Below are 72,089 nucleotides of genomic sequence, written 5' to 3' on the forward strand. Positions count from 1 at the left end.
GCCCCCCCCCCCCCAACAACCCCCCACCCCCACCCTTAGTCGCAGAGCACTGAGACAGAGAGAGAGAAATGGTCAGTTAAAAAAAAACAACATTCTGCCATCTGACTGGAACAAAACCTGAAGAAAGTTTACTTTTTACCTCAGGATGTTTGTATGATGAACACGTTCATGTTATTTGTTACTGTGAGTCACTGTAGCTCTTCAAGGCCTTTTGGTGAAGTCTAATGTCTGATGCAACACGTTACATGTGAGGTTAGGGTGGCATCTGATGCAGAGAAAGGCAGTCTCAATCCTCCAGTGGTCAAGTGGTGAAATCAAGCTTCTCCTCTGTCTGAAGCTGTCCTGGTTTAAAGGACGGGAATGTTCGTCCTCCGGGAGAAACTGATGGGACGATCTGGCACAGGGTGCCAACACCCTGAGAGACCACGCTCCTTTAAACAAGCGCTGCTCAGTCTGGGTGGAAGTGGCAGGTTTCTGAGGAGATGATAGGCAACGACGTGAAGTTGGGTTTTCTCGGCTGTTACAGTATGTATAGTCGATTTGGCAAACGTGGCTACCTTCAGGAAGGAGACTCGTCGTTCTCTATGTGCGCTAACACGGGAATATTTCCATGTTGCTTTCTGGAAATGTATCAGCCAGGCAGTGACATCACAGTGAATGGGAGTGGGGTGGATGGTCACCCGCGTCCCTGTCCTCAAAGCCTACCACACGCTTCAACTCTGCAATGTAGATTACTTTCTCCAGGGAGTCTGGAGACGATCCCAAAGGCGAGAAACTCTTCCAGGGAGCGGACAGGTCTGGCTTAGCTCCAGCAAAAAGAGACCGGATTATACAGGGCCACAGCCAAAGCGGAAAGGCCGGAATTATATCTGACACACTGCATCACATCAATGTTGTGCTTTTAGTATCTCTCTCTGTCTGTCTCTGTCTCTGTCTCGCTCTCTCTCTCGCTCTCTCTCTCTCTCTCTCTGTCTGTCTCTGTCTCTCTCTCTCTCTCTCTCTCTCTCTCTCTGTTTCTCTCTCTTTCCCTTTCTGTCTACTTGGTTCAGGAACCTTGATCTACATTGGTAGCCTTATGCCTGTGAAAATATCTCAGAAGCTATGTTTTAAAAAAGAAGATCATGTTTTTCTCTGCTGTGTTTGTGTAATACAATTACAATGTCCAGTTAAAGTGTAAAGCTTTACAGATGTGTGTGCTACTCTCACCTGCTGAGTTTTCACACACATTCATTTCCAAGCTTGACTGCCCTCGTCGTTTTCTGTGGGTTTTGCTCTGTGAAGCAAACACTGACAGAGTCGCTGTCGTGATAATTACAGAGCATGTGGTCTCAGAAAGGGAAAAAGATGTGCTTGGTAATCCAGAGCTCTGAAGTAAACTTCCAGTCCTGCTCAAATTCGATTTTGCTCTTTATTTAAATTTTCTGACATTTTCAGTCGCATCCTTATTAAATGTTAAAAGGATTCTGATGACATCCATGTGCCCCCGTGACCACTGAAGATATTCCCAGTGCTGGCTGGTGATAATGTGCATGTTACGAAAACCAGCTGAAAACCATGTTTGTCTTCGATTCCCTCACATTTTAATGAACAACGTCAACACAAGTTACTAGATGAACTATTGGTAACACCATCCCAGTCTACACCAAGCAGTTCCCCCTTCTTGAGCAACCGCACACTTCCAGATAGCCCAAAAGGTGGACCCTGTGGAGCCGATCTTCTTTCCAAACAGTAACCGAGCTTTACTGTGAGGCCCTGTCTCTATCTGGCTGTCCTGTCTGCATATCCCATTGTGTTGTCCTGAATGACACGTCAATCCAACATCAGGCATCAGAACCTTTTCTGATGCCAGAGGAAGCCTGCTGGCTCAGCAGGCCACCAGCTCTTCAATGGCGCAAATAGGCAAATCTTGTCTGGCCTTGCCATCGTCTGTGCTTTCTCGGATGGGAGCACATGTCACGCCAAGGCACATCATGCCAAGCACCAGCAGAGAGGCCCTGGCTGACCGATGGCAGAGGGCACAGTGCCCGTCGCCAACCTGGTGCCCAAAGCCACATCCACTTAGACGCCATGCCATCCAGCGGTTGAGGGTGGATGGGTACAGACAGAGAAGAAAATCTCATGCTGCATATATGACCCAGTCTCAAATTTATAGCAAAGAGAATGTTTAGAATGTGTCAGCAACATCATGATTTGTTAATTTTATTGATAAAATTGTTGCCTGCATTTTAGAGCATATGTATATTTAGGATAGTTTAAGCAGAAAGGATGTGCATGTTCTAGAACAAAAAAAAAAAGCATGGGAATGAAACCAGAATGAGGTTCATTTTCTGTTTGCATAAGATGTCTGAGAGTGGAAGAGCTGATCTGGGTTCAGATTTCTCTTCTGCTTCAGTTGATTTTGTTACATGAGGCCACTTCATCACACCCAGTTTGAGATGCTCCCCATTCGAATCTAAGTGGCAGAGCTGACTCTGGAACAGGCTGCTGTTCTGGCATTCATGCAAAGTCAAATTTAGTATCAGTATGGGAAATGTGAGCTCGGGGAATAGTAGCAAATTCATTTCTTTGACTGAATACAGAGACTTATAGCAAATGATTGACCTTTGAACGTATTCTCTCTGCCACTCAAGCCTGAAAAATTCTTAGCAGGGATTCTTGTTATGGTGTCCTCCAGATGACTGAAGTACGAAGAAATAGGCCAAGCCGTTTCTAACTGAAACCCGCGTAAAAATGTTATGCCTTGAGCCTGTGCCTGTCAGTGCGTGTCGTGACATAACATACAGTGTGACACTATTACACCAACAAGACTCTGTCTAATTCTCAAATTACGGGAGAGAGAGAAAGGGAGAGAGAGAGAGAGAGAGAGAGAGAGAGAGAGAGAGAGAGAGAGAGAGAGAGAGAGAGAAAAGGCAGCACTTAAAAATCCAAACATGTGCAACGGTACGCATCTGCCGCTGTGTGATAACAGCCGGCAGGGAATTCGTCTCGTCTCCTTTTGCTCTTTGCGGTGTCTGGAAGAGTATCCGGGGGTGCCAAATTAAGCAGCGTGCCGCTCCGCACTGGCTGAGCCGAGTAACGAGCAGGCCCAGAGGATATTTGCAGGGTCACACAAAGGAGGCACCGGGGAAACGCACGGGAAGGCGGGACTCCAGCAGGACGCCTGGCCGGGCCGCAGCGACTTCCGCAGGCCGCGCGCCGCCATCGGCGGCGGAGCGGGACCTGCGGGTCCTCGGCACGAGCCCAGGCCTGCTACCTGCACCGAGCTCGCGTCCTTCCCCAAGCACCGCCCCTGGCCCCGAGCGGCAGACGAGCCCGTTCTGGGTGCTGGAGGTTCAGTGACGAGCGAGAGAGAGAGAGAGAAGAGGAGGGGAGGGGAGGAGAGGGGAGGGGGAGGGAGGAAAAACTGCGAGGAAATTGTTACAATCTCAGGCCATTAAGTTTTAGCAGCATTAGGCTACGTCCCTGCACCAGAGACGAGTTTGTCAGGCCTGCTCCAGATCTCTGCTCTCTCAGATCCACTGTGCCAGCCCTGGGCGTTCAGCACAAGGCATCACCGCAAACCATGTTTGCATGCCTTTCCCTGGCAGTGCCAACAAAGAGCCATTTTACAATGCCACCATGACAATAAAGTGAGTCCTACTGTTTCTCCCAACGTGGGGTATAATGGAATTAATAACATCAAGCGTACATTTGCTGAAAACTCCCATGAGCCCTTGCTGGCTTTTAGAACTCTGCAGTGTAACGTTAAGGGTTCACAGGGGAAGATTTACTGTTGGCAAGAACCTGGTGTTTGCGCTCCAGTGCTGAACATGGGCTTTTGCGTTCATTGTTCTCATGAAGCTTACATTCTCTCCAGCAGGACCTGTGTAGTACGAAGCATTATTCTGATTTCTCACATTGTCTCTGATTTTGCCCTTCCACACATAATTGACACCTGAGTTGCTTAGAGAAGCTTTAATTAATTTAGCTTTTGTTATAGTGTTTACAAAGACTTTTAGATGTTCCTGCTTTCTTGGTTTTGCTAAAGTAATTATGGGTTCAGTGATCTGCTTAGTTGATGAATCTTTTTTTTTCCTTAGCGTTGCCTGATAAATAACAAAATAACTCAAAGCCTGCTTTGTATTCAGTAATTAAAGTGAAAAATATAGCAATGCAAATCTTTAATTGGACTCCAAGAGAGATATTCCGATTTTCCCTTTAATGATAAGAGATGACTGGGGACAGAAAAATAAAGTGCGTTCAAATGTGACACTGGAAGTTCAATTAATCACAATACAGAAAGCAACCAATTTACCATACAGTTTCTCATTCAGGGAATCACACAGCCCAGGTAATGTTCTTTTAATCATCTCTATGAGACATTAGCTATCTCATATAACAACAGATGGATTAAATCTAAAAGGCTGGCATCACACTCTGGGAGGCCGGTGTTTACAGACTGCTGTGAGGCAGGCAGAGGTGTATAGGTTGCGAGTAAAAAGGAGGCAGAGGAATTGAATCTTCTCTGACGTGGCTTTGTTATGTAAGCATAATTTTTTGACCCAAAGCATTGACCATTGGGGCGTGGACTAATAACATTTTTAGAAACTGCTTCGCTTACATGGATGAACTGTTGTCTAGTGTGTACTTGGTGCAAAGAGCACCAAGTTTAAACGATTAGATGACACTCTTAATCACATTGTTTCTTTTTCTCTTTCCTTCTTGTTTTTCAATCTTTCACAAGCACATTTTTGTTTTTTTTTCCCTTCTCTGGGAGCTTGTGCACATGCTCTAGTTGTTTTGTTCCCTCTATCATAGATAAAAGTTCATTTGAAGTGTCGTCTTCGCAGTCATTAGGCTGGATTCCACACCATCTGTGAAGTGACACAAACACACCTGCTCCACTCCCTGCCGTCTGTAATGGCTTTTCACAATGTGCAGACCAGCTCACGGAGTAAACCAGCTTGGTGGAACAGCAATTTCATCCCATAATTACTCTTCTCACATAAACAATCAATTCTTATTGTTAATAGATGCAGCTAATGGCAGAAGTAACTGTGTACTCATGTAATGTATACGGTGACAGCATGGCTGCGTGGGGAGAGCTAGTAACATCCACATATGTCTTCTCAGCCCCGGTCGTAGCAGGCGGCCGAAGTCGATCAGGGGCAGGAACGTGCCCACCGTGCAGGACTCGCCGGAACCCCCGGCGGTGCGCGGACGGAGGGGCCAGTGCTGGGCACTGGGTGCAGCGAAGGCTGGCAGGTCTTGCCCTTTGCCCGCACAATCTGACCCCCACCAAGTCGGACCCTGCTGGGGTCTCCTGAAACCGGAGATTCTTGAAGTGACTGTGGGCACCGTCACACCTCCCCGCATGCACCGTAGGCTTCGGGCACTCCAAATGTGACTGTCGCGTCAAGACGTTTCGGACAGGCTGGACGGTCCCCTCCCTCCCACCATGAACTCAGCCAGACCAGGGCTCAGACCACCCTGGGCTGGTCAGCAAGCCCTACTTACACCTGCCATAAAAAAAAAAAAAGAAAACTTGAAAGGCCCTTTTCTTTGCTTTGAAGTGTTCAAAGCCTGGCCTGCCTGACCTTTGGTGCAAAAGTTTGGCCACAACACATGTTCGGCGCACCACGTATAAACCGAGTCGGCCCGTCGCTGGACTGTTTGGCTACATGTGTGAGATGTAAGAGTCCGCTGGTGGCCGCCAAGCCTGACCTCCATGCTGTTCTCAGCAGCGTGGGGGCAGGATGGGGGTCGTCGAGTGGGCTCCCGGGCCGGAAGCGGAGAGGGCAGTGTAGATTGCTCTCTGCAAAGCCCCTCACGTGTTTACCAATAACCCATGGTGCCCCACAAACTTGCACTGACAGCACTCACATGGGGGCTGTTCCCTTCATTCTTATGGTTCTGTGTTCTCACAATGCAGGAATGCTGCAAGCAGTGCAATGCCTATCGAAGACATGGCTGGTACTAGAATTAGCATATTAATGATGATGGTCTTTAGATATGAACTAAATAGCAATGAAACCCAGATGCATTTACATTTGCATTTACGGCATTTGGCAGTCACTCTTATCCAGAGCGACTCAAGAAAGTACTTTGTCAGATGCAAACGAAAGCTCATTCATATAAAAGTTGGGGGTTTTTTTCACCAGGATCAGCACTTCGTGAAATACAGTGTGAAGTAGGATTCGTGGAAATGCAACGCCATATTTCAGATGAGCCGAGCAACCGTTTTTGTTCGACGTTTACTTTAATTAAAGTTGCTGGAAAGAGAAACTAGAGGAAAAGTGAGTGATTAATCTTCAGCTCTTCCACACCAAACAGCGAAGCTCTACTTATGAGCTACTTTATGACATCTCTACATTAATACTGCAGACCGTTATCATGTGAAAGGCCCGTCAATATATGGAGGGCTGGTCACTGATGTATAAAGTTCAAATGGTGCACGTCGATATACTGCCCACATCAGGATGCGTTCAGCTGCAGTGACTATGCCAGAATGACATATCACTATCATGAGCTATTAAATTTACAGCCAGACTGCTCATAAGCTGTTCGTGCACTCCGTTATTTGAAGACGAAGAAGGCTTTTGTTGTTTAGCATGCACTAACTACACAGCCTCACAGGGTGAGTTTGACCTTAATGACTGCCACGCGTGTAGTGTTTGCCTTGATCACACATGCATTCTTTGGCTGTTAGACATTTGTATTGAGAATAGCTTTACAGACAGAATAACTTCATCTTAATGGACTCGGAGACCGCTTTGAGCCAATGTTTACACAGCAAATATTGATTACTGCACATACAGTTACAGGCCCTTAAAATACAATCTTAAAATACAATTTATACAAATGGGCATCTAACAAGCCAGCGATGCTCATCACCATGGTAGAGTGAAGAAAAGCTACCACCAAGGAAACAGAATATTTGCAAATACTTACAAATGCACATATTTACAAATGTACACTCTAAATACTAGTCGATGTTGCCCCCATCATAAACTAGTGCCTGGCGCATCCTGCCTCTGGCCCTGTGGCTTTGATTCCGAGACCCTAAGAACTGTAGCTTTGATACTAAGTCTGCCCGGCACTGTTGTTTAGCAGCGCACATCCCAAACGCACCATCCGTTTGGCCCCACGGCTGCCGGCTTGAGCTAGACGAATGCTGACTGAGCACAGGCAGCGAGTCTCTGCACACTGCTTGTGCTACGACCTTCCAAATGCACAGTCCACGAAGATTCCCCATGCACAGAAATTCTGCAAGATTGAACCTTCCATCCATGCGAGAATAGGCTCACTGCATTAGGATGGACCCATTGTATTTCTGCTTCATGCTCCCTGGACCATGCCCATGAATTCCTGAATATGTCTTGTGCTTTGCACCGTGGAAAACGTCCCAGTGCTAAATTGTCGGTGATCACTAGCACATCTAATTAGCGTCCGGGCTGAATTGCTGCCGTGGCTAAACACTTGCTCTTTCACAAGGTCCAGGCGGGAGTGCAAAAGTGAACAGGTTGCCAGAGTTGACCTGGGGTGATGAGGGAGTCAGCCCTTTGGAATCAGAATGAGCAAGCGCAACAGAACAGTCTGGGAGCAAGGCTGTGCAGTATGGCTGTCAACACCTACATGTCAGCCGACGTGGCGAACCCTTTACACTGTGACGGGCATAAATCAAGAGGCCATTCTGAAACAACAGGGTCGTGTTGTTTCCCTGTCATGCCTGGCCACTGTATGGGGCTCCATTGCAGACCTGACAGTAGAGGTCCCTGCCTGAGGGTTGCCATACGGATCCCAGGCCTGCACGTCTCCGGCAGCAGTGTAAATCGTGATGCTCACATGCCAGTGTCCAGAATGCGGGCACTCGCCAACTCCAGATTATCTACCTCTTACCACCAGGAAACAGGCGACTGCTGGCATCCTCAAAGCCCAAAAGGGTTAACCCTCGCACAACCAAAGACGAAAATCACCCCCCAAACAAGGGACTTGTTTATTTATATATTTCCCAATTTATTTTTGTTTGGTTGTTTGTTTTGTTTATTATTTCTCTCTGCATTAAATGATGCATTACTTTATTCTAAATAACTTTTTATGTTCTTTTTATGTGTGTGTTTTATGTATTAAACAGATGTTATATATAAGTTTTTGTGAATTAGTTATTCTTATGCCATAAACCCAAACACTGGTTACATTTTTTTCTTATTTGTTAGGCATTATATTGTATGAATAATTTTTTTATAGCAAGCTTTATTGTGTATATTTTTTAGGCTTCATAATGCCACCTGTAGGTAATATTTTACAATTATTTTTTGGCTACTTTCCAAAGGGGAGTATGTATAATTTTTGTTTATTTATTTCATTTTTAGTATTTTTATTAGTTAATTTGGCGATGTGATAATTTCAGGAGAATTGTAAACGAAACCTTATCTCGTCTGTGTGTCTGTTCTCTGGGCCAATGAAAACCTGTTAAACTAAGTATGCGCGGTTTGTTTGTGTTTAGGGTTACACACGAGATCTTGGTCAAGCTTCTTTACTGAGCTGAATGTTCTGGCGCTTCATGAAGGACTGACCGCGGTGCACAAATGTCTTTTTATCTGGCTGCTTTCCAAAGTCTTAACGAAGCCGTTAAAGGTCGAGAAGAAAAAGAAACGAAGAACTCGAAGTTTTTAAGAATTCTTGAAAACTCTCAAAAAAGCTCCACAATCAAAATGACTTCAAGTCAGTACACAAAAATACCAACAACAAATATGATGATGATGATGATAATAATAATAATAACAATAATAATAATAATAATAATAATAATAATAATAATAATAATAATAATAATAAAATTATACAATAATAATATTGTTTTTTGTTGTTGTTGTAATTATTGCAACTTTTAGTAGTTTAATTTATGATAAAAAAAATTATCTCTTTTAATATTTACTCTGAGGCTGATTTACTAAGAATTTCTCAGTAAGTCAGTAAAATTATTTTTTTTAAATAATAAAATTGTACGTGTCCTTCTCAACTTGCGGGGGACGTGAAAAACCACAGGTATCATTTAATGTCCATATTGTTCATCTTATCGTTGCTTTTGCACGGGCACCGTGCTGGTCTCCAAAGGACAGTGCCAGGCGAATGACCGTCGCCTCGAGCCTTGGAGGAGACCCGGAGCAGAGCGTCCGGAAGGCACTTTCCCTCTGTTCTCGAGCACCGGGATGGTTCGAGGCACGGGTAATTCTGCAGCTACGCAGTTCCAACACAATAGTGGGCTATTGTGGCCAGAGGAAAGATTTGGTCTTTATCCTCCGTGCTGTTTACTTAGCGGCGTTTACTGCGCGGTAAAACGCGTCAACGCGTCGTCAGTTGTGTGATTAACAGGAAATTGTACAGGAGCGACGCAGGCTGCGAGAAATTGGTTGAGAATAGCTCGTAGAAATATTTCAATATCAGTTTAAGTTATGATTAATGCGTTTTTATACAGCAACTTTTTTAACTACATTTTTGTAGTTAATTGTTTAATTACTGTGCGTATAGTCAATTTACCAAATGGGTGTGTTTTATTGAGACATTTGAATTTTAAAAAATCCACTCCTTTTTCGCTTCTTAACGATTTTATCAAGTGTGAATTTGAGCAAATAATCTACGGTTACTTTAGCAAGTACAGTTGCCAGTAATTGCGTAATCCCCATTGCATTCGCCGTATCTCACAGAACTGCGTATTCATTTTAAAGCGCGTGTAGGTTGGACACAGTTGCAGGCTTTCTTTGCCATTGAGGGATCAGACTCGCTTTGTCCGCGCTCTGTCGAGTGCCTTGGAAACGGGGCTGAGGCGAGAACCAAATCTTGCCAAGTACTTAAAAGTCAACATCGTCTATCTTTGATTCACAGACACATCACGCTCCCAGGAGCGCTGGCTTTGATCTCTTTGATTTTTTTTCCTCCCTCCTATTTCTACTCCAGATCTGTTATGCACTAAAATTCTTTGGTTTTCCATAGAAACATCTCCTTTCCTCGGAATATTGATGTTTTCTTCTTCGCGGGGGTTATGACATGGTGAATCAGAGTCTAAAAGCCATGAACAATACTAGTATTCATGGCCGCTTTTTTCGTCTTTGTTTGGTTTTGTCTTGTTGTTCAAACCATTCATTTCTCAAATGAATACAAATATTGTTTATTCTGTTGATGTCCGGGCTCTAGTTACTTCAGCTGCTTTTCAACGTTTAAACTCTTTGTTGGAGCAGCAGGTTACGCCGCCATGGCGCTCTACTGTAGAGCGCTAAATCAGACAATGAATTTAAGCTTGAAGGAGGCCTCTCTCTCTCTCTCTCTCTCTCTCTCTCTCTCTTCTCTCTCTCTCTCTCTCTCTCTCTCTCTCTCTCTCTCTCTCTCTCTCTCTCTTTCTCCTTCATTCTACCCCCACCACACTCTGTCGTCGCCCCCCCCCGGCTCTTTCTCTGTCTCTTTCTCTGCATACACACTCGCGCATGCTCAGACTTTAAAAAAATTTATGGCACCTGTCATGGAAATCCTTTGTAGATTTTTCTTAGAGAGAAACGTTTCCCTCGGTTCGCCAACGGGGTCTAGAGCAGTCATTCCATGTGCACGAGCGACTTAGGTCAGAAAGCCAAAGGAAATCCACGCGAACTCTCCCGTCATTCTTTTCCAATCTTCCGCTTCTGCCCAAATCGCTGGAGCACAGTGACATATCAGATAAAGCGCGTTCTGGCGTTCTCCATTGTCACCACGTCACCTGAACAATGTACACTTTCTGGACACCAATTTTGGAGGCCTTTGATCTGTGGGCTGAAAAAGACCGAGTTGTGTGGCTTTTGTGTCTCGGCTTTGGATGTTCCTAATGTCACTGAGCAATGCGAGAAACCAGTTAACTGATGACTGATATTAGCAACTTTTAGAACTGCGCGGTGTTTGTTCGAATAAAGTGAAACGCTATAAATTTCAAGAAATGCAGATGGTCTTCTTTAAACGAACCAATTGACATAATAATACTTGTAACACAATTCTAATTCATTCTGTAAAATGCAATTGTAATATCATAATGGGATTTTATTATTGCCAATTTGATACGGAGTTCTACAGATTCCTGTCCCCTGTTGGCTGTGGGTAATATGGCATCCCGGAGCAAACATTAATTCCGAGATGCAGCTTTTATGTGTCTGGTGTCAACTTTCATGGTTTTCCCTTTGAATTACTGACGCAATCAAGGTTTTTCTCTCTCTCTCTCTCTCTCTCTCTCTCTCTCTCTCTCTCTCTCTCTCTCTCTCTTTCTTACTCTTACTTTTGCAGGCTTCCTCTTTAACCCCGGGACCTTATTAATGTACCTTTTTTCCTGAAATATACTAAACGTTTCTCTCCAGTTATATCTTATAATACTTTATAATTCATATCATACATTTTGAAAGAGTTCTTTCTATTATTTTCTATTTTACTGTATTTATAGATTACGGGTGATTTGTATAAGCGCCATACACGTTTCAGACATTCATACATAGTTCAGAAACACTGAACTAACATACTCGAGGAATAAAAGGTTTGATCGGATGTGGTTTGATATGGAAAAGTAAAATCAAATATTATAGTGGCTTTAAATCATTTGCTGAACATTTTATTGACAGACACATTTTCAGTGCCCTACATGTCGCGTCAGAGGACGTGATGCACAGATTTACGATATATGAATGCCATATGTCTCTGCCTGTGACAATAATGGGGTAAATAGTAGCGTTTTATACATTTTAACAAAATACATGTTAAGTCAGTTGCTGTTGTCCGTGAGGAAGTTGTAAACCACGCGTATGTATGCGTAATTGTTGCTCAGTGAATTAGAGAAGACCTTTCCGTAATTATTTATTTTACTTGAAGGACAACAAGTGAGACTTTATATATATATATATATATATATATATATATATATATATATATATATATATATATATATATATATATATATATATATATATAATTTTTTTTTTTTTTTTTTTTTTTTTACATAACTCTTGATTTTGTCTAAGCGGTGGTCCTATACATACAAAATAATAAAAACTAAATCTTTTATTTGTCCTTCTCGTTTCAGCAACGTTGTGTGCTTTACACGGTCATTGCTTACAAAATCTAGCAGCTTTGAATTTGTCCAGGGAAGGCGTGTCCAACGGCACATTTTAATCGGAACGCGGTCTGATCTTAGTATATGCTGTGTTTACGTTCTTCCGCCAGTCCCCGCCCCCAGAGAAATCAGCGGCAGTCGTAACGACTGCTTTACCATTTAAAACGCAGTCCACTCCAGCTGGGGAGAGAACAACGGTATCCAACAGTTCAACGGTTTCGACTTCTTCATTTTCGGTCATTTTCGTCGCTGTGCACACATCTTCTTAATATTTATTGAAAACAGAGCCTAGTCACAGAAAAAACGCATTCACAAACACCTATAAGCTATTCAGATCCACGGAATTCGCTCTCACAGAGAACATCTAACTAATGAAAAGGACGTGTCACGCCAGCGCATGCCCTTTATAAAGGCCGATTGTAGTTTAGGCAAACATAGAAGGGTAGCATAAAGACAAAGGTCGAGTCCTTTGCCAGTTCAAGTGTGTGCTGATTCTCCTACGAGTCGATGGGGCAACACTTTATCTGCAGTCAAAACGGGGCTTTGGAGCTCATCGCATGAATCTCTGTGAAAGAGAATTAAGAATCAAACAGCTTGTGTACCGAGTTGCGCCTTTCCCAGAAACGTCAAAGAAACGACGTTGAAGTCCGTGCTCGAGCCATCTCGTGCAAACCCTTTCAGCGCAGAATTACCCAAAGATGAACATTAGATTTGCGCGGCAACACAGTAATGTCCCACCTCCGCCAGGGACAGGATGGCCTTCTGTATAACTAATGACAATCTGTAATTCTACGACCGCAGTTTGGTGATAGATAAATCGAATATGAGCTGGGCGTAACTGTTTTGTTTATTATTATTATTATTATTATTATTATTATTATTATTATTATTATTATTATTATTATTATTATTATAAATAGGCTATGGGAGCGTGGTTTTCTGTTTCCCTGAAAGTTCAATTATATTGCAAGCAAACTCGTGGCTTAAAAGAACAAGTATCCTTAATTGCACGGCAGGTATAACGAGCAGGTCCAATCTAACTTCCTCTCTATTGAGTTTTTGTCGTCTTAATGAATGACAGGTAAGGCTGCTTCCTGCTCACACACGTGCAAAAATAGGCCCCTCTCTACTTGCAGCCCCGGACCCTCACTGGGCGCGGGAAACAATTGATTTTAAGCATATAGTTAATTATGTTCAGAAATTAGACAAGCCTCTTTGGTCCAGTAGAAGGGAAATGGTAGAGACTGCGTGTGAAACTCCAAGGTTTCCCTCACAAGCGAGCCGTGTATAAAACTCTGTTAAGCATTCTATTAATGGTCAAGAACACGTCTTAATATATTTAAGAAAACAATCCTTACCTTGTCTCTGGGATTTTTTTGTGAGTCACTCTTTCTTTGATAAAAATATAAAAAAAAAAACATTTCTAAATCTATCTGCACGTTTTAAGCAGCAGTTAACTCTGAGCAAATAATAGTGGGAGATCGCAGACTATTCCTCGCTCCTCGTCTGTGGAGTTTCCTCAGCTACACAAAGGGGTATTATGAAAAATAGCCTAAGTGCAAAGAATGTCACAGTGGTCGACTTATTATTTAAATCTTTCATTATATGGGGAGGGAAAAACTTATAGAAACTTTCCTTTTGATGAATTAACTCGGGCGCAACGGGGAAAAGCTCTGGCCGAAATTATTCTGTTCGTTCCATGAAGATAGAAGATTCATACAAGAAAGATTATCCACCGTTCTTATCGGCAGCGACACGTTATTGGTGTTTAAACCGCTAAAGAAAATTTAGTCTACTATAATTATTTATGAAGTATGCAAAAATACGAAATGACGGAGCCTCCCTTACTTTCCGTTAAAGAAGGTTTTTGTTCTTCTTGTTTTACTTCTTGTTTGTGTCACTGGTGTTTTTGTTGTTATTTTTGTTGTTGTTGTTGCTGCTGCTGTTGTGTCTGAGACCTGTGAATCTAAACTAACTGCGTTGTATTATGCCACTACAACCGAATGCTGGTGCTACTATTCAAGTTAAATAGAGACTTTCTTATTCTATTACTGCGGTATTTCACAGCCAATACGACTTTGTCCCTTTGTTCTCGGTGCTGTCAAATCAAGATGATTGACAAAGTAATAATGAGAATACTATTGTTTATTTATGCATGACGCGTTAGCATATGCCGTCAACAATGTGGAAAATATGGGAAATAATTCTGACCAACATTGACTTTGAGTTTTGCAAATATAGACCATAAGCAGGGAGGCCACGTGTCGAGAGAGAGAGAGAGAGAGAGAGAGAGAGAGAGAGAGAGAGAGAGAGAGAGAGAGAGAGAGTGAGAATGTTGAAGCGGAAATGAACTCAAGTTGAATGACACTTTCCTTGCCAGTGATTAATATTGACCCACAGCTCCTTCCTGTCGCGCGCTTTAACTGCGCGCAGGTGCTGTTGACGTTTCACTCAGGTTCTCCGCCTCAAAACTTTCCGTCGCGAGAACATAGCGCCTCGAGATATTACAATGGTGCCCAAGGCTAACATAAAAGTTTACTTTTCTCTTAGAGAAGTTTTTCAGGCATTGTAAAGCAATGGGATTAGTTGCACTTTTTCCGTCTCTGCAAGCAGACCAGAGCAACAGGAACAACAACAACAACAATAATAATAACAATAATAATAATAATAATAATAATAATAATAATAATAATAATAATAATAATAATAATAATAATAATAATAATAATAAAAGTGAATTAATATATTTGGCTTTTGATATACAGTTGCCTATATGCGCTTAACAACATATTTATTCTCTGGTCTGACATTGCAGGTAAGTTTGTCACAGTGACATCCAAGTGACAGAGGCGAGTCCCTTGATGTAATACTGTCTAATAGACCGTAATCAATAAAAGGCGATAAACATAAAAACAGATATGTAAAAATTCAAGAAATACTCAGTATTCATTAGGGTGAACTTAGAGGATCGTAGAACATTTTATTAATTTGTAGTTTATGTATGTTTGACAAATATTGCTGGGTATGTAAATACGAGGGGCGTAATGTCTTTTCAGCGGGAGATGAAGAAATGACCCAAAGTCTGTGGTGCTGGTACACTGATCAGACGAATTACTCACCAGTTCAAACTGTGCTTTCATCCCATACAGCACATTTCCAGCATGTCGTGGGAAATAGTGCAAAGAAACCAATGACTTAAAACGTCATGTTGTCGATGTACATTTGCATTTTAAAATCATTCTGTACTTTATTATGATTCATGATGGTATATTTATGTTTTTTTCTGATCATGTAAAAGATAAATTTGACATGTTATATTTCAGTACTGACTGATAAACAATAACTTTTATTCTATTCTATTGTAAACGATTCTCTTATATTCCGTTTTACAGAACTTTGGTAACCGCTTAGGTAACTCTTGGCCAAGGTACGAACTACGCTGTGTTAGAACTGTAAATTGATCCACTCCGCTAGCGGTTGTCACTGGTTGGTTGCGGGGTCTTGCGCTCCGCTGCGCCCGCAGGCTGTCCAGGGCTGTCCAGGGCTGTCCAGAGGTCAGTCCTCCCTGTCATTTAAAAACGCATGAAACTCGACACCGAAGGACAGTTGCGCAACCCAAAGCGATTTACAGCCTGTTGCTAATGCTAACTTTTTATCCGGCTTCAAATAAATTAAAAATAAATGCACGAATGAATAAATATCCGCGATTATTCGTCTTGTTGTTGTTGCTGTTGTTGTTGTTGTTGATGATGATGATGATGATGATGATGATGATGATGACGACGATGGTGATGATGCAGCTGTTATGGTCAGTTCTTGTTTTTAAGATTTTGTAATAATTAATTTCGTCAAGAGCTGGAGGTGTAGGTGATTGTGTTAATTCTCCATACCCAACGGTTTCTGACTTTCAAAGGTGCTGCTGATTATCGTTTTTTTTTTTTTCTTTCAGAGGTTCGTGCCGGATGTGCGCGAAGAAGATTGGGAGTGCATGTCTCGAGCAGCAGGGGTGTAGAGGCAGTAAGTACACCTCTTTGGTGAACATATAGTATTACCGAGCTCGAGCATGATGTAGCACTACCATTTATGTGGTGGCTGGAACTGAATTATAGCCATGCGAAATCTGGGAGTTTCGGCTAAATAACTCATCCTTTTTGAAATGAAATCTGTAATCCCGTTTTAGTAATGGAGAGCAGGAAACAACTTTTTCTTCGGTGCAGTACAGGCGTCACTCTTGCAGGAGGATAGCACGAAGGTCTCCTCGCATTGCTCACCCTCCAAAAAACGAGACGAATACCCGTGAGATACTCTGTCTCTCGATGCGCAAATAAAATAGGTAATGTTGATTATAAAAAAGTGTAACTACCGGATAATTCGCCTGTTCTCTTCTGCCCATCTATTACCCTTCTTCAACTCTAATGATTGCATGAAAAAAAAAATGAAGCAAGTGATGATGAATTATATTACAGGAGCGTTTAATCGCTGGGAGGGATATTCCGTCATTCATTATCACTGGCTCAGGGTGATGATGTATGACTCACTTATATAGATGTGATGCTCTCATAAAAATGATTTCATTATTTCTAGTTTTCATTATCGGTGTTATTGTATTCCGCTACACTCAAAGTTGGAGCCTTTGAACTGATTGATGTCTTTTTTGTGTCTTTGCTGACAAGATACACAAAATACTGCGCAATTCGACGCAATTTTGCCCACTCAATTTGGACTATAAATGACCAGTGTGGATGTGACCATAAGGAAGACGGGAAATATGGAAATGTGGATCATTTAATTAGTTTTGTTTAGATTGTGATGTTGACCTGCTCAGATAAACCCCAGTGGACGCTATACGTTTAATTAAAATGTCACGTGTGTTAGCTTGTGTTGAACACCCAACCACGTTCACATAATACCATATGGGATTTTTCTTTAAAGTTGGTTTTTTTCTTCTGTTTATGACTTAAATAAAAGGTTTCTGGGTAAAATCCTGGTCATTATAACAATGATCTGAATTTGGCGTCCTGAAAATGTGAATTATACGATCGTTTCCTAACATGTGTTAGATTAGGTTGTATGTGCTGTAAAATTAATTTTTCACATATATAGCTTCGCATTAAATTCACCTCAAAAGAACTCAAAATATGGTCGTGATTTCATTCCACCTTGCAGTCACAAAAATTACATTTGATGCCGCATTGGAACATTTGAGCAAAACAAAACAAACAAGTGTTGTAAATTATTATTCACTTAATGCCCTGTCAACATTTCCAGTATAGATGCACATACATCACCAATGACCTTAGAGTGGAATGCGCTTTTGGTGGTTTTTGTTATCTGCATCTCTCCTAAATAAGAAAGCAGGAAAGGGGGAAAGAACTGTTTTTTTTTTCCCTTATATATTTTTCCCCCTTTTTTAAAACAGACTAATTACTGAAATCTGCTTAAGCCGTGACATACAAGAAGCGCCGAATGCACATGATGAAGGCCCTCAAGCTCCATAGTGCGGCGCTTTGCATATCCTCTCTCTGGTTCACGTGCTCCTAATAGACGAACGTTTTAATCGCAAATGGGACGTCCTTGTTACAAACTATACGAACAAATTAGAGGGGGAACTCTAAGATCAAAGGAAGCGAAATAAGCACGGGTCGCTCGACTCATTCACGCAGCTGCTTTGAGATTCAAGGGCAACAAGCGTATCTTACATTGAAAGAAGGCGCCTATTCAGAGCGCAGGTGCGAAGTACTGTGGCGCGTTCTGTCACGTTATGTGAAGGTTGTTAGAGATCAGTGTTCGCTCGCTAACTATAGGGGCTGCTTCTCTCATTGGGGAGAACTCGTTCATCCATGAAAGTAAAATAACTTAGCGCCTGCAATGTGGTACGGTGGTAATCCGACTACTGGTAGACTGATTCAATCAAGCCACCTCATAAATTAGTCACGTCTCACTCTATTGGCCTTTTTGACGCTGTCGCGACGACATGTTTATGGGTGATACAGGTCACAAGTCCGTGGTGCCTTATGTACTGAGTGGTATCGTAGTTAAGTTTGTGTCTCACTGATGTCTCAATAACAGGTGTTTGTTTATATTAATAGATGAGTGTTAGGTCACTGGTCCAGCAGTAGAATTCGGTTGCTCCAGTGCGCCTTATAAACATAACTCTAAACGAATAACCAAACGTTTAATTTTCTTCTACTGTCTGATATAATCTCTTTATCGGGAAGCTCTGCTATGTGTAATTTCTTAAACATCCTCGAATAAGTTTAGATGTCGTTGGTGTGCTTTTACTATTCACTTAAATGTTGCACATGGATTCTCCGTTTCATGTTGATCTGTAGGCCTGTTATATGATCACTGTCCCACTATTCAGTGCTGAAAAAGGCGATTTCAAGAAAGCGGATTTTCCTGTAGAGTAGATAACGGCATTAAGGTGTGAACGCAAAATATTTAGCTTTGTTAAATCCTTTCCCAGACTTCTAGCAGCCACGACTTAGCCAGTAAATTAGGCTACAACACAATTTAAGTTGTTTACCTCTGAATTCTGAATATGTGCCAGTGGCGTTTCAGTGTGAATCTACTGAGGAGTTCAAGCACGTGGTTTACACGTAACCTACACGAGCCGATCTGAACCATATATCTGGAACGATCGCTCAAGCTCTGTAAAGGTTAAAAGGTTAATGACTGTATCGGTTCAATTGCTACGTAACGTCTATTTACTTCTTCACAAATATTCTACAGTCGATTAATCGAACATTTCCCTGCCATTGGCCACGTGGTCTTACAAACAGATTTCATGATTTCAGGATAAAGAGAGAGCAGTGCTAGAGATATAGCTCGACTTCACTGCTTCAAGCCTTTCCACGTGGTTACGGGAACTATTTCAGAAATGTGTGGTAATAGCATTAAGATGAGATATATAGACTGCTTCAAAGCATCCTAGAATGTGTCCGTGTGTGCGCGAGATGTCTGGCCATACGGAGACATGGACAATTAAGTCAGGACAGTCAGTTCTTTAAATTATATGGTTTCTTTTACGATGCTGAAAATTCATTCAAATTCAGCTCTTAACAAAAAAAAAAAAAAAAAAAAAAAAAAAAAACCCGGCAAGATATTATCCAACGTAAGCAAACAAACAATCTTCAACTTTATTATATATATTTTGAACTTTCTGCCTTTCCTGATAATATTCACATTAGGTAGTTCTGAAAACACAATGATTAGGGTTTTGAAATTATTTTGAAGGAAAATAAATTGCACATAGGCGGCCTTTACAAAAGTAACAACCTTTATAAACTTTATAAACCTTGATAAAAGTTACTTCAGGAAGACCCATTAGGTTACAAGAAGGCCTCAATATAATAAACAAGGGACCCCCATTGTAACGTTTCATTACGGGAGGGGGCAAAACTGTCTGTGTAGTGAAGTTTACCAGTCATAGTTTTGTCTAATTTAGATTGGCTAATTTATATATTTACAGCCATTGCACCTGTCCTGTCATTTTGCATGCGAATTCCAGTCACCCCGTGTCGCGTAATTATGACATGAAATTGAGCGCTGAATAGTGAGAGATGTTTTTTTTTTCCTTGGGAACCGCTAATCCGCTGTTAAAAGGGCTTTGTTAAATAATGCAGGACGGTTTCCGGAAGTGGGATTATCGCCTTCATTATTTTACAAAGAAATGATATTTCACACTCACATGAGTCCTCGCTTTCCATTATAACAAAGAACGAAACGACCCACTTTTATTTCCTCTCAGGAACCCGTTTTTCATTAACGGAAAGGGTTATAAATGGTCACTGGTTACGACAATTAAATTATTTTTCATTCATGTATCGACTGAACAAATAAGCAACCAGTCAGATGAAGTATAACTTGTGGTGGACAATGAAAAAGCTTGGATTTTTTAAGAGGAAAAACTTATTGTCACAGTGAATTTAACTGTTAATCTCATTATAAGATCTCACTAACAGGAGATCTTAAAAAGCAGCCTATCAATTAGATTTATTTTGTTTTTTTCTTAATTCGTGTTCTCGGGCTATTATTGATGACATAAACCACCAGGGAATGATCTTTGTCATGAAAGTAAAACAACAAAGAAAGGAGAGTTCTTCTAGAGAAGTCTGCTGTAGTTTACATCCCCAGCTAGCTGGAGTTACATTCCAAAAACTGTCAACGGGTCAAAGGGCATCCGTAATCGAAATAACGTATAAGGGAACAACAACAACACAACAACAACAACAACAACAACAATAACAACAACAAAGTTCGAATAAGAATAATAAGAAATGGAACGAAAATCGAGTTTCTTGTTTTGTTTTGTTTTTATCCGTCATGTTATAGACACATGCACGCGCGCGGATAAGCGCCACGAGAGGGGGGGAACTACGTCTCACCAGTGTTTATTACGTCGTCGTGTTGTGAAGCAGCACTGCCGTTCTCAATGTGTTTGATGACATACACTTGATTCTACTCGAATTCGTTTCCCTCTCGGTTTGATGGGTGGAACTAAAAGCTTGAGACACTTTTGAAAAGATGGGGCGATCAAATTGGTGACAAAGAAGTCTTTCCGTGTCATCAACGTCGTTTAGACGACATGCAGGAATCCCTCTGATAATAACCAACACTTCAAAGGCTCCTCGCTTCAATTGAGACCAAACTATCCCTTGCTCCATTCATGCACGAGAGCTGGTACTATGGAGGACTCAACTGTTTAGCTATTTCTCGTTGTGTTTATTTTTTCTCTATTCATCAGAGCATTTGGATAGTGCAAACAACAAGACAATTACCAAAGAAACAAACTAAAACGTATCTCATCAAGCAATGCGTATCCACCCACAGACTCGTGGCATTCAAATGCATAACGCTTGGGTGAAAACGAAGGAAGCAGACGGCAACTTTAACCCCTGGCTATTAAACCTAGTTGTTGTCCACGTAGGGATTTCGAATATGAAACAGATAGATAGATAGATAGATAGATAGATAGATAGATAGATAGATAGATAGATAGATAGATAGATAGAGAGAGAGAGAGAGAGAGAGAGAGAGAGAGAGAGAGAGAGAGAGAGAGAGAGAGAGATGGCCTATTTGCATGGGGACAATACATCAATTAACTGTGCAGTCTAACATTCTCGAGGAAAAGTAAAGTCCAGAAAACAATAAATCGATTTTTAGCGTACTGTAAAATCAAAACACGCACCAAAAGATAATTATGTTTGTAGTTTGCACTGACGTCTTTTCGTACGACGCTTTTTTTTTTTCTGAGTAGTAACGTATTATGGTTTCTTACCCCTTGCTGGCATATATTACATTCGTTAAAGCGGCCTTTGGAGCGCACCTCCTCAGCTCCATATTATCTGAGTCTGACTCGGCGATTGCTATAGAAATCCTAACTCACCATGAAGATCCACAGTCGTGAAGAAATGGGTCTTTGTATAAAACCTTCTTTGATGTCTGGGTGGGAATACGCATCCTTTCATCGAGTGCTACCCACGTAAGCAGAGTAAACCGCGGTACCTATGTGTGTATAAGACATATAAAGGGATATAAAGTCATGGAAGCTATAGAAACAGAGACGGAGTTATATGCAAAACTTTAAAAATCTGTAAATAATTATTATTAGTAGGCCAGTAGTTATACTAATGATAGTTAAACCATTAGAAGCCCAAAGAAAAACATGTGCACTCTTGCATTTACTGCTAAACAAATTGTGCTGAACTACATCGAAGCTCGTGGGGGGGGGGGGGGGGGTGCATGTGTTTATCTTTTTCTCTTTTTCTTACACGAGAAAAATAACTCAAGTGCTGAATACTATATATATATATATATATATATATATATATATATATATATATATATATATATATATATATATATATAATTTTAGCATAAGTAAATGCCTTAAAATCACTTGGCATCTATAGTCTACTCGTTCTTATTTTTGCATATCATTATAACACAGTTTATTTAAAATACTGACAACTTACAAGGCATTGCGGTACACATTTTAAGGTCTCCTTTTATAATTCATATTTTCATAAAAATGAGTTATTGACTGGATTTACAAAAAAATCACAAAATGCTCACATTGATCAATGGCTAATATTAAATGAAGTGTCATATCAAATACAATAACAATGTTTCCATCAAAATGTCTCATCTGCAGAAATCACAAGAGGAATATGTCTACTTCTTATGAAATTCAAAATTGTTCAAATAATAGCATTTTTTTTTAGAAACAATAGTAGCAAACATTTAAAAATAGCTGAAATACTGAACCTTACAAAATTACTGTTAACACTTACACATTAAAACGTCATTTACAAAATTTACATTTTATATTGAAGCACTTTGGTTCAATAATACAAAAAGAAATCCAATACTGATTCAAAAATAAATTAAGAAGTCATTGAAGTAAAATCAGAATTTACAAAATAATACATCCACATGCGTACGATCAGTACACTATTTAAGAAAACGGACACTCGTGAAGATAGTTGATATTCAGCTACGTGGGACACAGGTTGGCTACCTCAGTCTGTGGTTTGGCTGTAACATTATCTGTCACTGTGCCAGTGCACTGTACCGCTAGGCCATTCAACACAGCCCCACGTGTCTGTCTTTCAGTCAGCCCGGGACGCTCGTCTGTCCAAAAGTAAGAAGCGAAGTAGCAAAGTAACTTTGCCAAGAGCCCGCGCTGGTACAACCTCGTGGTTAGAAAGTGTCCCCTCTTTCAGAATTCCTGTACGGTGGTCTCTCTGAAGGGTCAGGTGTGGATGAACCACTGGGTGGGGTCTGACTGCCACTGGCGCCCGAGCTGTGACAGACGTACCACTCGCTTAAATTGGCCGGCTGCGAGCCCGAGAGAGGTTCGGAGAGCGCGGAAGGAGCTGGCTCTCGACCCAAGTCCGACGACGGGGAGACTAGAGACGGAGTCGAGGATTCGTAACCCGAACTCGGAGGTGGGGATTTGCAGTGCACCTTCATGTGTTTTCTCAAAGAGCTGGGGTGCGTGTACGACTTGTCACAACCTCGCACTTTGCAGTTGTACGGCTTATCGCTGGTGTGCACGTGGGAATGTTTTTTCCGGTCACTGCTGTTTGCAAAACGTCTGTCACATCCGTCAAATTCGCATTTAAATGGCTTTTCGCCTACAACAAGAAAACAGATTGATTATGTCAATGTGAAGAAAAGCATATCGGTGTGCTATCATTACCACCGCTTCAGAAATTCTACAGAAAACTGAAATGTAAACTCTGTATTATAGGCTGAATACGAGATCATCATACCTAACCGTTAACAAATGAAATGTGAGAATGGACTCTCGTGTTATTGGCAGATCTTGTAGTACTTTATTCTCTTTATTTGACCCCCCCCCCCCCCAACCCAGCTGGTTAATGTCACGTACATCATAGCGCAACAATAGTTTACGTTCTGTTTCACGTTACCGGGACACTGGCGTAATAAATACCGCCCAGGCCCGTGAGTACAGAGGCTTGCCCCGACGACTATGCGGTATGAATGCGTAAATTAATTACACTCAAATCACAGGACATTGATTTTCGCCGCACATGCGCGCGCGCCAGCCGTTCATGAGCATTTGTAATTGCTGCTGTCTAATTAAACCTGCCTGTTGAACAGCAATTTGACCTTCAGCTGTTGGGCCGAGGGAGCCAATCAAGGGTATTAGTGTAATACAAGCGAAAAAAAAAACAGGAAAGACGCCCTTGGGAAACTGTATCCATAACCAAAGATTCAAATTCCAGCACGTGGGAAAACGTCCGCACGTGCCACGAGAGGACGCGCACAGGAAATAAACCGAACACGTCGGCCTGGGACTTTAGAAGACGGTTCATAAGTACTGTTATCAGACAACTGTTCCCGCGTGTGTGTTTTGAAAAAAAAAAAGCCCGAGCAGGTACGAACTTGATGAGTGTGAATTGCTATTAAATCAGGGGTGCCAAACGCAAGCCGCGAGGCCTAGAAAGGACTTCCCATTAACCTGTTGCCATCTTGGAATGAGCCCTGTTGTTCGCAATTTAACAATCTACACTAAACAATCACGCGTGATTAGGACGGCGACTCCTCGGGAATATAGATCAAGCAGGAAGACTCGGGCCTTTGGCGCGATGCCTTCAGCGACTTGTTGCACATCCTGTTCACCAATGCCATAAACGTAATCTTTCACTAAACACTACTGATGTAATTAACTTGACAGTACCTACATTTCCCACACTCGTTGCATACGGTCTAGAAATAATATTAATGACGATTTTATTTCGGAATACGTATACAACAAATTTTGTAAACAAACTATTGATCTAGATAAAAATAGACAAAGGCGTGCCTATTTCAAGCTGTCTGGAAAATATTAGACAGGAATATATCGTTTTTAGGGGAAAAGAAGTAACAGACGGATTATTTGGTGCTAAACAACGACTAGCATTCCCATATTTTATAAATTGTTAACGATGAATTAGGAAAGTGTCTTATATCCAGTTAGTAACGAAAAACCCATATAATTATGCAAAGTCCATAAAGTAGCTTATGTGCGAAGGACAATACTAAAACTATAACTGTGAACACAAAACTTTGAGAGCGTCTTTTCCATTTTTAGCAACAGGCATAACTTGGCGGCATTCGTCTGAGTAGGCCCCACACTCCAGAATGTTTTGAACTAAAAACATGTCTCCACCAGAAGATATACAAACAACTGGGGGACTGGGTAAATATACCACAACTTCTAAGTTATCGATGAACATTCTGAAATAATGAAAACAGTGGAAGGGAAAAAAAGAATTACGATTTGAGCTCCCCTCTGTTTTGAACACAATAATTAAGTGGAACAAGTATAAATCTCTAGAAATAAATATAGCATATTATATGAAAATAGTTTTATGATTAGCAGTGCTGTTACAAGACTGATTACAAGACCATTCGGTAATTTACAGTTTGATCCCAGCAGATTCGGTTCTCTGGGGAAAACGCGTCAAATTGTCATCGAAGCTTAAGTAGATTCAATTAATTTAATGTCGGTTTTATTCTTGTGTTGCACTAGAGGAAATGTTAATTATTTCTTGAGATGATTTTCTCGATCAGCTGATCAGTAAACTGTCCACATTTAAGTATTTCGATGAATCAGAGTAGAGCGTTGCTGTGGTACGCTGAAATAAATTTGGCACTTGTTCACAGAAACGTGAATAAATTCACTAACCTGTGTGTGTCCTCTTGTGGATTTTCAGGTTTTCCGATCGGGCAAATACTTTTCCACAGCCGGGGAACGGGCACGGAAACGGTTTTTCCCCGGTGTGGACTCTGATATGATTTACAAGTTTATATTTGGCTTTGAACGGTTTTCCTTCTCGCGGACACTCTTCCCAAAAGCAGATATGATTCGCTTGCTCTGGTCCTCCGACGTGTTCTACGGTCACATGTGTCACTAGCTCGTGCATGGTGCTGTAAGTTTTGGAGCAAAGTTTCTTCGCGGAGTGCTCTGGCTCTTGCCACTTGCAAATGAGTTCTTGCTTGATCGGCTGCCTCATGTAACGGAAAAAGGCACCGGCTCCGTGGTGGTGCGCGCCGAGGCTCATGTTCAGATTAAGACCGCCGTAGGCGTGCAGAGGCGAAGCTGCAAACGGGTCTGCCCTGGAACTTGCTACTTGACTCAAGTGATCAGACCGAACGTACATTTCTCCAGGTATTCCTAACCTTATTTGTCCGTTCAAGGCTTGACCACCTGGTGCTCCGTTAGAGGGCTGTTCGTGGTGAAGTCCGGGGAAGAGGGTATGGGTCCCGGCGTCGGGGTGATGACCATAGTGTCCTGGATAGTTACCTGTTGTTGAGACAAACATTCCGTGGTGAGAGGTTGAACCAGAAGTCTGGTCGGTCAGCACTGGCATGGCTTGAGCTGTCAGATCTCGTCGAATGAGGAAATCCCTACCTGCGGATAACGCCTGGGCCGTGTGAGACATAGAGTACGGGACCGTTGCCGCCTGCACCGGGCCAAAAGCTCCCGTTTGACTGGAGACCACTTCACTGTGGCCTGCAATATGATGATTGTGGTGATGGCGGTGGGGATAATGATGGGCTGGGCTGATTTTGAGGGCCGCGGAGTGCCCCATGTGTTCTGGCCCGAATGGACTCGGCCCCAGGCGGGGTTCCGCAGTAATCTCCCCAGGGTGCGCGTGAGCCATTGAGTGTGGATGGCTGCTGAACCCCGGGAAGCCTGTCACGCTCTGAGGGGTATGGTGGCGATGATGGTGTGGCTGGTGCGCCCCTGCCAAGTCAACTAATCTCAGCGCCGTGTTCCGTTTGGAAAACGTAGGGTCCATCACGGGGCTTCCCAACGCATCCACGCTCATTACTCCTAATTTTAGAATAACTTGACAGCAGGCAAAATAATAATGATGATGACAAATATATTTTAATCGCTGTGAAAAATACAGAAAAAAAAAAAAAACTTCCTAAAGTTTAGTTCCTATCTCTGTGCCTACATGGAATCCCATTCGGTTGAGAGGCAGCAGCAGGATGCTTTGATATACTGAATAGAGATTCATGGTAGGCGCTGCAGCCCGCGGAGCTGCACAATCATTCTGCGTTCTAATTGGTCAGAGCTCGGTGATTGACGTCACTTGTGACAGTTTCCAATGTGAAGAAAAATGTTTTAGTGACAGTAAGCAACCAGTGCGCCTGCGCGGAGCCTCAGGCAGCAGTTCACAGAGAGAGAGAGAGAAAAAAAAAAAGTTTTTTTTTTTTTTGATATGCAAAGATTATTGTACTTTTAACTGCAACGCGAGAGTTATATATAAGCAAATCGATCGTTGTCGTATTACTGTAATGATCTACCATGCAATGGGTTTCTGATTTTACGAGAGGTGCGTCTCTCGCATCTGACGGTTAAATGTTTAGAACCTCTCGTGTTTTCCTGTTGAGTGAGCGTAATCGATGGCGCACCAAACTCTCATCTGACATGCACAACAATGCTACACATTCCGCTTAATATGTTTCTAATGCGAGGGATATTTCTGCGTTACTGCCGGCACACTACGATGATAATGCGAAATGCATGCGAGAGCGTAAAGAAACGATTTTACGTTTTGAGCCAGGCTCCCACCCCTCTATTCCTCGAAGCGTTTCTTCCGCTTCGTCAGCGGAGCAGCGTCTCTGAAAAGGTTTAAAAAAAAAAAAAAAACAGTTGTGCCGCGGGGGAAAGGGTCCATAACCTGTTATTATGATCCAAGGTAATTTTGCACACTCGTATTGTCGGTCTCTGTCCACGAGTGGCGGCGGATCAGACGCACGGAAGGAGGCGCTTAATCAAGACACACAAGCTCGAGTGCGCAGCGTCAGCAAAGCGGGGAAGGCTTGCTAGAATAGTAGCCCAAGAGTTGAACTCTACCCAGTAAAGAGGTCTAAAGTATTACTTATTAGTTATTCCTTACCTATTATAGTGTAATATTACATCGCTGTCTATACAACTAATACATGCCTCCCAAAATACTTTCTATCTGCATACGCCATTCGGATGTTATCAATATGTATAGTTTGTGATAATATGATGTGTTCAGCCATTTCGAAACGAATCTCTAAGACAGGGGACAACATATTTTGCAAACTGCATGCGGTGTCCTCTGTAGATCTCTGTCCATAGTAATGTGGAACGGTATGGACCGTTATAGAGTTATAGATATAAAAAAATATAAGTAGTCCCATTTTTATTTGTTTTTAAACAATAAATCAAAAAAGTGTAGGGAAATCCAAACGACAAATAAAACTAATAAAATTAGCCGCAAACTATTTGTAATTAGCTCTGATACCCTTTAACAGTAGTTGTGTCGTAGCAGGCCTGCAAATAAAGTCTGTCGTATGCTTTCTTGCGGGAACTATGGAATGCAGACGCATACAATGTTGTAAACGAGAAAGATACATGGGGTGGAAGCACTGGGTGGAATTTCAGTAGGCCTGGACGTATATGATATACGTACCCTTGATCACACGCTTCCATTAATAAGGTACCATTAATAAGTTATCCTTTTGTGTATTGCATAAGCAAATATCTATGGGGGTTAGGTGTGGAAACCGAAAAGTGTGATTTTCAGTTTGAGGTGTAATTTTTGATTAGTCGCAATACAACACGTGCTTGCTTTTTTCAAAACTATCGACAATAAACGGTAAAGTACATAAGCAAAAAAAACCTACCCCTGTTAAGTAGTCCAGAATCGTTTCGGGGATGTCGTTTATGATGCTATATGATGTGGTAAAAATCCTGCATTAATTTAAAATATAGCGTCTGTAGTCTACCTGGAATGGCAATGATCTCAGTGTCTCAGTCAAATTTCTGCTCGTGGAATAGTCGATTACATTAATATGGTGTATGCCAAGTCTAACGTAATATTCTTACCTTCACCATCACTGGTTCGTTGTTGTATCTTAATCAGATCAACCAGAAACAAACAGGAATTGTTGTGTGAACTGACCCCAAAGGGGGTCAAACGGTTATCAATAGATTCGTGTCAAACATCAGACATACAATCTCCATAACTACTGGACGGATTTTTTAAAAGGCCAGAACGATCGCTCGAGGACTCGCTCATTCATTTCCCTGCAGGCGTGATGTTCTGATGCACCAAACCATAATGTCCTTTGACAGAATGTCACACTAGTATTACAGAGGCTTGTGGTGAGTGGTAACGAAACGTACGCCCGTGTCTGCACGAACGGCGCACAAAAGTCAACTGGCGGAAACTATGGACTCCATAGCGAATAGTTGCACAAGTTCTCTTGCTATTACTTTTAGTGTCAAGACGTGCATTTAGTGCACTTTATCAGGCAGTGCAATATTACTTAATTTAACGCCATGGCGTGGGATCACCTAAACACATAAGACACTGTGATTAAGCAACATTCAGCATTTTTAATGCACCTTGGTAGTGTAAAACAACAGGAATAAACTTGTTGTAAGTATATCAACATTTTACAAATAATCTAGGGTGCTGTGGTGGTTGTGAGAAACCTTTTGTTTGTTCACTTCACATCACGCAAAATTATTCTTAAAAATGAAAACAATATAAACATCACATTCTTTGACAAATATTTAGTTTCGTGCGCGCTATTTCACTTTAAGAATGTTTAATATAAACTTTAAGAACTGTTGCAAGTAACTGGAATTCTCCTGAGAACTGTTGTGGATTGATCTATCAGGGCCTTTGGTGACAACGCCAGACCAACCATGTCATAAATAAGTAAACATTGTGTGAACTATGACAGACAGTGAAGATGTTACCCGAACGGCCGCGCCTCAAAGCGCGGTATGCACTTGCAGCTGCGCACTCCTGGCAATGCTTGAATACAGAGCTAAATGTATATTCATGTCAAAGCTATTTTTATTGCCTTCCATGTCGAATAAAGCATGGTATGAATTAGAACATAATCAAAAGAGACTAAAAAGCGAAAAAACAAGAAGGCACTACTTCTGAAAGGACTTTGTTAGAAAGCGAGGGCGAAAATGCTGGCCATTTTTTTTTCTTAAAGTCCATCATCTAAAGGCCTGTAGTAGTAATAAAAATACACGAATGAACACAAAGTACATGCATAAACGTGAAAAAGCCCCAGATACCTTAAATGTACATAGAACAGAAGTCTACCTAAGCCATTACTGATCATTAAAGCATTACTGATAAGACTAACGGTCAGGTCGAATGGCGTTTAACCCCTCTGCTCCCGGCAGGAACTCAACTTGAGCGTATCGCTTTGTACGCCTCTCGTATCAAACTGAGCGTATTCTCGTTTTTATGTACTATTATTTTAGTTGAAAACATTAGAAGTAATTGTTTAAGTACATACAATTCCCTTCGCTTATTTTGTGTCTTTTTATTGCCCAGCAACCAGGACCCCCGGTCGTTCGCCTCGCGGTTACTGTTACTTTGACACACGTGCCTTTCTTACCGTTTTCCACCTGTTGAGAACTTCCTCCAGATTTCTTTTATAAAGATAAGTTCCTTCAGACAAAATGTTCAAGACCACAGGCCCACATCTCCTCGCTCTCTCTCTCTCTCTCTCTCTCTCTCTCTCTCTCTCTCTCTCTCTCTCCCTTTCTCTTTCTCTCTCTCTCTGGAATGAATTTGAAAATGTATGAACCAGAAGCCTGCAGTCCGGATTTTATTTTAATGGATCGTATGGCACGTCTGGGCCGCAGCTTTGAACTCCAGCCGCCGGAGTTTCCCGCAGAGAGCGCGGCAAATCCCACTTGATAACTTCGACAACCCACAACTTTTGTGCACGCAACAGAGATGCATTACGGCCGTGCTTACACACACATGCAGAAACAGACAGATACACACCAACACACACAGACACGCGCGCGCACGACTACTTAAAACAAAGATGACAAAAGACGAGTGGAGGGTTTGATATAGCATAGTATGGATAGACTTTATACTTTTATCTAGGCTGTACGCTGTGCGTACGTTCTTTTGTTTCTGCATTAATGTTCGGCTCCAACAGAGAGCAGAGACACAGGTGAAATAAAAAGCAAGACAGCATCCAAGTGTATAAGAATACACAACTGGATCCGTAGAAATACGCAGACCAGCTGTATAAATTGCAGCACATGAAGTGTTCTACGCACCCGCAGGAGCTTGCGCTCGTGTTCGCACTACACTACACATATTCTGTACACAATATTTTCCAGTTTTAACACTACTTAACGTAGTGCACGCACTCGAATCAACACGTACTTGACTCAGTATCATAAGTGGAAAGGTGAATTTTATTTTAAAATCTGCTTTTTGGGGGGGGGGGGGTGAATTTAGAATTAGGCCTCTAAGGCCTTTTTGTACGCTTTTTTGTTTGTCTTTTGTTTTGTTCGTATTTTGATTTTCAGGGATGTTGTAAGTATAGGACGTTCGCTCATGCATTTACAGTATCATATCGCCAAGTCTCATAACAAATTTCAGGGTGTTTACTAATTGTAGGCGCTTGTTTGAGGAAGTACACGTTTTTAGCAACGTGCACGCCGACTGCTAACACATTAGACCTGCGGAAAAGTAGGCCAAACGCGAAAGTCTGCCTTTCAGACAAAAGGCTATTCGCCCATGCATTCACTAAACTCTGTTTTCTGAATTTCAGACTGAAATCACAGTCAGCAACCTCGCTTCAATACCATAGATTGATGCTGTAAACCGACCAATAGCACTGGCGCTGGGGACCGTCGGACTGTTATTTGGTAAGTGAGAGCGCCCTCTCCAATGATCGTCCAGGCATGGGGTCACGTGCTGCCCCCTCCTCCTTCCCCATTCATCAGGGGTGGACTGTGTTGTCTTTTCAATTCATTTATCTGCAGGAATGATTGCGACTATCAGTCTGGTGTTCACCGCCTGACTGAGGAGGTGAAAGTTGCGCCACAGGAAGATAAACCGCAAAAGACAATATTGCACATGATTTGCGTGTGCATCGGATGAGCTGGAGTGGGGAAATTCTTATCCACTGAAAAGTAAATAGAAATAGGGACCGGAGTTTGCGTAGCTCACTTAAGTCAGGGAAATACGTAGCGGAGACAGTTGTTAGGGTGTCTGTGTGTGATTTCCGATTCTTGCTCTCTCAGTCGCCTCCGCTGTAGACTGAAGATGCTCTTGGACGCAGGACCACAGTATCCGGCGATTGGAGTGACTACTTTCGGCTCCTCCAGACATCACTCAACAGGCGAAGTTACAGACAGAGAAGTGGCTTTGGGGATAAATCCGTTCGCCGACGGTATGGGCGCTTTTAAAATCAACCACAGTTCCCATGATCTTGGCTCCGGGCAAGCGGCGTTTTCCTCGCAGGCGCCCGGCTACGCGGCCGCAGCCTTGGGACACCACCATCACCCCACCCATGTCAGCTCCTACTCCACCGCAGCTTTCAACTCAACCCGGGACTTTCTCTTTCGGAATCGAGGCTTCGGAGACGCCACCAGCGCGCAACACAGTCTTTTCGCCTCGGCCGCTGGAAGTTTCGCGGCGCCGCACGGACACTCCGACGCTGCTGGGCACCTGCTTTTCCCGGGACTGCACGAGCAAGCGGCGACGCACGCGTCCTCGAACGTGGTGAACAGTCAGATGCGCTTGGGGTTTTCCGGGGACATGTACGGTAGGGCCGATCAGTACGGCCATGTTACAAGCCCCAGGTCGGAGCACTACGCCTCCACGCAGTTGCATGGCTATGGCCCCATGAACATGAACATGACTGCTCACCACGGGGCCGGGGCCTTTTTCCGTTACATGAGACAACCGATCAAACAAGAGCTCATCTGCAAGTGGATTGAACCGGAGCAACTAACTAACCCGAAAAAGTCATGCAACAAAACTTTCAGCACCATGCACGAGCTTGTGACCCATCTCACCGTAGAACACGTTGGAGGACCAGAGCAGTCGAATCATATCTGCTTTTGGGAAGAGTGTTCCCGGGAAGGAAAACCGTTTAAAGCCAAATATAAACTTGTAAATCATATCAGAGTCCACACCGGGGAAAAACCGTTTCCGTGCCCGTTCCCCGGCTGTGGAAAAGTATTTGCCCGATCGGAAAATCTGAAAATCCACAAACGAACACACACCGGTAAGATATAGGATCCATTTCTCGTTTTTTGTTCTGACTCGGTTAGGTAATCAAACTAGTCAATCAACAACAACATAAAATGCTCGTGTAATACTAGTGGGTGATCCATAATTCATTTTCTAGCACATTTTAGTAGGCACAATTTTAAATTAATTGCTTTCTGTTTTATCTTGCAGTTAATTAATGAATTATAGTTCAAAACATGTATTATCAACATTGGTTGCACTGTCTTAATATGGCATGGTATTGTTTTATTTAATGAACTGTAAAACAGTCATAGAAATATGACAGAATTATTTTCTTTCTACTTCTGACTACAGTTCTGACTACTTACATTTTTAACGCTTAAGTACTTATCAATAGAGACTACAGTGCAGTGTGAAATCTCCGAGCTTTACTTGGCCATGTTTCAACCCAGTTCTCTAGTTAAAATCCTTTTTTCCTCGCTTTTTGCTGTAGGTGAAAAACCATTTAAGTGTGAGTTTGAAGGCTGTGACAGACGGTTTGCTAACAGCAGTGACCGAAAGAAACACATGCACGTCCACACGTCAGATAAGCCATATCTGTGCAAAATGTGCGACAAATCTTACACACACCCAAGCTCCCTCCGGAAACACATGAAGGTATGTAACATTAAAATTATGCTCAATAATTCTATAATTATCGTAGCAACATTTCTTTTCTTTTAAAAAATGTGATTTTATTATGCATTTGTTTTGTAAAAAACAAACAAACAAAAAAAAAAACCTTGCCTTTCAAGCAAAGTGTTCGTTCGTATTTAAATTAAATAACACATTTGTTTTATGAATATCGAATAAAATCGAAAAAAATCCTTTAGCGTGTTATTGGAATAACAGTTTAGCCCACCGTAAGCAGGAACTTGACGCCCTTTGTTGCTTTTAAATCGCAGGTCCACGAGTCGTCCTCCCAGGGCTCCCAACCGTCCCCAGCAGCCAGTTCGGGTTACGAGTCTTCCACGCCCCCTACAATCGTCTCTCCATCCACAGAGAACCAGAGCAGCAGTTCCATATCGCCAGCCTCGTCCGCAGTGCATCACGCCAGCAGTCACAGCGCCCTGTCGTCAAATTTTAATGAATGGTACGTGTAAATATTTTCAAAAGACTGCAGAAATTAAGACTGCTTGGAAATCAGAGACTCAAAAGTCTGCCCGTTCGCAAGGACCTAAAGAGTGAGAGAAAGCCGAGGAACCTGACGTGTTTGATAGCCTAAATGGTTGTATAGCAGAGAGAACTGCATGGACGTGGTGTAAGGCCGACAACCAACTTAACTTTCCCCCAATATACACACATATATATTTTATTACTTTGTTTTTGATTTTTTAATTTCTTTTTTATTTTTATTCTTTTTTTAATTTTTTAATGAGCCTGCACACGGAGATCAATCGCATGCTACCAGCAGGTTAAAGCCCTGTTTTTGTACATAAAGATTTACCTAGTTTAAAATGTAATATTTTATTTTGTAAATAGTCATAATACAGTTTAAGGGAATTTGTGAAAATGTGGTCCCTAGATATATGGAAAATGAGATGGCTTTACGAATATTGCGATGATTAGTCTTGACTGAAAAGAATGTTATAGTTAATGTGTACCAAATGTGAATTACTCAGTATTATACCGTCTACACGTTTACCTAACCGACAATTAGTATTATTGTGCTTTTGTATCCAGTGCAGCATTTCGTCTGAAGTCCAGTCTGAGTAGCACAGTTGTTGTTATTTAATGTCATGTCGATAAATTGTGTAGTGAAAGCCTGAAACTCCGTGTCGATCTTGTTTATGTAAGTGATCAAATATAAAACTATCTGTCTATTACAATGCCAATTGCAGGAAATTATTAATTGTATATAGTCCAGTTTTCCATATTTATCGGCATGTAAAGGACCGGTAACTCATGTTAGAGATAGGTCTAAACGGTATTTATGGAGAAATTCGTTGGTAGGGTATGTAAAATTTAGTTTTCAAAATAATGTTTGGTTACATTTCGTACAATATTAAAGAATTAAACGTACAACAAAATGCCTTCAATATTTTGTTTCTCAAGCTGTTGTCTAAACGCGTGACTGAAATGGAAAATAAATAAATATCCTATTTTCAACTTAGAGCATCACGAGCTTCACGGAACAGATTATTTCTGACGTGCCCACGTTAATTTTAGAAACCCAGTTCACATGAATGTGAAGTCCGAACATACCCATTTAGGCTAATAATATCATAAATACGAATGTAACATTGCAATAATAATTTAACCCTTAACAAGTAAACGTGAACTACACGCCACGACAATGGAAGTCATTCACACATTTCAGTCAAGCACACCACGCAGTCATTCTGTCTTCTTCCCACGACCGGCAGAGTAATTGCGTTAGATCGCATCTCGGTCGCCTTTTTACTTTGCAACACTTAATTCACTACGACAAATTATTTTTAAGTAATTGAATTCCCTGTTTCGTCCAGTGTAAGCATACTTGATCTAGTCCCTCGTGTAATGTGCGCATTAAAACGACAAGTCGTGACGGATTTATTTATCAGCGCGGCCTATTCTAAATTGTTGACGTTACTTAATTGTTATGTCTAATTATCCTTGATCCAATAGTTTGCCGAAGTGGGGGAGTTCAAGCTAAAACTCTCGTGTCAGTGTTAGGCTTTGTCCCTGACTGCAGTTTGCCTGACCGCTCCATTACACAGAGATCACACCAGCAGACGCCTGCGAGCAGGCGCGTGGTTAACGGGACCGCGGCGCGCGCGACGGTCACGGACCAGTTCACCACGTTTGGCCATTGAAAGTTGCGAATGTTAGAAAATTACCTGAATATTAAACTTGGTCTAAACGCGAGAAATTTATTGTAGTTAAGAGCTACAACAATGCACGCATACAAAAACAGGGTAGTATTGAAGGGGGTGAGACATCATAAACTCGCGATTTTGTAAGATAAGCAATCAACTTTTCTGTGTGTGTCACGTGCAGCGGCATCATTAGCTGGTGCAAATTTAAGTCGTGCCTCAAGGCTCTGATGGAACTGATGAAACAATTTTTTCCCCCCCGATATTTCTAATTCCTCGCTTTTCGAATTTATTTAAGTGGCTAATTTGACTTTTCGTTATAGCGTATATCTAAACCATGTTAGCCGCTTTCTATAGAATATTCAGTTTTATGCTACGGGTATTAGGGAACATGTAATAGCCCACAATGTTTACATTTTTTACCCTGGGGCTGTGCACAAGTCCTTGCCCGCTGCGCACTGCTGCGTGTGCATGCGAAAGTACGGAAGTATGAGTGGTACAAATAATAATAATAATAAAAAAGAGAGATAGACCTCATAAAGAAAAGGAAAGGAAAGAAGAAAAGAGGAAAACGAAAGAACACGAGCAACGTAGGCGCTTGAAATACTAATAACGAATACGGATGCAGTGCAGGGTGTCTGCGGTGATTTTTCGAAGTGCGTTCATATTCTCTTGTCATGGGTTATTAGGTTTTGAGATATGTGAGTGATGGTAATAAAATGAATTGTTCGACTCTATTTAACACTCTATCTGTTCAAAGGTTCTGCTACATTTTCGTTCATGCACCGTTAGACTAGCAATAGAAAGTGTTATGTATTGATCTACACAACGGAATGCGCATTTTATGCTTTCATTTCGCGCAGACGCGACTGTTTGCATCCCAAAGTCCATTATTGGTTTCGCCAGAAATGACAGGGGTTTTTTGTTTTGTTTTGGGTTTTTTTTTGGTCACTCATTATCGAGCAGCATTTCGGTAGCTAAAATGCTTAATGTAGGATACCTGACGGACCTTTATTGCTTCTTAATGCCGACCCCATGTACCTGAGTGGTGCCATTGTCAGGGTGAGCAGAGAATTACTTTCGGTCCTTAAAAAACTAGAGTTTCATGAAATGGCTTGCAAAAAAACAAAAATGTAGCCTAAAATTAAATTATGCGCTATTCAGTTACTTTAAACACTCAGTAACATAAAATGAGTATTAAACGTTAATGTGTGAGCTGGCTAGATATCTTGAAGAAATCCAGCGAATGCTTTTGCTAACCGCGACGGATAAATGGTGGTCTGATGTGGCTATAATTTTAATACTTTAATGTAAGTTTTAGAATCGCAGAAAGAAAGAAAGAAAGAAAGAAAGAAAGAAAGAAAGAAAGAAAGAAAGAAAGAAAGAAAGAAAGAAAGAAAGAAAGAAAGAAATATTCTCTGTTTCAAATTAAAATATGCCTGTTGCACGGATAATAAATCTCAAGCGCATTGCAGATGCTTTTTCTTAGCCCACGCAGAAGTCGTTGCGTTATGTCTCACAGTTAAAACACGAAGCAGAAAAAGTATTCAGCACGTGTTTGTTTAGTCCTACCTATCGTCTTTAACTTAAAGTCTGTGTTGTAACAGAAGGTGGGAAATAGGAGGTAATTAAGATGGCTGTAGCGCGCAGGCGCCGATTGGTGCTTGAGCACGCTAAAGTAAGTGCTTGTCTATGAACTATTGAATATGCATATGTATCCTCCATGTGTTCAGCAGGCAAACTAGGTAATGTGACACGGTCTCTTAAAAAGGTGGCATATCTGCTTGGTCATCATTCAGTAATTAATATGTAATATGGAATTACTTGTCTCCGAACCTGCTTTTGTCGTTGTTGTTGTTGTTGTTGTTATTGTTGTTTACATGAAGGAGACGTCCTGTCTAGAACTGGATGTATTTTCATGATTTAAGATGAAGACATTGTTTGTTTCTTGTTTTTCTGCCTGTAAGAACGCCTGTCTCTCTCCTCACTCTCTCTGCATGGGCATGCGTGCGTGCGTGCGTGCGGGTGTGTGTGTGTGTGTGTGTGTGCGTGCGCGCGTGTGTGTGTAGTTGCGTGCGCCCGTGCGTCTGTGCCTACATACGTGCGCGGTGAGGGATGGGGTTAGTTATTATCTGAAATCTGACTGAAAGTGTAACTGCAGAACTCCAGAAATGCAGCGTAAACACGGTTCACCCGGTTAAGATACAGTCAGTGCTGACTTCAGAATGTGACTGCCGGGTGCCGACCGCAGGCTAGAAAGGTTTAACGCGCCATTGGACTTGTTATGCACAAACCTGGCTAATAAGCCAAAGCCTGTATCTTGAAATTGATATCCTCTGATGTTATGAATAGGATACCTTTAAAACATAAATATGACCATTTTAGATGCATATTTAGATCTAAATTAAAAGAGATAATATCGTTTAACCTATACAATAGGCAATACTAATAATTGCACTCCGTTAACAGTTATACACTTTGTAAGATTTTTATTCTTCTGCATGTACCGTGTAAAGGTTAAATTGGCCACTTTTCTAGAATATTAGCTTTTCTGCAACACCATTCAGCGCTGAGGAAGTCACGTATGCTTAGCAGCTTACTCATCACTCGTGTTAAAGAACGTTTCAAAATCTTTATAATAATCGGGCGACCGGCGTTCCGGCAAGACTAAATATAAACTCGCCGGTCGCCCGTTTTTTTTTTTTTTTTTTTAGCTCTGCTTTGCTTTGCCATACGCTCATCTGTAAGTGATAAACTCGATGAACGTCTCAGACAGCTGTGACCCAGAGAAGCCCATAGCTGCTCCCATTCTCGCCGTTTCTGGCATGAAATGTAAAGGTAGCCGCCCTACCCCCACGCCAACCTCCCGCCGCCACATCTCTGACCTTTGGCTGACACTGTGCTTGTCTTGTTGGGATGTGCTTTTAAAATGCGTGCGGGTGATAGGGTGCTTTGCCGAAGCTACCGCGCCACGGAGAAATGAGCGTCAAAGTCCGACGCGGAAAGCAAATTGACATGCGCGCGTCTGAGAGTCTATGGCGTGCGACTGTTGTTCTGTTTTGGGTCGGGGGGGGGGGGGGGGTATCTTTCAGACTCACTAAAGTGAATTAGCCCATTCATCATTGCTTTATAAAAGAGACCTTAACTCGAAGTCAGCATGGAATGGCGTGAAGATTAAATTGGTAATTATTCAACTTTTTAATAGCAGGCGTTAAAGGTAAAGTAGCACGAGGCGTATATTTCAGAGCCCGTTCCCATGACATCGAGTTCAAAGCTAATTAGACAGATGGATAAATACTATAAGATGTGTTTTTTGGGTGTGCTAATATTCTGGTGGTCTGTTAAAAATACCTTTGAATCAAACGCAGGAAGTAGTCGAGGTAGTAACCGTGTTAGTTTAATAATCCTGCACAAAGAAATGACAAATGCTGGATCCCAACAGCAATAATCCAGGAAAATAAAAGAATCCAGGAAAAATACAAGAAAAAAGTGCTTCTAATATTAACATACTGCTACCACTACTAAACAAATAAAAATAAACAAATACATGGACAATACAAATAAAAAAATAAATAAAGCTCACATGAGAGATTACACTGTTGATCACAAATTAAAGTTGTGTCTTCACAAAGGCCTTGCCCACGTTCACCCTTCCCCATGAAGCTCTTTGTTTTGCGCTGCTAAAGAAAGAACCGTCAACTAACATGACTCATAAGGGTATTTGTGACCCATCCAGCATCGGTGGTGGACACCATGACACGCTATTACGCTCGGACCACGGAAGATTTGTGGAGGCGCTGACATTGTCTGTGTTGCTGCATTCCCTTGACGTGTTGCTAAATGGGGTCATCCCAATTAGTTGTTTGCGACAGGGGTATAGACTTCTTGCAGGGATATTCGCACTATACCGCTGTGTTAGGGGATGGAAAATAGCCATCTCATCAAGAATCGCAAGAGACCAGATGCCATATGCAAACTAACCTATTTGAGTGTGTGTGTGTGTGTGTGTGTGTGTGTGTGTGTGTGTGTGTATGTGCGCATGTGTGTTTGTGATGTGTTTTATATATATATATATATATATATTATAGAAAGCGTAAATGGGACCAGTGCCGTTACTTTCATCACAATGAGACTTGGTTTCACTACTCTTAAATCACTCGTGCCAAGCTATCTCGTGCAAAAACTACCGCATACATTAACCGTGTTCACCTGCTCTCAGGTCAGGAGTGAGCGCCAAAAGAAAACCTTTCTTTCGCGGTGTTTCGTGCGTAATCTCATTACGTCGCTCGGTGTTTTATTTACTCGTCACAGATGAAGGCGGCTCGTGGACATCTGCTCTTTTAATTGCATCTCATCAGTATAATAAATGATAAATTCGGGAGGTGAAGCACTAGGTTGGAACACTCACGTAATGACGCTTCAAATAGTGTCTCAGAAGATTATTCGTTAGAGAAGTAATTTATAAACTTAATGCACTCTATAAAACCACGGGGTTTTTTTTTGTTGTTGTTTATCTTTGCGTGGTTCTGTGTATTAACACTAGACCGAGCCTGGCAGAAATGCATCGCCTCGCGACACGCGCGCTCGCACGTGAACGAGTTCCTTCACCGTGTCCGGTTTTGAACCCAGCGCCGCTCGCGCTTCAGACTGACCCTTCGTACAGTGCGGACGCCTTCCACGGCGACAGCAGCCTGGTCTGCATAACACGCGACCTGTAAACCAGCGTCCGCCTCTTCCAGCCATGCCGTCAATATATGAAGCAGGTTCTCACAAAGTGGATGAAAAAAAAAAAAGGAAAACAAATAAATAAATGAATGAATAAATAAACTCTGGATTGCTCTAATCAGCCCAGAAACCAGTGACTGGTGTGTTCAGGGCACAGGTAGTGGAGGATGCACCAGCTCCTATACGCGTTCTTTCTATAGGGGGGAATAATATGTATTCCGGACATCCAATAGAGTTTCCCGGCTCTTGATTAGAGTGGAATACGGAGAACTAATTAAAATGTGCTGTAAAAAATTGCCCAATTAACATAATCATTGACCTCATTAATATTGTGCATTGAACCATGGAAGAGAAGTTGGGGCTCCTTGTAATTAGATACTGAAGATATGTTTACATCTCAAAAACTGCTGATTTCAACACCAGACACACTCTACTTCAAGATACGGTGCTGCTGCGTTACAATTCAGTCGCCACATTGTAGGGACATGTGAGAAGCAAACCTTTGGCATTTCCACTGCACTCTTCTGATGAACAGTGTTTAGTTGTTTAGTGCTTGAGGTATATCTTCTGTTGAGATAGTGTTGTGTAACACCTCCTTCGTTAAGCTCATCAAATCATGTCACACCAGTGCATGAGCTCTGGTTTATTAACACAGTCTAGTGTGGAGCTGAAAGAGTGCATCTTACCATGGTGATGGATGTCAAATATGTGTCTATTTCCCCCTCTGTTAAACCATAAAGGTTCTGTAGAGAAACAGCAAAGGTTGGCTCTAGCTGGCACAAAGCATTGCTTAAAGAACGTCGCCTTTTTCATTCTAATCTTTACATTTCTGCCATTCTTAGTGGTCCAGTAGAAAGACTGTGGTTATTTGTCTTTCAGACTTGTTGTTATTGCTTCAGAACACAGTAGAGAAAGATGATCTTACAAACCTGTGCTCTTCCAGATGTCTTAAATTATTAATTCTACTGGTAGTATTGTTATAGCTTTAGCTCTCAGCTTTTATTGTGGATAGCAAAATGCTCAGTTTGTTAAATGGCCATTTTGGAGGTAACAAGGAACACTTTATGTATTACTGTCTATTTAGAAACTTGCACTCCGACCTCAAAGCCCTTTAAAGAAGTCCCTTTTATAAGGGTTCAGGTCACAGTAGGCAGGACTCAAAGGAATGCAAAGACATTCTAATGTCCAGTGACCCACAGGGCAAGAAGACACATGGTCATCTACATTGAGCTTATATGCGATGCTTGTGCTGCGTGAGGTTGGGCTTTCAAGGAGGTACGTCAGACGCAGCACTTTGTTTGCTGGAGAACGGTGGAACATGTGGACTCTTTGGTCTTGCAATCCAAAATTTCAGAATGCATGTAGGTACTTAGAAGGTTCTAAGCATACCGTGCCTGGTTTGGCATCGGCTGGTATCTGACATGCTCTGATGTGTGTGTTTTGTCTCAGTGGACATCTTAGCTTTCATTTGGTGAGCATAAGCCACTGCAGACAAAGGAGGGCGGGAGACAGTACATGGAAAATGTTAAATGTTAAAATGTTGTCAGTTAGCCAAGATCGTTTTACAATAGACTACTTTTTATACAAAATAAAAATACAAAACTTATTTATGTAAAATGGTTAAAGCATGTGTAAGCAATTTAGTGCATATGAAGCCATTTCATAATTTGCTAAACACAGAGAGCTTTTGTTTTGCCAGAAAGCAGTAATCATATGAGAGAATAGTCTTAACAGGCTTCAAGAGTCCGACACGCTGCTGTAGGAATGATTCCCAGACTGATAGCCATGGAACTGCACAAGACTGCATCTGGATGAAGCAAAATGCAAAATCCACGATGCAATTCATCAACAAGGTCGCATCATTTGTCATTAAAGTTGAGATCTGGAACAACGGACTGGGTTCCAAAACAGTACATGTGCATGATGGCGTATGACATACAGAAACTTATGATTATTACAAGAATCACTTAATTATTACAAAAAAACACCTTTGTATTTCAGTCATTACTGCTGGTCTGCATAGTGTTACACTTAATGAAGAACCAATCCAAACCTTAGCAAAAATAAACACACTGAACCACTGAACTACACTAGAAAATGATATCCTATACAAGGAGTGATTGTTCTTAAACACGAGGAGACTACAATAATGCAGATCGCACAGTTTGGGTGAGCAGACAGGGCTGTAGGAGACTGTAGTATGATTGATCGTTATCATCCCAGCGCACTGGCTTCGTGCAGGTGGCAACCATTTTTTATGTTTCTTTTCTGTGCTATAATTAATTACTAATTGCTTTTAGCACCTGCGCTGGCAGAGAGGGCTGTATTTCATAAACTTGAAGAGACATCTTTTTGCACCGGTACATCACTACGGCGTGAAATCATTTTCAACATTAACCACTATTTTCACACCATCCTGACCTCCAAACAGCCATTGCATTATTAATGTGTAACTTACAAGTTTAAATAATTATGTTCCACGTGGCTTATGATGGAAATTTTGCATGCTAATAAAGATCATTATTGTAAAAGAAGTGTAAAAAGATATAAAAAGTTAAAAAGCAGTGAGATCACAAATTCAGACATTGTGGGGATTTAAGCGTGTATTCCCTTTACACAGTGTGTGTGTGTGTGTGTGTGTGTGTGTTTCTCTCAGCATCTGTCTTTGGCCTTCACTAGTGCTGAATGGAGTCTCTTTTGTTTGATTAGAGTCTACTGCCGTGTTCAGGCTCTGACACCTCTGAATTTAGATGTGTCCAGAGGTGTCATCTGGTGGATTCCCTGCTACATTCACCATATGTACATTTGAACATTTTTTATTTTTATTTGAATTTTTTTACTTTACTGCAACTTGGGAACATAGTCATGATGGAATGAGTGCATGCCAGGAATTTGCTCCAGGAACATTTCCAGTTGGCTGTGGTAAAATCCAAGGTTTATTTCATAATCGTTGAAGGACATCTGGGTCACGTGACCAGACGTCTTGCTCTTGCTGGGTCCCTGTTTTACTGGGCAGGAAATTCATCACCTTACCAAAGCGTGCTGAATCACATTATGATAAACTGTTGCACTATCAGGCATTATACTGTCTCGCTCCAGTGTGTAGCCAAGACGATGTCACAGCTTTGTCCGGCGAAATGGATTTGTGGAACTCTTGCTGGACCCATGAACCTTCTGTTCTGCATCTCTGTAATGACGGATCCTGCTTGGAACCAAAGGCCTCGGAAGACACAGACAAGAAAGTTGGGAATGCTTGTGTGTCCCAAAACCTCAGCTTCGGAAACAGAAAACGATAAGCACAAGAAAGATAAGGAACAGGCGTAGCCCAGAGCACGGCACTCACAACAAGCATCAGAGGTGCTGCTGTTAACAGCAGGCACTTACAGGTTACGTAGATATTCAGTCGGAATGAGATTTTTTTCCCGCCTTCGGAAGTGTTGGCGGCAGTGGTGTCGTGGCGAGAGATGTCCTTCAGAAGCCCGCGGGCTCCTCATCAATCAGTGCGGTGACGTCTGTTAATCCAGTATGTCTGAGGCTCACGCTGGAGGATCTGGCTGCCAGCCCCATCACGTCGCTGCTCCTCCGTGTGAGAGAGGCTGTCGTTTTCACAGCTTTACCATGGGAGCGTCTGCCCTTTCCCTGCTGATGCGCAAATATCTGAACTTTGAGACATCTACACATGACAGGGTTTAAGGGGCCGCATAAATGTGCTGGAGTTAAATTAAATGATTTAAATGATCGGTACGCGGTATCACACTCGCTTAGAAAAGCCAAGGGGTTCTGCAGCTATAGAAACCCTGGGCCAGGCGGTTTATGTTCAGCACTGGCTCTTGTGATTGGGATATGAGACCACGGTTAGCTTCAGCTTCCAGGCAATGGTGTCACCTGGGTAATTTTCTAGGAGAAAAGTGGAATCCACCTCTCCCTTTTTGTGGAAAGGTTAGTGTGCTTCTAATATGAGTCCGTCATTTTCTCCTCCCAAATAAAACAACCACGGAGGTGTGTCATGGCAGGGTTTAGTGCTGTCAGAGAAGCATTTTCTTTGCCCTATGTAGTGATCGCCACAATAGCAGACTCACCCCTCTTAGCTCAGCTCCAGATGTTCTTGCAGAACTCACAAAACAGAGAATCAACACTATCCGGTTAATTAAACCTTTGCCCGGACAAAAAAAGAAACTCAAACTTGCTACTCAGTAATTCACAACTATAATTTGACTCCCTGTTCTACCAGACTATGGGGCTATCAGAACAGTTTTGAAAGACATTGTATGTTGCATGGCGCATTTATCAGCTTAAGATCTGCCCAGTAAGAGTGATTGAGATAAACCTGCGGTTATGAGAACTGGTTATTAGTAGCAGCTCCATCACAGAGATACCGCATGGCCCAGCCTGCAGAAGAAGTAATATTCATAATAGTAATATTCATAAATAGTTTGAAATTTTATAATTTAGTGGCTTTTTATGAGCCATACAACAAACATGTTCAATATGACTGAATGGAAGGCAAATGAGACTGTTCAAACCCTGCGAATTGGTGTACATTATGGCTTCATTAACGAACTGTATATATATATATATAGTAATTGGGACTGTTTGACTGGTTTCTGTGGAAACACAGTATCAGATTGAATTTTGCTCTATGTTCATTCACATTACACTGGTGTTTTCTTAAGAATGGAATATTTTCACATTATTTTAGGATTTCCAAATATACGTCATGCATGGAAAGACATGTAAATGCCTGGCGTTTATACGTGCAGTCAGTCAGGGCTGGGGTCAGTGGTCCCTGCAGAAGATCTCTCCCGTTAATCAAATAAAGGCGAGGTGGTGGATGCCACGCAGGAATCCTGTGGCAATTGCTGGGTCAATGAGATTACACAGGCCTCCCTAGGTTGCGCAATCTGCATGTTTATACATTAATACAATTACACAAGCCCGCTGAAGTGCAATTTGGACTTGCCGTGTCAAAATGAAATTGGATTTACATTGTCAAAAAGTCCAGGTCTTCCACTCTGTGTCACTCGTAGCGGGAGCTGACTGTGGCAACTGTAGAATGATGCATTTATGAGTTATTAGTACTTTATGAGCGAAATAACATTGTATTACAGATAATTACGGTGATGAGCATGCTATAGTGACTTGGTGGAAAAGAAAAATGGTCCAGTTTTTATTTACTAACAAAAATTGTTGTGTTTGGCTCCTGTGCATGTTTTAAGTGTTTATTTCAGGAGTGAGAGTTAGCTGGGTTTGTAAAAATGTCACTGAGCACTTAAACCCACGATAAATATGATTTTGAATTTCGTAAAAGCTCAATTCCTAAATTCCTCAACACTGACTGATTAAAAATTTACTAAAATGTAAGTTGTAAACAGGTCCATGTGTTAATTTTGGCGACAACAGTTTTCCCCTTGCAACCAGTCAGAATTAACAAACGCGTACTGCTCAGTGGGAAATTCAGCATCCGGCCTGTTGGAGGCTTCGGCTTGTGTCAGCGTTACTGTGCTACGCCACATTCCACAGGTTCTGCAGCTGCCTGGTGGGTTGACAACATATGAAGTGAATCCTGACACATGCTGCAGTACCACTGAGGTGTGTGTGTGTGTGTGTGTGTGGGGGGGGTGTCCAGCGTCACACAGAGGTCTGCCGTTCATCTGCTGCTATTCTGCAGGCCAAAGTCAATCCCTGCTCCTTGTGTACACCACACACAGGGAGCAGGGAGCCAAAACTCCTGACCCAAAACTCTGGCAAATCCCATCGGCTGTGTCTGGTAGTGGGGAAAAGTGTCAGCGATGACAGAGTCTTCGCCATGAGGCTTCTCACGGCTCCTTTTTTATTTTACAATATTTGATAATACATTACACTTTAAGATCTTGCCAAAGTAATATTTATCTCTAAAAGCTAATTACGCTTGAGTAATTAATGAACATCTGTAAACATTTAGAGTGATCATAACACGTTAATGTCATTTGATTTTGCATCAATTGCTCATCAACAGACCCACCCTCTATTACAAACCCCTCACCCTTGACGCACACACACACACACACACACACACACACACACACACACACACACACACACACACACTCACACACACACACACACACACACACACACAAGCGCATACTCACACACACACACACACACACACACTCACATACACACACACATGCATGCATGTGCATGCACATGCACACACACACACACGCAGAAAGACAGAGAGAAATGATTGTGTGTGGCACAAGTCTGTGAAACAGTGAGGTGGTAGTTCTTCTCCGTTAGTCACCTGACTTTCCCAGGACCCCCCTGTATCCATCCATAACCACCCACCACTACCTCTCCCTACTGCCCTCTCACTTCCTCCAGATTTACAAGCTCTCCCATAGCCGTTTTAATGAATCAGCGAAGAGGTGGTTATTTATGCCCCCCCCATGTCATATATCAGAAGGCCCACCAAGGCCACAGGCTCTGAATTCAGAAGGGCATACCTGGAGTTGTTTGGCACTGCGGTTCTACTTAAACTCCCTCACCACTGTGTCTGCCAAGCTTCAAATCATGCCCTCTTCAGTCTGAACGACAGACTGGCTGAGGAACTGACTACAGTTAGGCCTGCTGCTGTCTTTCAGGCTGTGTGCATTGAAATACCTTCCCTCAATGAACCTCCACCCCCCTGCGTCTTAAACATCCTTTGATTGGCTTATTTCCACCCTCATTAGCATCTCCCATTATCTTTCCAGAATATTCAGGGGACTCTCTCTGGTTCCTGCCATTCCAATTATTGTAATAGACAACGTGGTTTATGACTTTCAAGTTGCTGGAAGAGCTTCAGGTTTTTAGTCAAGGTCCTCAGTCATATGTGGGCTGGTGGTGTGTGTGTGTGTGTGTGTGTGTGTGTGTGTGTGTGTGTGTATGTGTGTGTGTGTGTGTGTAAGTGTGTGTGTAAGTGTGTTTCCTTCCAAGGGCATCTGGTTCAGACTGTTCCAAGGGGAAGGGGGAGTCGGGAGGGCGGCTGGAAGAGTTGAAGAAAAACCTGGAAAGATCCACCTGTATTTGTTGAATCAAATTCTTGCACCTGGATATAATTGTTGTGCTGCTGTGAAGGGACTTTGTGCAGTTATGTGCTTACAAGAGGAGCGAATTAGTGCAACAGAACCATGTCCTCCAACAGTGAAACACAACCTCACCTGGCGCTCACTCCGAAAAGAAGGACGGAGAAAAAAGATATTTTGGCAACGCAGATGTTTGTGCAGTTGAAGGAATTAATGTTCTCTTTCTGAGGGTATGGCAACAACTTTTGGACATTTAATAAAGTGCGCAGAATTATTGGAGCACATTGTGAAACTTCTGTATGTTTTGAATGAGTCTAGTAGGGAAAACATTTAATCAATCTGTGATGTACCTGAAGTTGAGGTTTAATGGCTAAACAAGCAACGCTGATGACCTATTGTTCATCGGGCCAAGAGGAACACACCACGAAAAGTAACAATAAGAAAATAAATTTTTTAGATTTTACATTTCTTCTTTAATGAAGACATCACTGTCAGAGAAAAATGAACTCCAATGCAAATCGACTGATGCTCTCAAGAGTTCAAATGCTTGCTGCTTGGATGTTAAGTTGCTCATGACCAAACAAAACCACACAACACACGTTACATGCCACAACAGGCTGGTAGTACACTGGAAAAGCCTGGCTGGGATTTTTCCACGTCTCAGATCAAGCGGTGCGTCTCAGCTGCGTTTATTAATCTGTAACCTAAACAGGCTAAGCTGAGGCAGGCACTGAATTACTGTGACAGAGGACATGTTTTGTTTCTGCACGCGTGGCTGTCTGAGGAACCGCTCATGTGCAGGAAACAGACTCACAGCTTCTTAACTAAATAACACAGTTTACCGAGATGACAAAGAAAAGCAATAAGAGCCTCGGGGGTCTCGGGAACATGTACCAACACAGATGAATATCATGCAGAATTACACAATGGGCCTGAATTCAATAAAGTGAATTTTCATGTTGAGTTTTTGCATTTTGTCCCCATATGTATATAATAATGCTTTATCACTCCACTTTCTGGTTATATGGGTTTATAAGTCATGTGACCAAACTGATACACAATTTGCTATGTGTTGACACACTTTTTAATCATTACACTTTGATGAAATTAGGGACTATAGATGGGGCACAAGTAGAATGGTCTCCTGGCTCCTGGCATGATAAGGTGTGTAAGGTTTGCAGTTTCACAGTGTGTGTCTGTGTGTGTGCATGTGAGCATGTGTGTGTGCAGGTGTGTATGTGTGTTTTTGTGTGCATGTGTTTGTGTGTGTGTGTGCTTGTGTGTGTGTGTATATGTTAGTGCACGCTTGTGTATATGGGTGTGTGCTTGCGTGTACGTATGCATGTGTGTTAGTGCATGTGTGTGTGCATATGTGTGTGTGTGTGTGTGCACTTGTATGTTAGTTTCTGTGTGTGTGTGTGTGTGTGTGTGCACTTTTATGTTAGCTTGTGTGTGTGTTAGTGCGTGTGCGTGCATGTGTGCTTGCGTGTGTGTGTGTGTGTGTGTGTGCATGTGTGCACATTTATGTTAGTTTGTGTGTCTGTGTGTGTGTGTGTGTATGTGTGTGTGTGTGTGTGTGTGTGTGTGCCACCAGCGCTAGCAACCGAGGGCTATGGCAGACTTGGCACAGGCTGCTGGCAGTAAGGCTTTGTCTCGCTGAGTGCAGAGTTTCAGACCTCTGGGGAAGGCACACAGCGGGGGGCTGGATTAGCCCTGCACATGCTCCTCAGTGCATGGCAAGATGGCTCCGCCTCCTCCACCCCCTCATCAGGGGGGAGGGGCACTCCTGGGACTGCTGATTCCAGCCCGCCTTCCTTTTACTCCGTTGCTTCACACACTTGTCCCATTAACCGTCACTCACCTGTGATTTGCATAATTGAGTCGAGCTAGGCTCACTTCATATTTTAAAGAACCAAATGTTATAAATGTGCGCAATAGTCCCAGGTGCAATTCCCCCCCCCCACACACACACTTCTTTTTCTCAGATGAATGGATGATCAACAGAAATCTTTAGGGTTACTCTCAGAATTCAACCCTCTCTTTAACCTTAGTTAAGTGTGACTTTTAAAAATGAATGGTTTTTTCATATCAATTGATAATACCAGGTAGTTATTTTCAGTACCAGCACACCTGCGAACTGCTGGGGATGAGACAGTCAGGTCCCTGGGGCAGGTGGGACTCAGATAGATTGTTGCTCTCTCATTGGCTGACTCCATGACATCGGCCAAACAGCCAGCAGGTGTTCCTGGGAGCACCCTTAACCCAGCCAGACCTTGTGTGTCTTCTGCATCGTCACGGTGCTGCATAACTGCGTACACCACTTGAAATCTCTTGACCACAAGCTGACCAGTTTCCAGACAAGTACAGGCATGGCCTGTGTGTAGCACTCGGGTCTCGTCTTCGGCTGCCTCCGGCCGTCGGAGGTTCCTGAGGTGTCCGTGTGCTTGTTAGTTGCGTTCACACTGACACGACTTTCACAGTGTTCACTTGACCCGGGCTTGCTGCCTGTCAACACTGGAGCCGATGAGAGGTTTTACTTGGTCTTTCCCCATGGAGGATCTTCTCCATCTGCTGTTGTTCTCTTCAACGTCTGTCTCTCTCACTGGCATCTCTCTCTCTCTCTCTTTTTGGTGGTATGAAGAGTCTTCTGTAAGCTGGTCCAGGGTTTCTGGATTCCTACACTTAGTTGAGATTCACTACTCTTTGTTAGGTGATGTGTTGTCTGCCAGTCAGAAACAGATCGCAGCAGTATTAGGCAAAATATTCATGAAGTTTATTCAACACTGCTTAATCCAAACAACGCTAATAAGACAGTCCTTGGGGCGCTGAATAACATTACAGGTAACTGTTCAATAATTAAGAGGCTATTTCTTTATATGAAGATGGAGATGCAAAAAGGGGTAGACAATCTAACAAAGAAATAACAAATAATAGCAATTAAAACATAGACAAGCACACCTGCACATGTTAGCACATTAAATGAGCAATTGCTTGGGTTTATGTAGCTGGGTTTACATGGAGCCTAATAATCTGTTTATAATCATTTTAAAAGCTCAGTACCAAATAAAATGCTCCAAATAAACACCTCATTCAGAATAAAAGGCCCAGACCAATTGAAATTTTAATTGGTTGTAGAGTTTTCCAGTCAAAGGAAAAATTATACAGCATGTAAACAACTGAACCCATCTACCTCCTGCCTTTTTCTGTGCTTGCCTGCCTTCTAGGGTTAGGGTTAGGGTTAGGATTAGGATTAAGGTTAGGGTTAGTGTTAGGATTAAGGTTAGAGTTAGGGTTGGGATTAGGGCTAGGGTTAGGATTAAGGTTAGGGTTAGGACTAAGTTTAAGGTTATCTTTAGGGCTAGTATTAAAGTTAAGGTTAGGGTTAGGATTAGGATTAAGGGTTAGGGTTAGGGTTAGGATTAAAGTTACAGTTAGGATTAAGGTTAAGGTTAGGGTTAGGGTTAGTGTTGGTGATCAAGTTAGGGTTAGGGTTGGAGTTAAGGTTAGGGTTAGGATTAAGCGTTTAGGTTAAGGTTAGGGTTAGGGTTGGAGTTAAGGTTAGGGTTAGGATTAAGCGTTTAGGTTAAGGTTAGGGTTAGGGTTGGAGTTAAGGTTAGGGTTAGGATTAAGCGTTTAGGTTAAGGTTAGGGTTAGGGTTGGAGTTAAGGTTAGGGTTAGGATTAAGCGTTTAGGTTAAGGTTAGGGGTAGGGTTGGAGTTAAGGTTAGGGTTAGGATTAAGCGTTTAGGTTAAGGTTAGGGGTAGGGTTGGAGTTAAGGTTAGGGTTAGGATTAAGCGTTTAGGTTAAAGTTAGGGTTAGGGTTACATTGAAGCCCTCCGTCTTGATGTAAATGTGTAGTGATGTAACTACGTGTGGCTTTCAAGATCAACTGGACACACAGCTGCAGTCAGCTTGTTTTCAAACTCTTAAAGAAAACAACATTATTATTTCTATCATATGTTAACAGGTTCCAAGTGTCTTCTTTGGGTTTTATTGCAGATTAGGCACCATTTCATGCAATACTGCCACCTACAGTATACAATCATCCAGTTCCAGCTCTATATGTGTATAATTCTCTGTTGTTTATGTGGGGATGCAAATGTAAAAAAAAACCTCTAAAAGTATCATGTAACACTGCATCACTAAACTGCAAAGTGAAATTTCCTCTTCTGCATTCTTAGTGATATTCTGAGCTCGCTGGATCTTCAGTGCTGCTGTCGAGAGCGCTCAGATATCGCAAGATCAATCCGGCGAGGGCACGTGCTGACCAGAAGCACGTGCACCCGTTCGCTCTGTGGCCCTGCTAAGCCAGGGTGACCTGCCAACAGCTGTGATTTGATTGGTCGATTTGGGGTTGGGGGGGAATGTGCTGCCGGTCGTGGGCAGGGTTAAGGCCATGCTCTAATGGGGGCAAGACAATAGACCAGCACTAATCAGAGAGCTCAAGGTTGCCGTGAGGTTAATTATAATGCAGGTGGCTCTTGGGGGGGGTAAATGAGAAAGGCTGACTGCTTTACTGCCCTAGCGCACATTGTGTTTTGATTGTGGCCCCAGCCCAGATTTGCCTTGTTCTCACATTACCCTCCACCATGTCCCCTTTACCTTTTAATCTCTCGTTATTCAGCCATTCTCATTCGGACCTCTGTGGGTTAAAGAAAACCTTTCACCAGGATTTCGAAAAGGAAACAGAAACACGGAACCCGTCCTGCTCCGCGGAGGCCGTTGTGATGCGGGAGGAGTCGCTGTCAGCTGCACACAGACCTCCACACTCTGTGGGTTTGGGTTTTTTGGAAGTGACCCTTTTGTATCATCCCTGTTTGTTTAAACTGACAGAGGAGGCGCGCCATTGTGGAGCTCCGAAAGGGAATCTCCGAGGAAGAAAGAGAAGCGTCTCCGCTGCCCTCGGGCGTTTACATGACTTAACATCCATCTCCGCTCAGTTTGCTTTAGCCGCTGTGGGTTGTGACAACTCATCCTAATAAGGAGCGCTCTGATTCGTTCAGGCAAACGTGAATCGATGTCTTGTTTAATATTGATTATAAACATTAGCAATGATTTGTAATCTTGTAAGGTCGTATATTTGCACTTGACCTATCCTGTTTATTAACTGCTCTCCAATGGTGTTGGAGTCCACAGTGTAGTGTTGATCTCTCGATGTCCTTCTTGGTTTCTGACACTTGACTCTGGCTGTGTCTCAGTTTATGGGCATTTCTGGACTTGAACCTGTTTGTGATGGCTACGGATACTTTAGGTGTGTTTGTGTATCACTCTAGATAAGAGCATCTACTTAATGCCACAAATGTAAATTTAAATATATTACTAATGTGGGAAACAAAATTACAATGGTTCAAAAAAAAAAAAAAAGAGAGACACTAATAATTATATTGGGCAGTCTGCTGAAGTCTGTATATTTTACTGTAGTTAAATTTGCACATTATAATTTCTTTGTTTTGTTTAATTTTTTTCCCTTTTCTAATTTCACTAACTGATTTGAATTGCAGGAAGTGTTTTAAAGTGACTTTTCAGGCAAAGTTTAAGGCAAGTGCCAGACTAAGAGCCTTTGAGAAGGCCTTTACAGTGTCGGCACGATTGCGTTCATTGTGAGTCTGGGTGAGTCGGGGTATTGATTAGCATTTATTTACATTACACTACGTGAATGACAGAAACAGACAGTTAAACTTCTCCACTTAATTGGCTGTTCTTCACGCCTGTTAAGTGACTCTTCCTTCTCCACAGCTTTTTTCCTTCCCCTTTTTCTCTCTGCTTAGTCAATAAATACTGTGATGACACTTCAAAGACTCTGTTGACCCCATCCACTCCTCCCCCCCGTCCTTTGTGGTTTGCATGTTCCCTGCCACCACACACGCGGTGGTTGGCTGTAGCCTGTGAAATACAGGATGAGGTACAGAAGAGAAAAGAGGACAGACAAACATGGCGATGTGTGCCAACCTAGCCGAGCAAAAGGTTCCCTCCGTTTATTCAGTGGAGAATTGGCTGGCGTCCAGGCCGTCTCATTCTCAGGCCGTCCTGCTCCGTGCGGTATATGTGAGCAAAATACTTAGAAGTTTGCATTCGATGAGATGACAAACGCGGTGGGCCGGAGCTGCAGGGGTCCGGTGACGCCAGCGTAACGGCGGCGGTGAGGAAGGAGAGCCGCTTCATTTCCACTGAGCCCCCATCCTGTCAGGCCTGTGCTTTGAGAGCCCTTTCGTATTCTAGTCACTGTTGTTTCTTTCATAAAGTGCTCTGGGAGAAAGAAGTGCTGAATAGAGAAAACGGTCAAAAAAGCAAAAGTGTCAGAAAGAAACACACGCTGGTACAATGTTTCTCCTCCTCGCCAAAGAAGGGAACAAAGACCCTTGAGAGGAGATTGAAACAGACAAAAGGTGAGTTGCACTATGTCAGGGAGGCATTGAAGACACACAGGGCATCTGTGACTGAGCTTACAGGCCTGGAGCTCCGATGCGGTTCGAGTGGACTGCGCTACTGTCGACCTGCTGGCCCGGAGGTGACCGCATCCTGCTTAGGGAGACGATCCGGCCATCTCCTGCTGGTGCACAAACAGAAAAATGCCCTTTATCCATCAGATAACACAGAAAATGCATACTTTATTCCTCAATTTCATCTTAAATTTGAATCCAAGACTCAAAGTGGCACCATCCAAATAGTATTAGCACAGTGGTTATGCCCCAGATGTAAAGACACAATGATGTGAGCAGGACTGGCATATGTGACAGAGCTTGCTAAAGCTGCAGTGTGTTAGCTACATCCTACGTTTGCCACAGTAACACGGGTCCATGACGGGTAGCCGTAGGGGCAGGTCCACCACAGTCTCCCGTGACGTCCCTGCGTGTCTGCCCCTCTCATGCGTGAAGCGGGAACTCTGTCTCTCGACTCGTCAGGACTGAAGTCTAAACGTTAACATCGGACAGCGCCGTAAAGGTTTTCACCTGAGCGAATGAGCTCATGACAGGTGCAGCTCTGCACACTCGTTTTGTCAAACTGGCATGAAATGCAATCATTGCTAATTTTTTATTTTTTTGGACACTTCGAGTGACATGCCTGCACTCATCAGAGCCTAATCAATATAAGGATTTTCTCTCTCCTACACCACCGATGCACTGACTATATTAATATTCATATGTTCATTAGCATTAAGATGAAGCTGGAGTCAATGCAGTCTAAGGGCTGTGCTAATGTAACCACTCAATGCCAACATTGTTTCTAGGGAAACCAGCTTAATTAGTTGCCTACGAAAAGGGTGAGAGTGTAAACTGATAACACCTTCTCTCAGGGCTCTGCTTACCTGCACACACACACACACACACACACACACACACACACACACACACACACACACACATGCTCGTTCTCACTCTCTCGCTCTCCCTCTTGAGATATCGCCTGCAGCTGTAAGGTGCAGGTTAATGTGAGCTCAGGTTAAGAGTGTGAACCTTCGCATCTGAACTCTTTTGGAATCTGCACATTGGCCAGCCACATCCTTCAGCACAGCTTTGACTTCTGCAGTCACAGAAAAAAAAAAAAATAATAATATATATATATATCACAAAATAAAAATAAAAAGCGTGGGTCTAATCTAGAAGCAAAAGACACAATCTTCTGTCCAAAAGCAGACCCAGACTGAAAAAAACGTCAAACAAAACACATTTTGGAGAGAAACAGAAAGAAAAGTAACAGCACGGCATCGTGGCGTTGCGTCCTCGCTGCGGTGGATCAGGCCGGCGTAGCCTGAACGCAAAGCGACTTCGAGGAGGTGCGGCTGACAGAATAAAGGGCCCCGGAGAAGACAGGCTCACCTCCGCGGCCCCGGACTCAGCCGTGAGGAGGGGCACGGGCCGAGCTGAGCCACAGCAGTGCTCCGGGCTGGACTGGATAATTGTGTCTGCTTAGCAGATAAACGGTGTAGTAAACGCCATCTGGCATACAGCATCCAGGGATTAAGGAGAAGCGAGCGAGAACTGATCCGGACAAGGAACGCACCCAGGAGGTGTAGCCGGAGAGCGTGAAGGAGGGGTTTTTGATTGGGGGGGGCTGGATGAGAGAAGGTTGGAGGAGGGGTAGATGGAGTGTTGGATGTGTGCAGATGTGAGCTTCAGGGAATGTGTTTTTATTATAGACAGCCATGTTTACATTTTTGTTTATAGCCGTGCCTTAGAAAAGAGACGAGAATAGGATTTCTTAAATGTGCACCTGCCAGAAGGAAACGTTTATAGAACGTATGTAAAATATCGAAAATTGTAATTGTGTTTTATTGTCTCTATGGAAGAAATCAATGCGCTAGTACATTAGGTGTTAGTGTTAGTGTTAGGGTTAGGGTTTGTGTTAGGGTTAGAGATAGTGTTAGGGTTAGGTATAGTGTTAGTGTTAGGGTTTGTATTAGGGTTAGGGTTAGCGTTAGTGTTAGTGTTGGGGTTGGGGTTAGGGTTAAGGTTAGTGTTAGTGTTAGAGTTTTAGTTTAGGGTTAGGGTTGGAGTTAGTGTTAGTGTTAGAGTTTTAGTTTAGGGTTAGGGTTGGAGTTAAGGTCAGTGTTAGAGTTTTAGTTTAGGGTTAGGGTTGGAGCTAAGGTCAGTGTTAGAGTTTTAGTTTAGGGTTAGGGTTGGAGTTAAGGTCAGTGTTAGAGTTTCAGTTTAGGGTTAGGGTTGGAGTTAAGGTCAGTGTTAGAGTTTTAGTTTAGGGTTAGGGTTGGAGTTAGTGTTAGTGTTAGAGTTTTAGTTTAGGGTTAGGGTTGGAGTTAAGGTCAGTGTTAGAGTTTTAGTTTAGGGTTAGGGTTGGAGTTAGTGTTAGTGTTAGAGTTTTAGTTTAGGGTTAGGGTTGGAGTTAAGTTCAGGGTTAGGGTTTTAGTTTAAGGTTAGAGTTAGGGTTAGGGTTTTAGTTTAGGGTTAGGGTTGGAGTTAAGGTCAGTGTTAGGATTAAGGGTTAAGGGTAAGTTTTGGTTTAGGTTTAGATTGAACCTGATTGTACCTTTATTATTATTATTATTATTATTATTATTATTATTATTATGATTCAACAGCCATGTAAAATAGAAAAAAATAGACCTTATATTACAGCTTTATATATGAACACACACACACACACACTCACATACACACACACACACACTCACACTCACACACACACACACACACACACACACACACACACACTCACTCACACTCACACTCACACAGAGAATGCTTACCTTCGTCCTGGGCTGCACCCCAGCCTAGCCACCTCCCAGCACTATCCATCTGTTTTAAATATTATGCTCAATATGATTTATATATTAAAACTTTGCTTTGCATATGATTACACTGTTGCATATTTCAAATTTTAAATCAGAATCTGTAAATATATTTAGAAATGATTTCAAATACTGTAGATGAAAATGCGATTAGAGTAATCTTGGCAGTCGAGTGGCTTGCCCTGTTGTAAACGCTGAGGTTCAAGGTGAGGCAGGCCCCGACAGCAAACCCACATGACCCTCAGAGACCTCATACAACCAGCTTCATTTACACTTAACAGTGTGTGGAAGCCACCTTTGATGTGACAGCCCAGTGCTGATTTTTCTTCTATGTTGATAGTGTTTGTCTGATCTTTGTCTGTGTCTGATGTTCTCGTAGGTCTCGCAGGTCTCACAGGCACCAGGACTGGTCAGAAAGTTGTACTGGAACTATTAACCCAAGTCAGATGAGCAGGCTAGTCTAAATATTTGACAGATCTAGCTCTACTCAGCATGAAAACAGTAAAACAATTAACACTGCTTTTTTTTTTTTTTTTAATAACGGTGAAAAAGAAAATGTTTAATAGTCTGGTGATTCCTAACTATACCTGCAGTATAAAGCAAAGGAATTAATCAACTCTATATAATAAAAAAAATAATAATATTAATACAATGAATTCATATTGCCCTGTTCAAGAACCCGGTGACGTTTACAATTATGGACAGAGAGTACACGGAGCATCAGAAAAACTGTGAAAAGACACAATTACACAGGAGTAGACAACATTAAATAAGACAAAGAAAGATCAGAGTCAGGGATAACGTTGGCTTAAGGAAAGTCTCAGGCTTGGGAAAAAAAGATAAAGTTGGGCTCGAAGATGGAGAGAAGTGTTTCGATAGCTACTCAGATCAGAGGCTAACTGAAGGCCTTAAGTGTTCATAATATACCCTGAGTGAATGCTTTTTATATTTCATCCTAAAACAGTGGTAGGAAACATGTAGCTGGAATCAAATAGCAACGATGTCCCATAACAATCTCGTGGTCACTGTCATCTCTTCTTACTCGCACAACTCTGTGGATGACGAAATGTTCTCTGCCCCTGCTGACGTGGCCGTGGCCCAGTAACAACCCTCACACACTCCTGAAGGGACTGGGAGTCGCATTAAAGACTCCACTAAGCCAGTTGGTTTAAACTGAATCTGTTTCGCAACACTTAATTGAAAGTGATTTTCACTCGGACATGACGGAGCGGGGGTGCACTGACAGATGCAGGCCTCAGCGCAAACAGTTAGAGAGACTCGGCATGATTGATCAGTGCCCTCTAGGAGAGAGAGCAAGAGAGAGAGAGAGAGAGAGAGAGGGGGTGAGGGATGGAGAGAGAGAGAGGGAGAGGGTGAGGGATGGAGAGAGAGAGAGGGAGGGGGTGAGGGATGGAGAGAGAGAGGGAGAGGGTGAGGGATGGAGAGAGAGAGAGAGAGAGAGAGAGGGAGGGGGTGAGGGATGGAGAGAGAGAGAGGGGGGGTGAGGGATGGAGAGAGAGAGAGAGGGTGAGGGATGGAGAGAGAGAGGGAGAGAGGGTGAGGGATGGAGAGAGAGAGGGAGAGAGGGTGAGGGATGGAGAGAGAGAGAGAGGGTGAGGGATGGAGAGAGAGAGAGAGAGAGAGGGGGGTGAGGGATGGAGAGAGAGAGAGGGAGAGGGTGAGGGATGGAGAGAGAGAGAGAGAGGGGGGGGTGAGGGATGGAGAGAGAGAGGGTGAGGGATGGAGAGAGAGAGGGAGAAGGGGGTGAGAGAGAGAGAGAGAGGGTGAGGGATGGAGAGAGAGAGGGAGAGAGAGAGGGTAAGGGATGGAGAGAGAGAGAGAGGGTGAGGGATGGAGAGAGAGAGGGAGAGAGAGAGAGAGAGAGAGAGAGAGAGAGGGTGAGGGATGGAGAGAGAGAGAGAAAGGGTGAGGGATGGAGAGAGAGAGAGGGAGAGAGAGAGGGTGAGGGATGGAGAGAGAGAGAGAGAGAGGGTGAGGGATAGAGAGAGAGAGAGAGAGAGGGTGAGGGATGGAGAGAGAGAGAGGGAGAGGGTGAGGGATGGAGAGAGAGAGGGGGTGAGGGATGGAGAGAGAGAGAGAGAGAGAGAGAGAGAGGGTGAGGGATGGAGAGAGAGAGAGGGGGGGTGAGGGATGGAGAGAGAGAGAGAGAGGGTGAGGGATGGAGAGAGAGAGGGAGAGAGGGTGAGGGATGGAGAGAGAGAGGGAGAGAGGGTGAGGGATGGAGAGAGAGAGAGAGAGGGTGAGGGATGGAGAGAGAGAGAGGGGGTGAGGGATGGAGAGAGAGAGAGGGAGAGGGTGAGGGATGGAGAGAGAGAGAGAGGGGGGGTGAGGGATGGAGAGAGAGAGGGTGAGGGATGGAGAGAGAGAGGGAGAGAGAGAGGGTAAGGGATGGAGAGAGAGAGAGAGAGGGTGAGGGATGGAGAGAGAGAGAGGGAGGGAGAGAGAGAGAGAGAGAGAGAGAGAGAGGGTGAGGGATGGAGAGAGAGAGAGAAAGGGTGAGGGATGGAGAGAGAGAGAGGGAGAGAGAGGGTGAGGGATGGAGAGAGAGAGAGAGAGAGAGAGAGAGGGTGAGGGATGGAGAGAGAGAGAGGGAGAGGGTGAGGGATGGAGAGAGAGAGGGGGTGAGGGATGGAGAGAGAGAGAGAGAGAGAGAGAGAGAGAGAGAGAGGGTGAGGGATGGAGAGAGAGAGGGGGTGAGGGATGGAGAGAGAGAGAGAGAGAGAGAGAGGGTGAGGGATGGAGAGAGAGAGAGAGGGTGAGGGATGGAGAGAGAGAGGGGGTGAGGGATGGAGAGAGAGAGAGAGAGAGAGAGAGAGAGAGGGTGAGGGATGGAGAGAGAGAGGGGGTGAGGGATGGAGAGAGAGAGAGAGAGAGAGAGAGAGAGAGAGAGAGAGAGAGAGAGAGGGTGAGGGATGGAGAGAGAGAGGGGGTGAGGGATGGAGAGAGAGAAAAAGACCTGAATCAAGCTTCTTCAGCTCCCAAATTAAAGTCACAACAGCTGAAGAGCATGTCCTCTGTTTTTCCCTTCTTTGTCTCACTCTGTCTAATGGTGTGTGTGTGTGTGTGTGTGTGTGTGTGTGTGTGTGTGTGTGTGTGTGTGTGTGTGTGTGTGTGTGTGTGTGTGTGAGAGTGTGTGAGAGTGTGTGCGCGCGTCTGTACGCGATCCAGGCAGGAGATGGATGAGCGGCTCACAGGCAAATGGTCGTCGCATCTTTTATGAACTTCACTCACGGGCGTTTCTTCGAGACGAGTTGTTGGCCCCGTCGCGGGATTTAAAAAGCGAACGATTTATAAGTGCAGTCCTCAGAGCCTCCTGTAATCCCAGAGGACATTTTTGTAAGGGCTTAGCAGTGGCCTTAGCGATGCCACAGTGCGATACTGTAAACCCACTTCAAAGAGGGCATTATTCTCCCGCACGGACGTCGTGAACAGTGCATTGACTTCACAGGGGTGGGGGGGAACTCACTTTCATGGTCTTTCTCCAACAAATGCACATTTTGCCCTAAAATACTATACAGTAAGTGTGTGTGTGTGTGTGTGTGCGTGTGTGTCTCAGGACAGTAAGAGATTGAATAAACAGCAACAGATGCAGTGTTACACATGTCCTCGCAGTCGCGTCCCACGGCCACATCACCGTTACCTGTGATGATAAGTGTTGAAGGGTGTCACAGCAGCGGCGCAGGTGCAATAGTGGGACTGTGCTGACATTTAGGGTGAGCACAATCAGAGGGGTTGTGTGTGTGTGTGTGTGTGTGTGTGTGTGTGTGTGTGTGTGTGTGTGTGTGTGTGTGTGTAAAAGGAACATAAGAAAAACTTGGGAGAGATGCGCTTAAAAATTCATTTAAATAAAACATCTACTACTACCACTACTACTACTAATAATAATAATATTAATAGTCATAATAATAATAATCATAATAATTATTATTATTATTATTATTATTATCACTCTGTGAGTATGTGTAAGAATAATTACAATTACAGAATTCATAATACAGCTAAAGCTTTTACAAATACAGTATATTTTGGATTTGGTTTCCTTAAGTAGTGTTATCATTTTAATTCAAGTTTTAGATGATTTGATAATGCATATTTCACAGAACCATGCATGAACTAATGAGGATTTTGTAATGCAAAGCATAAAGAAAGCAAATGGGTGAAAATCTTTCTCTAAAGAGACATAAAAATAGCTTTGTCCATCGCGCCGTGTTAAAGTTGGGTTACTCAGTAGGGTGCAGACTTCAAAGCAGGGAGGGAATTCCCCAGAAATCCACTGCTGGCAATTTCAAATCGACACCTCTGGCCTCCCCTCTCAGACCTCCATATGTTTCTTCATCAATAGCCTCACGAACAGAGTCATATTTCATCTATCGGAATACTGCTGCTTCAAATGTGTTACTGGAGAAATTCCACGGCTCCGTGCTGTGCTGTTATTTTTGCCACATTAAAAATATAAATAGGATAAGGGGAAAATAAGGAAAGCAGAAAGAAAAACCAAAACCTGAAATGGTGAACATGGGTAACTATGGAAAGGAACTGGATGAATGAACGTAGAATGGGAGTGTAATGTGCTTACAAGAGAATCATCGAAGCAGCGCACTGTGAAGTGGTCATGGAACTGTGGTAGCCTCGTCTCAGGCAGATCAGAGGGAGAGAGAGAGGGAGAGAGAGAGAGAGAGAGGGAGAGAAGGAGAGAGAGAGGGAGAGAGGGAGAGAGAGAGAGAGAGAGAGAGAGAGAAGGAGAGAGAGAGAGAGAGGGAGAGAGAGAGAGAGAGAGAGAGGGAGAGAGAGAGAGAGAGAAGGAGAAGAGAGAGAGAGAGAGAGAGAGAGAGAGAGAGAGAGAGAGAGAGAGAGAGAGAGAGAGAGAGAGAGAGAGAGAGAGAGAGAATGGAGGGGGGGGGGGACCTGCCTATTTTGCTTAACAGTATGTGGGAAATGAAATTGACCCAGCAGGGTTAAAGGCCAAAAAACATGTCGAGAATTTCCCAGGATATGTTTCAAGGGCGGCGAGGACAGCAGGGAAAAAAAAAGGTTTGCTTTCATTTGGTGTCTTACAGTCAGATGTATTTCAGTGTCTGTGAAATGTCAAAAAAAGAAAAGGCAGAGAAAGGCGTACGGAGAAGATTACGAACCATGGACAGACACGCAGAGGCGCGGCCATTGTGTGCAGCGGCGGGGCTTGGCCCGCGCTGCCTTGTGGGTAGGCGACGCTCACTCTGTGCCCAGCAGGACGCTGGCTGCTCAGGTCAGTCCTCAGGTGCCGGCACTCTCCCCTCTGCAATATTAATTATGGGATAAAAACTCTAATCCCTCACCCTCGTTTTCCAGGCTGTGCACTGGAACAGAGAGAGACAGAGACATAGAGAATGGGAGAATGCACTTATACGGCACTAATGCGCATAAGAAATTTTAATTCCTTTTTAAATCATTTTGTTCTTTATTCTTTCTTCACCGTCTGCAAGTGAATTGGTGAGTGAGTGAGTCTTTGTTAGCAGTGTGCATGGCAGCATGGCTGAAACTATGAACACCAGAGTAAGTGGACGGTGTCTCCTAGGAGTGCTGAAATTCATATAGAGTTGGATCCTAGCATTAAACTTATCTGGTATTTATTGCTTTAGCAGTGTGTCGGAGCCATGAAAGAATTACCTTGAAATCCATGTTTTTTTCGTTTTTTCTTTTTCTATTTTATGCGCTTCACTCAATCTTACAAGCACACAATAAAAATAAATAAATAAAAAGTTTTTTGTATTCTGTATTTGATCATATTGTCAATTATTTTATTACAATATAGATCTCAAATTGATCATTTAGTTAAACTGTGTAATTAAACTGACATTTATTTTGTTCTGGTCTCCCTAATCTCTACTCCTTAATCCCTACTTTCTAATCCCTACCCCCTAATCTCTAATCCCTACTCCCTAATCCCTGCTCTCTAATCTCTACTCCCTAATCCTTAATCCTTACTCCCTGCTCCCTAATCCCTGCTCCCTACTCCCTACTCCTTACTCCTTACTCCCTACTCCCTATTCCCTGGTGTGGAGGCTAGGAGAGAGTGTGGATCTGATGGCTCTGTCCCTCCACATCTCACTGAGAGGACCAGAGACTAGTAAGGCCACCAGCATTTCTCGTCATGGCTGTTGTGTCAGGTGGAGACCCGCCCAGGGGTGGTGCGTTTCAGGTAGAGGCCAGCCTGAGGGTGGTGCCTTTCAGGTGGAGACCAGCCCAGAAGCTGCCCTCACAGCTCCAGGTTTGAATGCTGCCCTCTTGTGCTGACACAGATGCTGATTGTATCTGCTGAACGGTGGTATCTCATGTTCATGAAACTCTACAGCCCACCATTAGGTTTGGTGCAGGAATCTCTGCAGAAATACTGGGTCACCAAAATCTCATTTTCATCTTAATGTCTAGTCTTCATTCGGATATTTGAAGGTCCTGATGTATCTATAGCCGAAAACCAAACCAGAACAACGAGACAGAAATATTTGGCTGCTATATAACAGAAAAGTGTGGTCACTGGAATAAGATCAGCATTAGATCCAGATAGCATTCCATGTTCTCTCCTCCAAATTTAACCTTTGCCCTTTGTGAGTCTTTTAATGATTAGATATTTGTAGAAATGGGCGTTTACGGCCCAATTCACACTTGTGTTTTATCCGTTGGACCTTACAACGCAACAACGTGATTCGACAGCACAAACTCACCTCAAATGTCACTGTTTGGACATCAAGAAAAGATTTGGCAGCAATAAAACAATCAATGTGCACCTTAAAACCCACCAAAGGTTCTTTTGACTTTCAAGAAACTGAAAAAATAAGAATCATTTGGAGCCAGAGACTAAGGGGAGAAAAAAAAAAGATCTGGCCCTTCCGTAAGGCCAGGAAAAGAACAGGCGGAAGAGAGGGAAATAATTGTTTGATCTGTCCTTTTGCCTGCCATTGCCCTAATCACTCAAGACTGATTCAGAAAATGCAGGCTTGAATGTCAGAGGGCCACCTGCAGGGATGCAATTCCCTTGCTTGGCCCGTGCGCGCACATCCCTGTAATCACCGGGCTCACTGCCGACTTGCACTCCACCGCAGCCTTGATTGAGGACCCCAGGCTAACGAGGTATCCGCTGGCCCTGCTGGACAGAGAGATGGGCTTGCCGATCTCAGCGCACTGCCTTTGTAGGCAGCCTTATAGTCTGGCACCTGAAAGGCCAAACAGGTTGTTCACATGTAAAAAATAAAAATAAAAATAAATAAATTTAAAAAAGAAAAGGAAAGAAAGACAGATAAAAAAGGAAAATGAAATTTCAAAATTCAAGGAATAACAAAGCCATTACAGCATTAGACAAAGAACGCTTTCTACTTGATTCTGGAGACATTAATCTCTATAATGGGGGGGTGTTGTTTTTGGTTTTTTATTAAAGAAATTAAAGCTACTTTTAAAAGCCACTAATACTTCTCTTTAGTATGCAGAAATGAATCTTGACTTGTGTGAGCTGTCCATGAAAGAAAAGCAAATAGTTTGCAAAGAGGTCAAAGCGTAGATGACTGTAAGATTATCTGCCATGAGTTGGATACTGCCACTGGTTTAAATCCAGGCATACAGACGGATGATTATATTTTGTCATTTATAGAGACTTACTCCTGTCTTCTTCTGCATGAGTTAGGTGCCATTTGGTGATAGCCTATTAGCTACACAAGTAAACCTTTGTGTGAAATTATTAAAACAATAATAAGTCTACAAAGCCTGATGCTATAACAAAATGATCTATGGTGCACAGGATGTTTCCCACACATGATGCGACTTTCCAAAAATGGAAAGAACCAGATTCATGTGGTTTAGGTTTGGAAGATAGAAGGAGACTTCTGAGCTCAGTAGTGTGGCTTTGTCCTGATAAACAGAGAGGAACTGTTGCTCTGAACTGAAGGACAGTTAGTATGACAGTTAGTATGATGTTAAAAAAAAAAACAAACAGGCAGAATAAGTTTGATTTGAACACTTCCACAGCGCCATCCGCATGCTTATTTTGGAAACCCCTTTAAGTCTCTCATAATCTCACACACAAACTGTCTCCATGGTCAGTAATAACCAGCTAACTGCCATAATTTATGCAGTGTGCCTGTACTGTGTTTATCTTACTATCTGCCAGGGATTAGTGACAAAACATTTCTTAAAATCAAACGAGCTCTTGGCTTAAGTGCAGAAATTAAGTTTACAGATCGTTACCTAGAAACACTGCCAAATGTGTTTTTTAACACTGTCCCTCTTCACTGTTCTTCACTGGAAACCCTCCAGAAGTTGACTGAGGGTCTTAGCAAGCAGATGGCAGCCAGCTGTATGGACCCAAAGACTTTTATTATGGCACTGCAGGGATTAAGCATGCCAGGATGCCTGGACGTGAGGGAACTGGAGATTACGCAGCTAAGCAGTGGTTAGCTAACCAGCATTAACACCCCAGGAGAAGTGATATCAAAGTCAGAAGTTGAAGGAGAGATGGGATATCTATGCCTGTAAGACATGCATATGCATAGAAGACATGCATATGCAAATATACTTATCAGTATGGCAGACCTTTTTGTTGTTGCTGTTGTTGTTGTTGTTGTTGGTGGTGGTGGTGGTAATATGCAAAATGGTAATATGCAGTTTTTGTAACAACAATTTAACATGTTTATTTAAAAATAATAATAATAACGAAAATGTAGGTTTTCAACTAGATTGAAATATGCTTCTGACTTAATAATTATATTCCGTTACTAATATACATTAATAAGAATTATGGAAAGCTATGAATGTTTCCTCTTTACATGTTTCTTTACATCTGTAGAAAATGTGCAGAAATGTTTAGTTCAGTGCCATTTGAATACTTAGCTGTCCTGCTTTCCCCCTAAGATGAAAATGTGACATTCCCCTGGTCTAAGACAGATATAAGAATATGGATATGAAAAATGGCACTTTGAGTCCACATGCATGTATAAATTGTGTAATTTTAGTGTTCAGTTTTCAGCATTCCTCACTGCAGGCTTGTATCCTCCAGAAGCAGCCTGAATGACACTCATGCCAACAGGCTCTCATGAAGCACGCCACTCCACATTTATCATCAATTATGGCTTTTCTAAAGCTGGATTTAACACGTGACATGTGCTTTGGTTCCACTGAATATAATGGCTCTGAATGGATTTGAGAAAGTTGAAACTCCACATCCGTTTCCAGCTTAATATAATATTGTTGATTTAACAATGATGCATATGGAGCTGTAGGCACTTTTCTGCTCCGTTTTGGAGATTAATAAATGGTATTGCAGGGCATGGAGGGGAGTTGCATTATTCTAGTCCCCCTGACAGAGAGCTGGACCCAGGATATGGCGGCCAGTCCATCAACGGCAGTTACAGTCCATTTCGGTGGGGACCATTTGTCAGACGGGACAGGTAGCATTAAGTCGGTGAAAGAGTCTTAAGTCGTTGTAAGAGCAGGGCCCACAAGCTGTATAATCGCCCCGGACCTCCGTCCTCGCTGCATGTCCTACCGGAGCACACCCACCCTTCATAATCTGATGGAGGGATTGATTAATTGTACGTTTAACTAGATGCATGGCTCTCCTCTCTGTAATAAATTACAGTCATTAATCAATAACGAATGGCGTGATTCAGAGAGGCTGGCAGGGGGCATGGTGGTTCCTAATATAAAAGCTCCAGTGTTGGACTGGATTTGGGCTGCCAGTGACCACCCTGGATGGGCCGGGCCGCATCTGCCTCTGTCCAGTCAGGTGCCATAATTAATTAGCATCCTTAATCCCAATAATGGAATTTGTCATTTTGCTATGCTGTGCATAAATTATTGATAGCCAGCAATTTTACTAGCTTTCAAGAACTTTTTTTTTTTTAAATAAGTAGTTTTGTTTTGTTTTTTTAAATCATCAAATATGTTTTACAAGACTTTTTTCATTACCCATCACAGGCAGACAATCTATTGCAGTAACAGATCGTGACATACGATGGACAGATGTTTCGTCGTAAACAGCAACAACGGTGCAGAATAAATGTTTGAGCTCTCTCCACAGTCTCTCCCAGGTGAAACTGGAGCCAGCAGAACCTTGTGCAGATGGTCAACAGAACCACGGTAGGGAGAAAGACCCCACGCGTTGGAGAAGCCCACAGTCTAAAAATATCCCTGACCTCTGTCGTACCGTACATCACCTGGCAAAGTGGATGTTTGCACTTATCACAGCTATTAAATCCGCCAAGTCCTCAACTCAGTTGCTGGACCAAAGACGTCCAAAGCTCTTTAGCTCTGTCTAATAAGTTCAGGTGAAAGGCGCATTAACTATACTGGGGCCCTGTTTGCGGGGGGGCACAAAAAAGAAGTAGATAAATAAGTAATAATAGACAGGGGAAGACAATTAAGTACTTGGGTTGTGGATAAATGACTTAAAAGGTTGGCCTGGATGCTTGAAAAGCTCTTTCTCCATCTGAAGCTGTCAGGGTGGCTGAGCCCCACCCAGCCTGATGGATGAGAGGCTGAGAGGCACAGCTAGAAGCTAAAGGCTCAATTATGGAAAAGCCAGTAACTAGTGCAGTGGTGCTGATGCCCTTATTCCGCTGACAGCCATGAAAAATCGCAATATTTGTAATCCGAGTTTAGGCATTAATCATTCGTTTATTGGCGTTTCCGAAAGAGCCCCCGCGTGCCGGCCTCCTTGCCTCTTCCTTGCCTCGGTGTGAAGAGGCCACACTCTTCATCCTCTCACACAAGCCCGAAGGCCTTCAAGATCACCCTTAATTATTTATTTGGAGGTCATGACCCTCAGTCCCAATCTCTACATCTTAAGCCAAAAGGAAAACCCACTAGAACTGACGTCCACGACAGCAGAAGACGGAACCATTCTGTGTAGGGCTCTGCGAATGAAATTTCCACACTTTCTTTGAGGCAATACGCTGGTCATGCGTGTTTATTTCTCTCGCTACTTTTGTTTGATTCTTAGCTCTGCTTCCATACGCAAAGATTCCTGTTTTCACAACAACAGCCGACACGTTCCCAAAAATGGGGCAACCAGCCACATTCCTTCATTACATTCGGAGAGGGTTATCGCGAGTTTGTACAAAAAGATAAGTGAGTTTAATATGCACTGGAGGGTAAAGAAAGGATTCTATTACTGCCCATAAAAATTACCTCATAAAACAACTAATATGGCAACATTGGGAGCAATTTTAATGACGTCTATGATGCACAGTTGTAGTTATGCTAATGAAGTAGTCGTTTTACTCATATTCTGCCAGTAATGCCTGCCTTATATTTCAATTTCAGCAGATTAGCGCTAGCTAACTGTTACTAATGAATTTCATTAATGTAATGAAGAAGAAGACATGTTTTCCAGTTCAGAATTGTTCCACTCCCCTCTATCTCTCTGCCGACGCCACATGTGCGGATACAGTCATGTTTATGGGAGTATAAACTCCAGTGTGGTGTGCCGTTACAGTGGGGAGCTCTCTCCGAGATAGGACTCCTCCAAATCCAAACCCAGCGGGCAGCGCCACAGTGCCTGCTTTATAACACAGCACTGGAAATGATCTCTGCCCCATCCATCTCATACTGAAGTCGTAGATGTCTCCATAAAGCCCACGGCCCTGGCAGGCGAGCGAACAACGATGCTTTTGTGGAGAAACTCCGCCAGACAGCTTTTTTCCACCTGAATGTGTTCTGGGGTTTCTTCTGGGGAGGTTTCGCTCACACGCTCCCTCGCGTTTTCTCCCAAAGGCCACTCGTGGGTTTCCAGTCAAACTTTAAAAGTTTCAACACTGTTGATATATTTTAATTGGACAATTTTTGATAAAGTGCCTTGCAAAACTCGTTCAGTAAGAATGGATGTAAATTCCCTTTGTTGCTTTGAAGACAGTTTAAGTCAGCGGTTAATGGGAACATTGGACATAAGAGTTTCTGCTTTCTGCCGATTCCTGCTTTGCCCAGGTCTCCATTTTGAGCAGATTCGACGTCCCCCCCTGCCCCTTCCTGAGATTAAGCTGAGACCAGCCTGAGACAAGGCTTAGAGAACCCGTTCCTCCGTCTCACAGGTTGGCCCAAAACCACCACCGCTCTCTGTCAGTATCAGGTAGACTAGTTTTCTGTTGAATGTGCCCAGTTGTTTCAGGGTGAACACTCAATTTGGCTAGGAGTGTAACCCTTTAATCCGCCACAGTCCCTCGAGGGCAGACCTACTAAAGGGCCTAACATGAGGAGACAGATGTCAGGGGATCAGATTTGATTCTTTTAATTGCTATCTTCTCCTGTTTCCCCCATTTTGGACTTTAGTCCATTAGTGCTTATACAGTATAAAATACCATGTGTGTGTCTATGTGTGTCTATGTGTGTCTGTGTGTATGTGTGTGGTGTGTGTGTGTGGGGGGGGTGCATCTGTGCACTTGTGTGCATGTGTTTGTGGCTGTGCGCGTGTGTGTTTGTGTCTGTCTGTCTGTCTCTGTATGTGTGTGTGTGTGTATGTGTGTGTCTCTGTGTTTTAATACTTGTTGGATAAATGATAGTGACTTTGAACGTGTTTACTGTTGCTGAGTGCAACCCTGCTCCTCTCAGCTATCAACATGAATTCCCAGGCAAATGCGCCGGCATAGCCTGGTTCCTACATAAATCAACCTCCTCTCTCTTCTCTCATCGCAAAGCTAAAAACCTGTTTGACGGCAGAATCAGTGACATTTACCATTGCACATTTTGACGGGTGTCTCCGGTGATTTGTGAGTGGCTTTTGAAATGGATTCAAAATTATGGGATTATAGCACATAGAATGTATTCCACGCTCCAGCACAAGGAGTCTGACACTAAGCTGCCTCCCAGTCTACCAAGAGAAACTCACCAGTTTAATGAGGTCCTGAGCCCTGCCTGAAATATGATTAAGAGCTGTGACAGGGGGAGTAGTGTGATGTGCCTCTCCACGACGTAAGAGGTCCAATGGCACGGCAAGGACTTTCGATTCCATGTGTGTCGTTAAAAGCGCTTACATCACGTCTTACCAGATCCATCACTGCTCCATCGCCAGCTTAATCAGCATTGATTTGTACACAGCTGTACAAAATTATTCACATACACATTCAAATCATAGATCTGATTACCTACCATGCTAAAGTTTTTTAAATAATATATTTTATTATTATATAATAAAATAATTTTTTTAATGTTATTTATTTATTTTTGATACACATAAAATTATTGATCAAGGTTTATATATATATATATATATATATATATATATATATATATATATATATATATATATATATATACTATTTTTTATTGTTAACTCATCTTTATTGCTATCTAGATAAAAGTATATACAATATACACTGTGGGAATGTCTTAGACAACCTAAACTATTATGATCTATTTATGTATGCAGAATGTGACTTTTTGCATGTAAAAAACCAACCATACCAAAACATTAATGCAAAGAAACCTCAACTCAATGAAAAGAAAACATGTTTTTAGTGTGCGTGTATGTGTGTGTGTGTGTGTGTGTGTGTCTGTGTGTGTGTGTGTGTGTGTGTGTTTAGTTAATTAGATGCCAAGAAGAACATTGTGGAAAAGAAAGATGAATATGAATTCAAACACTCAACTGTGAAACACAGTTAGCACAGCTAGATGGATCACTGATTGGCCAGGCAGTTCAGAGCTCCACACTCAATATAACTGAAGCGGTGAGGAAATTGAATGCTGATTGGCTGGGCAAAACAGAGCTCCACCCTCAATATAACTGAAGCAGTGTGCGTTCACTGGAACAAAAAAAAAAAAAAACAGCAAAAACAACCATCATCTCCACCACCGCCACCAACAACAAAAAGCCAAGGTCCAAAGAAGAGGCTTGAAGAGTCTACTGTGGCAAAAATTTGTTTAAACTAATGTCCCTTTAATGGCAGTGGCAGATCAGTGGTTAAGGTATCTGACTAGTAATCTGACAGTTGTATGTTCCAGGGTGCCATTCTATGGCGCTTGAGCAAGACCCTTAACCCTCAATTGCTCAAGTTGTATTCCTTCAAAACTATAAGTTACTTTGGATAAAAGTATCAGCAAATAAGGTAAACTCTTCCGCCATAATTTTGTTGGATGGCAGAAGCCTTTTCAACTGTGCTGTTTGCATAATGAGAATAGTCACTACACTGTTCAAGAAAATGCTGCATGTTGCAGTGAAATGAGGCAACTTCTACTTTTGATAGGAAGCACATATCTACAGCTTTCATGTGGCTAGTACATTAGCAAGATAGCATGATTATGATTCTGGTTAGCCTTCCCTGTTGAAATGTTTGCTACGTATTGAATGAAAACTGAAAATGTTGTTCATGTTTTGTTTTGGGGGTTTTTTGTTTTGTTTTTTTTCTTTGGATGATATTTATGCTACTGCTAAATATTGTAAATCTAAGCAAATGTGAAATGATGCTCTGATTGAAATAAATTGTGGCGGTATGGGAACCTGAGTTTTAGTTTCAGGTAATGGTTTCCTATATTCCTTTCTCTAGTGGAATGAAAATTTGGCTTATCTTACCAGACTGCAAAAAATAATAATGTAATATTTTCTCTAATTGATTCTGGGCCTAGAAGTCACCAGGTATCTAAATGTTCTAGAGGCACGAATAAGGTGTTTAGTGCTTACATGTTTACATGTTTATAACAAACTGAATATGAAGATACACACCTAAAAGGCTTCTGTGAAAGTTTCGTTTAGCTTATAGCAGTTGTAATAGGTGTGAGAGAAAAAGACAAATTTTTCTGTCCATGCAAAAAGAGACAGAGCAAGAGAAATAGTGTATTTTAAAGAGACATTATAACTGTAAACATTTTAATGTAAACAGGATTCTTTTATATATATATATATATATATATATATATATATATATATATATATATATATATATATATATATATACATATATAAACTAACTATGATTTATTGTCAACTCATCTTTATTGCTATCTAGATACACTCACACACATACACACACACACACACTGTCCAAAACGTCCTGTTTCTCTGGAAACTGTAATTTTGTAATTTTGACTCTCCCACTATTTTACTATTTATTGGTATGTGTTTACGTAAAATTATTTTTTAAATTGCATATTATACTGATATATAAAAATACTGTCGTTGCCTTTATCTGCTGAAAATGACAATTGGTCAGAACAGCAAAGAAGACCCAGTGTTTTCAGACCTGACAAAATGCAAAGTAAGGAAGTTCATATTTATTTTTAACCACCACAATACAAATGTTTTAAATGAGGAAGGGACCAGAAACCAGTATTTGGTGGAATAACCCTGATTTTTCCTCATAGCTTTCATGCGACGTCACCTCCAGATTTCCACGTTATTCGCCGCATAAGATCTGGTTCAGGTGCACCAATCGGTCATTAAGCAGAACGAGACGTGTCTGTTTTGGATCAGCGTGTGCGCATATCGCGTTAGAGAGCATGTGCGCCTTTTTGTGGTATGATTCCTGGAATATATTTAGAGAGCTGCACACTGGCCCCCGTTAGTGGGCGATGGCGCCGGGTTCTGCTCTGTCGGACCCGGGCACGGAGGTTTGGGGCGCC

General features: G+C 42.5%; 2 protein-coding genes and 1 long non-coding RNA gene across 4 annotated transcripts; 2 read left to right on the top strand and 1 right to left on the bottom strand.

The window, feature by feature from the left end:
* Nucleotides 1-14,757: 14,757 nt before the first annotated feature.
* Nucleotides 14,758-17,234, top strand: LOC113582152 (uncharacterized). The gene is made up of 2 exons (XR_014116920.1): nt 14,758-15,905; nt 16,047-17,234. It is a non-coding gene; the product is annotated as an uncharacterized LOC113582152 (long non-coding RNA).
* Nucleotides 17,235-22,025: 4,791 nt separating this feature from the next.
* zic4 (zic family member 4) lies at nt 22,026-27,369 on the bottom strand. 2 transcript variants are annotated; one of them, XM_027017793.3, is made up of 3 exons: nt 26,028-27,369; nt 25,302-25,919; nt 22,026-23,238 (listed from the first exon to the last, which is right to left on the bottom strand). In XM_027017793.3, exons 1-3 carry the CDS (start codon nt 26,446-26,448, stop codon nt 22,802-22,804), a joined length of 1,476 nt encoding a protein of 491 aa, XP_026873594.1. In that variant the 5' UTR covers nt 26,449-27,369; the 3' UTR covers nt 22,026-22,801. The 2 variants fall into 2 exon arrangements, with proteins under 2 accessions (XP_026873594.1, XP_026873593.1); XM_027017792.3 differs by having other exon boundaries at nt 25,302-27,369.
* A 4,058-nt stretch (nt 27,370-31,427) lies between these two features.
* Nucleotides 31,428-34,715, top strand: zic1 (zic family member 1 (odd-paired homolog, Drosophila)). Its single transcript, XM_027017795.3, has 3 exons — nt 31,428-32,677; nt 33,137-33,300; nt 33,588-34,715. The coding sequence occupies exons 1-3, from the start codon at nt 31,711-31,713 to the stop codon at nt 33,783-33,785; spliced, it is 1,329 nt and encodes a 442-aa protein (XP_026873596.1). The 5' UTR covers nt 31,428-31,710; the 3' UTR covers nt 33,786-34,715.
* Nucleotides 34,716-72,089: the final 37,374 nt, after the last annotated feature.

Source organism: Electrophorus electricus, chromosome 14 (genome assembly GCF_041902795.1).
Source record: "Electrophorus electricus isolate QZ-2024a chromosome 14, ASM4190279v1, whole genome shotgun sequence".
Classification (NCBI taxonomy): Eukaryota; Metazoa; Chordata; class Actinopteri; order Gymnotiformes; family Gymnotidae; genus Electrophorus; species Electrophorus electricus.

What these genes read in the sequence shown, in the direction of transcription:
- zic1 (XM_027017795.3), top strand. Translation starts at nt 31,711, where the DNA reads ATGCTCTTGGACGCAGGACCACAGTATCCGGCGATTGGAGTGACTACT. An exon ending in CCACAAACGAACACACACCG is followed by an intron (nt 32,678 to 33,136) that starts GTAAGATATAGG and finishes TTTTTGCTGTAG; the next exon opens with GTGAAAAACCATTTAAGTGT. An exon ending in CCCTCCGGAAACACATGAAG is followed by an intron (nt 33,301 to 33,587) that starts GTATGTAACATT and finishes TTTAAATCGCAG; the next exon opens with GTCCACGAGTCGTCCTCCCA.
- zic4 (XM_027017792.3), bottom strand. Translation starts at nt 26,448, where the DNA reads ATGAGCGTGGATGCGTTGGGAAGCCCCGTGATGGACCCTACGTTTTCC. An exon ending in CCACAAGAGGACACACACAG is followed by an intron (nt 23,239 to 25,301) that starts GTTAGTGAATTT and finishes TTCTTGTTGTAG; the next exon opens with GCGAAAAGCCATTTAAATGC.